Below are 60,948 nucleotides of genomic sequence, written 5' to 3' on the forward strand. Positions count from 1 at the left end.
ACAATCACTCATATTCATTCTCCCTTTAATTTAATAATGTGGCTGTCCAAATTTGATTTATTGTATATTATATTTATTGAATTAAAGATGAAAGCAAATATGATCAACAAAATGACCAAACATAAAAAGTGAAGATTTATAGTCAAACTATGAAATGCAAAGCCACATACAGAATGTCTATTTCTACAACATTTTAAGGACACTAAAAGTTTTCAAAAAAAGTAATCAATAACTTCCTGATCATAATGAAACAACAGTACCCAATGCTGGAACATGTATTTGCAACACGTTCTAATGAATGGGTTCCTAGGATATCGTACGAAAATTAATGCACACCATGACATCCTATGAAATTAGGCAAGATGCCGGCTACAGAACTCTGTGAGCTATCGCTTGTATCAGCGGCCGTTGCTAGTTGAGTTTAGCCCATAGACATATATAATAGGGGACGTACCATCTGTGACGTCACCCTTTGGTTCATGGACTGCCGTTTTGAAGCCTCGAGTTTGGAGACACAAGCTCTTTTGTTTTTTTTGACGATATTTGACCAGAGGGTAAGCGGGGAAGGATGACGCGGCCAAGACAGTGTTTTTTATTGTCGCAAGGGAGCTGCGCTAAGCTAAATGCTAAAGAGGGAAAGTTGCTGATTTCCAACCCTTCTGAAGTGAGTCATCCAATGGAGATTTACCAGCAGGTAAACACGGACCTCTGGATAGTCAACTGCCGCCATTCGTCTGCATGTAAGGCAGTACAGAAAACTGGCAAACTTTCCCTTAAGTTACTCCCTTAAGTAGATAGAATGCAGGTTTAATGCACTTCTGCATTGGCTTCATTTTTTTAGGCCTAGACAGTTTTTCTATTATTATTATACCATCTATTGTTTAGCTGACAAAAGGTTACTGGGAGCCAGCTACAGGGCACGCAAGATGATGGTCCTTTAAGGGGCCGTGGAAGTTAAGTTTAGCCAACAACAAGTGAGCGTAATGTGGCATCCATAGTTAAGGTTGGGCACCAAAACCACTTGTTAGGTTTAGGAAAAAGATTGTGGTTTGGATTAAAACACTCCTGAGGAATGAACATGTGTTTCCTGGGTGAAAGTCTTTTGTTTTCCCCTGGAAGTGAACTCCTCTCCCTGACATGAAAGCACTGTGTTTTATGAGCCACCCATCCACCGGTTCCACAGAGCGCTTATACAGCAGCAGTCAATGTGGTGCATACAGCAAAACGTACGTGGAATACATTACAGTGCGTTACTTTTCGTAGCTGTATATTCATGTTCATGAGCCTGATTCATACACAGTAAATGATTAAGAATTGCAATTGTATTTATTATTTTTTCTACAGGTTACAGAGAAATTCATTTTTAATGACTTAATCATTATATATGATGACCATTTTTTTTTGGCAAATATAAGGTAGATTATCGATTATGTACATGGTTTTAAAAATTAGATAAAAAAGACAAAAAACAAGAAGACCTGTCGTCATCATGCTGTGCATCCATCACATCCTTTATGTTCTCTTCATCTGAAAAAACAAACACACAAACAATTAAAAAATATGTATTCACTGCTCAAATACAGATAAATAGTGGTAATGTTTGATTGATCACTTCAATCTGGAGTTTAACCCAGCCTGAGAATTGACACTCATGATCACTGTGTTTTCAATACTTCAATAATAATAGATAGTTGGCCAGCAGATTTGGCTATAGTATATAAACTATTGGACTAGATTATTGGTTCTAAATAAAAACATTTTAACAACTTCAACAGTAGCATAAAAAGGTTTATCCTCATACCAGTACCGTTACTGGTACATAACTATGTACTTAAACTTACTTAAAGATGGCATTTCTGTTTAATTTAATAAATCGCTAATATACTAGTATGGTTATTGCAGCATTTAAAAACACAGAAACCAGCACATTTTCTGTGTTTGGTGGGGCTCTTCATTCAGCTGATGCTCATTGTGATCAGTCACACCTGAGCTCATTGATGGCCTATTCTCTCCAATAAACTCTAAAGGTGATGCAGTTTTTACAGTGTAATTGTGTCCATTAAAATCAACACAATAAACTTTTAATATTACAGGTTTGTTATAGTCAGAGCAATTCACCAGCCAAAAAGAATCATTTGGTGTCAATTAACTTTTCAGAAATTGCCTATAATCAATTACATATTTTATTTTTATTTTTTATTCATCATCATCTCTTATGTCTTATTTTATTTTGCAAAATGGATGCAATCATTTTTATTACAGGGGAATCCCATATTATACTGATAAAATCCGGGCAATTTAGTCTTTTCTTCTCTTGCACATTATTGTTTGTGATGATGGAAATTAGCTACTGCAACCACAGAAAAACTGTTCAAAGATGAGTAGGTCAAAAATATTCTTTCCTTTATGCTAGAGTTTTTTTTACATGACTGGGCTTTAACTTGTAAAGTACTTGGTCTGTAATGTACACATCCTGTATTACATTCAGTCTTTAGTATTTAGTACAACTGAAATGCAGAGGAAGCCTGCATGTTTACCTTGACCAGGTGTGTGTGTGTGTGTGTGTGTGTGTGTGTGAGAGAGAGAGAGAGAGAGGGGTTTTTAATAAGATAGCACATAAGACGTTTTTCCCTCTTGAATTGTGCTCAGGAACTGAAATCAAGCATTATTCACTTTGATCACATATAAAGTGTGGATCCTAATCCAGTGGAGCAGTGTAGTATTATACAGTACTACTGTAAGATATCATTGAAAACTACTCATACATAGATTGTTTAAATTATTGAAGTCATTCATAAACGTGTAACAAAAGTGTCTCCATGCAACATTTATTTGAAACAGTCAGCACACTTCTCAAGCTGTTAGACAATGTGACGTAGACAGATTGAAACACAATATGACAAACAATAGTAAATTGACCGTTTTACAATCACAAAGACAGGTTCTCATGGCAGAGAGTACACACAGAGACAGAACAACACATTAGCACAAACTGCCACATTTAAAGCTGAATCTACTCTTTCTCACATTCAATGGGGTTACTCATGGCCTTAGACACATCTCTGGATTGAATAGGCTTTTCGCCTCTACCAGGCCATACGTGGCAGGAGAACATGGTGAAGTTGTTCCACTTGTCTTTGGTGGTCGTGTAAATACTTGCAACTGAGTATCCTTGTTGGGTATTCATTGGGGGGAAGTTAATGCCATCAGTATAGCTGGAGGGGTTTGTTCCATGTTCTGACCAGGCGATGTAGTAATCCTGCTGCTCTGGATTGGAAACCAGGCACACCAGAGTGACCTCATCGATGATGTCCTCATCTGGGAGGATGTGGACTGTTACTTTTGGCTCGCTCCCATCTGAAAGAGAAACTTCATATTTAGGCTTTTACATTTGCTATACATCGATTATGACGTGTTTGTGTGTGTGTAAAATGGCTGCCTCCCCAGACTTACAGGTCACTGTTCTACCAATCTGTCTCCATCAAAGACACTCAGTAACTTACCTCCTTTGCGGAAAGTCAGATCTTGACTAGCTAGTGTCATATCGGCTTTCGTTGCAGAACAGCCCACGTTGTTGACTTTGTACCACTCAGTGAGGGTAAGAGTCATTGTGCTGACTCTGCTGCTTCTCGTCTGTGTTGTTTGGATGTTGTTGGTCACAGGGGATCCATCAATTTTCCAAGTGATTTGAATTTGATTTACATTAACATTCTGGTCCTGTCCAGTAATGATACACTTCAACTTTGCCTGGTTGTTGTTAAAGATTTCTTTGGGACTTGGTTGGTTCAATTCAATTTTGACAGATCCATTTCGAGGCAATGGGTCCTCTGTGGGTGTGGAAGAGATTCAAGATTTACTTTATTGTCATTGTCATGTGTACTTCCATACATACATACAATACCCAGCTAGTGTCAGTATAAAACAAGTAAATAAATAGGATAAAAACACATAAAATACGATCTAAAGCATATAGACATATAAGAAGAGCTTGAATATTAAAGTGCAGTGGAGAGTAGCAGATTATGCAGAATAGCAGCACATTATGTAAAGTGCAAGTGCAATGCAGTCATGCGTTTAGTCCAAACAAAGTGCAGTTCAGGCAGTGGGAGGGGGCACAGTCCATTTAAAATCCTAACAGCCTGTGGAAAGTAGCTGTTCAGCAATCTGCTGATTCTGGAGTGGAGGCTGTATCTTTTCCCAACATTTCATGGCTATGGGTGTAAGAGCCATGGGACGGACGTCATTTAAGCAGTTCGGATTTGGCTTTTTAGGCACAGGAATGATGGTGGCGCTTTTAAGGCAGGTGGGCACCACACATTCTTAAAGATATCTGCAAAGATATCTTTGAGCTGCTCAGCACACCCCTTCACCACACGCCCAGGGATGTTGTCAGGCCCAGCAGCCTTGCGTGGGTTGACGCTGTCAACATACTTTTTTTATCTGGGTGGCTGTCACCTGGAGTACCTGCTCGTTGGCAGATGATGAGGGTACCTGTGCCTTGTTGCTGCTGTTCACATCAAAGAGTCAGTCTGTAATTATTCATTTTAGAATGTTGAATGTAAAATATCAGACACATGAGAAACAGACATTATTAGTGAACATTTTCATTTAAAAAAAAACAAGATTTATAAGATGATGCAGGTGGACCCATAGACATAAGACAGTCATGATGATAAGTATAAAAAAAATCACGTGTTGCCTCCAGAGTGAGTCACAGAACAACTATAAGTTCTCCTTGAATCCCAATCAGATTTTGATACAGTGAGCGAACTGACTCTTGTTTTTCTCAGCTGGAGGATATTGTACAGCTGCAGTCAGGCTTTTCCCACTGGCATTGGTCCACTGGAAAGTAAGACTCTTTGGGTAGAAGTCTTGTGCAAGACAGCCAACAGTGATTCTATCTGCAGCCCCAGGTTTGTACTGAACCAAAGGGAACAGAGTTGTAGTTTCTGTGAAACAGTTGTGTTAAAACATGTAAATACCAATAAAATAAATATATTGCACAATATTGCATGATAAAACTGAGGACAAGAACATCTACCTAAACAAAAATACCATGGCTGGTATACTCTTTGGGTGGAAGGTGTGTGCAACACAACCAACAGGTAATTGTTTTGCACAGAACCAAAGGGAACTGTTTTAAAATCTTTCGAATAGGAGATTTTTTAAGTTTAAAATCCTATGAATACAAATGTGCATACATTATCACAGATAATCAATTGTTAATCTAAAAGCCAATGATTGGTTGAATTGTTAAACCACATAACTGAAATAGAGACCCAAAGCTAAATCAAAAAATATTAAACAAATAATGATACAAATAACTTTAACTGGTGATATAACCATGAAATTGTAAACTAACTCATGTAAACTAATTTTTAAAACTCAGGTCTAATATTAAAAATGCTTTTTGTTATCGTTATAACTACCACCTGCGACTAAAAATCTGCATTATTGTGAATATTAAAATGCCGCTCATTGTTGGAGAATTTGAGCATTTCCCAAACTGGGACCTAAATTGTTCTTTACCATTGTGTCCGGTTTATCTTAATGTTTATCTTTATATCTTTATATTTAATAGTAACTTATGAAGGAATAAATAATTGTGTTCAGACAGACGAGTTGAGTGTGTTAATAGAATGGCTTATACCAACATATAAAATAAAAACCCCTAAACTGTTTTTTGGAATAAAAAAAACAGTGTATTAATACCTTTAATAGTAAAATTATTAACATAAAATGTGATTTTTAATGAGCATTATTTGCTCCTTTTGTTTTAACGCTAAATCTGAAAACCTAGAAAATTTGTCTGGAAGAATTAAAAATCACTCAATGAAAAATAATTCCTCTAAAACTAAAAGAGACTACTAACATTTGAACCTACAATGCAAATGATGCATACGGTCTTTCAAAAGTCAGTCGATGCTTTGGTGTTTCAAATGAAACTCTACTACATACTATGTAATAGTATGTACTTAAATAAATATTTGTTCAGTTGTTTAATTGAAACACATATTGACCCAGTAATTAAATGCATAAATAAAATATTTTCGCCTATTCAGATTTACGGTAACTCTTTCTCTAAGAAATTCAGGTACGGTATGGTGATTAATATCCACGGTAATACAACATGTATTGAATAATAATGTGAATAAAAAGATGCAAACATTCATCAACACCAATTACAATCCAGCTGAATCAATTACAAGATTAACTCAAACCACCACCTGCATTAAGAGGAAGTTTTTCAAATGCTTTCTAAGAAACAGCTGCATTAAAAACATCTGTCTAAACATAGGACTATAACTTAAACTTCTCTAGCACCAATAATGACATTAAAAAGTTTAAAAAAAAACTTCTGACCAAAAATATATTGTTTAAAATGTGACTTACCTGTTACTGTGACTTCAGTCCCGCTGCCCCAGTAGTCAAAGTAATCACAGTGCTGCATCTCCACTCATTGCTGGAACAAAAACCTGACATACCAAAAATAATGTGTGAAAACCTCATAACGTGACTAAAGAACATACATTCTGATCAGCATTATCCCCTGATGTCATCCTGTGAGCTATGTGTTTTGTGCTGATTTTTATCAGTTGTTAAAGGGATACGCCCACCGTTTGTTGAAATAGAGCTTATCACGGTCTCCCCAAGCTGTAGATAGGTAGGCCAACGCATTTTTTGTGCATGCATTGTTTTAGTCCGGTGCAACACTGGCAGCGCCGCCGCTAGTTAGCTTAGCGTAGTGAATGGAATCCTATGTTGCCGGCTAGCATGTTGTGAGTAAAAGTGAGCTAACAAAAGACAAAAAAACAACCTAATTACTTGCACTGAGACAAAAAATGCATTGGCCCACCTATCTACAGCCAGGGTAGACCGTGATAAGCCCTATTTCAACAAACGGTGGCGTATTCCTTTAAAGTTAAGCTTTACTGCAAGATGACAATTATGTCTGTGCACCAACTCTGACTTTTGTGTGTACAAAAGCGGTCCACTCCAGTCCTTTTCCAGGGGCCTGTCTGACCCAGGCCATATAGTAGCTGCTGAATGTGAATCCAGATGTTGTAGAAGTCAATCTGTGGGATTCTCCAGGTCTTCCAATTGCTGGTTCAGATTCGGTCAGAGTCTGACCATCAACACCTGTCAAGAGGATAAAAAAAAACATCAAGTGAAATAAACTGAAGACACAAATAAAAGCTATGTTAAATCAAGATCAGTGAAAATCTTCTCCTGCCCAGCAGAGAGTTAAAAGCAGCAGTCCTGTCCTATAGTCCATCATGTTAAACTGTGTGCCCACTGTTCTCTGTCCTCCTCTCTGCACTCAGATAAGTAGAGGTGAAGATATCTGAGTTTTGCATTAACTCCTCCTTTTTGATTGAACAGTGTCCAGTGTTCAATCTCTCCTCAAAACATAATTTCATGTTATGGCTTTCTCCTTAACGTAATTTGTGTTATTCTTACAGTGAGAATAATCTTACTGGATGTTATCATGGTATTCATTTCTTTATTTTAATAATATTTTTTCGGTCTTATCACCGGTGAAATATTACAGTGTGCTGTAAGACAGAACACTACGATATGGAACAACACGTTGCTCAGCAACATTATATATATATGTACATTGAAGCAATACTGGCATTAAACCCACTGATCGTTGTCCGATTCTCTGATATGAACGCCCGCATTGCATTGTGGGATATCGGCTTTGAATGCATCCAACCTGGCTCATATCGTAGCCTACTGTTCTGTCTTATCTGTAATATTTCACTGCTAATAAGACCAAAATAATATTATTAAAGGGGTGATAGAATGATTATATAGGGTATTTCACACTGTTCCTTATGGTCTCCTAATAGGCTATGCATCCCTGTGTTTTGGCCCTATTTGGAACGACAGCTTTTCTTCCAAATATAGTATTCTCATGAATATTTAAATGAGATGCGCGCTGATTGGTTGAGCGAACCACATACACACACACACAAACACACACACGGAGCTACACACACAGAGCTACACACACAGAGCTACACACACACACACACACACACATGGAGCTACGCACACACAGAGCTACACACAATCACAAACAGAGCTACACACACACACACACACAGAGCTACACACACACAGAGCTACATACACACACACACACACACACACACAGCTACACAGACACGGAGCTACACACACACAGACACGGAGCTACACACACGCACACACACACACACACACTCTGTGACATGCCCAGATATGCCCAGGCGCGAGCCGTGGCTGCAGGGCGCCTATAACAGCAGAGACAAAATGCAAAGTTTTGACACTTTCATTACAACTAGTGTTGTTGTAACTAGGGGTGGGCAATACTGGGAATTTTTGTATCAATCCGATACCAAGTAAATACAGGGCTAGTATCGCCGATACCAATACCGATACCAATACCGATACCGATACTTTTTACTTGTAACGTCACGATCATTGAATAATTTTGTGATTTTGCCTTTAGTTAGTTGATTATGATTATGATAAAACACAGGACAAAGATTTTAGGCAAATCTAAATGTTTTAATGTGTTTATGCAAATTGGTGGTGTTACCACAGTGGCGAATTACTTTTTTGCACACATCACATGTGGCAGTGTCTGTATCAGCTGCAGTGAATAAACTCCACACTGCGCTTCTCTTTCTTTCCGCCATCATCACAGGCTTCTCTCACTGTTCTGACTCTCCACTCTCCGCCTCCGGCAGAGCAGGGAGGGGGAGGGAGCAGAGAGAGAGAGAGACAGAGAGAGAGAGAGAGAGAGAAAGACAAAGAGAGGTGCGCTGTTTGCACACTGCGCACAGACTTGGAGAGACGCTGTGCTCGTATGAACTCGGACAGAAACTGCAACAAAAGTATCGATCTCATCACGACAGTATCGATCCGATACCAATACTCATCTTGGTATCGATACTATCGATATTTAGATCGATACGCCCAGCCCTAGTTGTAACGTTACCCTTGGGACATAAAAAAAACCTCCACCAAAGAATCACTCACCCTGTAGCTAGTCAGCATTGGGAAAATTTAGCGGAGAGTGAATCCCTGCAGACACGTCCTCTGCGGCGCTGCGTTAGATCCAAACTCCCGCTCCATTGTCCGATATACTCGTTCTAAACACTTTTCTCTGGGCCAGTATTCCATTGTATAGCCTGGAACACTGCATTTACGACCGTGGTTCATTTCCAATATCCTTGAAAAACTTCCAAACTTTCTTCTTTCTAAAGTACACAGCGCAGCTCGTGTGTGAGATCCTGACAGAGCTCCAGCTCATATAACGGGTCTGTGAAGGGAGAGAGGCCAACTGGGAAGGCATCAAACCCGGCCGGCAGCCGCCGCCTGTCCCGGCAGATTGTGGAGCTCTTGAAGTCCGACACTGTGTTACCAAATTTGCAATTAGCCATCAATTTTCGTAATAAAAGTCTCAGAAGTGAATTTAGTGATGGAATTGCAGACGAACATTGTATAAAATTTCTGAGATCTGCGTGAGCTAGATTCAGAAGACCAAGCTGACCTCAGGTCAGTGGTGTAGCCACAGCTACAAATGTTGGGGCCTGATAGAGACTAGGAGTTGAGGAGTTGACGTCAACTTTTAGCTTTGTTGAGATTCGCCCGTTTTCAGCAGCAGTTTCAAATTGTGAGATTTGCAGAGGAAAGGGGTATCAGTGTGTGATGGTTGGGGTCTGGCTGGCTGTGAGTTCCTGTTCATTTTCTATTTGTTATTTCCGTTTCTGTTTTCCAGGATGCCCTCTCAGCTGTGAGTTTCTGTGTTGTTCTCTATATGCTATTTTTCTGTTTTGCTTCCCTGTCAGTTTCTGTGTCTCTCCCCCCACTTCTCCTCCTGCCTGCGCCAGCCAGCTGATTGCACACCTGCTCGCCTTCTCACAATCCCTCCTCCCGCCAGACACACCTGCCTGTCATCATCTCCAATCAAGCACAGTACTTAAACTGGCTCGACTCACCATTTTCGCTTCATCGTTGTTTCTGCCTTCGTGGTGACACAAGCTCCAAGCCTCTCGAGATCACTAATAATCCCAGTGTTATCCGTTTCCTCTGCCCTAACCTCTCTCTCTGTGTTCTCTCCCTGCAGTCATCCCTTTCATCCCTCTGTCTCCAGTCAGCTGGCCTCATCCTCCAGTCCCCTCCTCACGGCTCCCTGCTCCACGCCACCTCCGCTCCTCGCCTTGCCTCTCTCCACTCCTCGGCCCTCGGCTCCCAGCGTCCTTCCTCGAGCTCCTCGCCTGTTGTCTCCCCGCTCTCCCTGAGCTCCCTAGCCTCCCCCAGTCCCAGCCTGTGCCCGTATCCTGCTCCTTGGTGTCCACCTCCTCACAGCCCTCTCCCTACCCCTTTTCCCCTTTATTACCCAATAAACCTTTTGTTTGTACTGAGTCGTGCGTTTGGGTCAGTTCTGTCACTCCCCGTAACACTATGGAATTTTGAGGTTCTATGTATGTCCTATTTACCCTCCAAACTGTCGATTTTCAACTATGAAAATAGTTCTATCACCATCAGCATTCTATCACCCCTTTAAAATAAAGAAATGAATACCATGATAACATCTAATAGATGTAGCCTTATAATTTTAAAAATATCAATAAACAACAAAGAAATCCAGCTTCCTTGGCAATAAGACAAAAATAATAACATTAAAAGAAATGAAATGACCATGATAAGATCTTGTGAATAACTGTTGATTAAAACAGCGGTTATTGGGCTAAAAATAACAATAATAGCCAAGCTGTATACAGCGGCAGAAATAATTGTGACGCTGACAGCCTATGAAAGAAGGATTGACTGTCCTGTCAAAAGTTGTCAATGATTGGAATTGTGTTATGAACATGTATGTTGACACTGGAACTAAATAATTTCCAAACACAAATTGAAATTTATTTGTATTAATTCTTCACAAAATTTCTAATACAAGTCAGACAAGTAAAACAACAGATACATACATTACATTTATACTATGCTTCAACATGAAATGTTGTTTAAATAACTCAACACATTATAATTACACACATTAAAAGATTAACTGGAACTGTGGTAAGAGATTGCTGGCGTAACAAGCTCGCTGTCCACGCTCTCACTCACATACACCGGGCATTTAGCTAGCAGGAAGAGAGGAGTTGCAGGCCCTGGAGCTCTGTCAGAGCAGCGGCGTTTGGTTGTCCATTAGCCCAAAAAACGGTGACTTTGCGCGGGTATGGAGTGCTGTGGGCTGTCAGCCCTGACGGAGCTCCAAGTACTTTATAGCAGGCCAGGGTCTTTGAAGGAAGGCAGGCCGGGGTCTGTGAAGGAAGGCAGGCCAGGCGGCGAGGCAACAACTCAGGCAGCACCGGCCGCTGAACTCCAACACACAGTCGGACAAAATTTGCAATTAGCCATCCATTTTCATAAAGCGGCCCATATTTGAGCTTTACATAATTGATTTCTCGAATAAAAAAGTTCCAGAAGTGAATTTTGTAATGGAATAGCAGAGATCTGCGCGACCTAGATTCAGAAGACTACCTGATCTCAGGTCAGTTGTGTAGCTTATGTAAATGTTGGGGCGTGACCGTTCTCTTAATACACCCATGGGTGTGACAAAGGTACAGGTTTTGAGATGCTTACATAAGCAACTAGCTTTGTTGAGATTCGCCCGTTTTCAGCGGCAGTTTCAAAATATGAGATTTTCATAGTAAAGGGGTGTCAATGGGATTTTGACCTTCTATGTATGTCCTATTTACCCACCGAACTGTCGTTATTCAACTATGACAGGGTAAAATCGGTTTTGCATTCTATCACCCCTTTAAAATTAGCATAATGAGGGTCCCTAAATGTTAACCGAAGCAGTGAGAATGTTGTAAGTGTACAGATAGTATACTGAAAAGATAGATTATAAAGACAGTCGCGTTCATGTTACATGCGGGCGGACAGACACTCCTGTTCGGTGGCCAGACACTCCTGTTCGGTGGCCATAGCTTCACAATGTCCGCAGGTACCACCACCAGTTTCCCGAAGTACGAGGCTGTGTTGCTGCATTCACTACCGTTAGCTCTCTCTCTCTCGTAGCCCTTTCACGGAGCTCCTGTAGATCTTCGTCAGTATATTCCGGCTCGAAAAGATAAGGACGTCCATGAAACTGACAGGGTTAGTTGTCGATGTTATGAAATTCGGTTGAATAATCCGCCATCTCTTTAGTGTACATATCCTGTGGAAGCACTAGATAGTCTGTTGTTGCGTTGAGTACGTCTCTTATGTGCTCAGTGCTTTCTTCCGGCAACATCAGACCACGGGAGATTCCACATTGCACGGCGTTCGGCTAGTCATGACTGGTTTCCAAGATGGCACCTGCATGTAAACATGAACGTGACTGTCTTTATAATCTATCTTTTCAATAAACTATCCGTACACTTACAACGTTCTCAATGCTTTAGTTAACATTTAGGAACCTCATTATGCTAACGTTAAGGTGTGGTGATATTTTAAGCCTTTTTAGTGGTATTAAATAGCGATTTAATTTGAGGGTCCCTGTGCCCCATATACTAGCGTTGTAAGCTAATCAGCGGTCCTCGCTAGCATGTTCCAAGCTACAAACACATTCGATTAGCATGAAAACATGTCCCAGAGAACGACAGAGTGGGTACACATCTGTTATTAACCCCTATGTTCGTTTCGCACCGGAATGGTCCTTTAACCGGTCTCTCTTAATTATGCTGTTATAGTTTTAGATGGGGGACTTCCTTTGACACACTGAGTTTCTCTCTCCTCTCTCTTTCCATTTGTGTGCATTCATGTCCCAGAAATGCTTGTTGCTAACCTAGCTCTGGGGAGCTTAGTCCCCAGAGTCCTGTTGTTGTTGTTTTTTTCGCCCAGCATGTTTCCTTGGATTAGGGTGGCACCTAAATCATGGTGGCAGCTGTCGCCGTGGTCCTGCTGCACGCCCTGCCATGCCCTGTTACCAACAGCCTGGGTCTGTCTGAGGTTTCTTTCTAAAAGGGAGTTTTTCCTCGCCACTGTCGCACTAAATGTTTGCTCTTGGGGAATTACTAGAATTGTTGGGTCTTTGTAAATTATAGAGTGTGGTCTAGACCTACTCTATCTGTAAAGTGTCTTGAAATAACTCTTGTTGTGATTTGATACTATAAATAAAATTGAAGTGAATTGAATGACTTTTACCTATGAACAGAAGTAAACAGCAGAATCTGCTGCTGTCAGGCTCTGGACCTCGAGGTACTGAGTGCTGCTGGGAACATCTTCAGTCATGATGAAACGGCTTTGAAAGGAGCTGCCATAGATAGCAGAGTTTGAACCTGTAGTGAATATAGTAGCTTGTTATGCTATAACCAGATATGATACATGACATCTTCACTGTCTCTGCAGGTCTTTTCACCTCAGAGGGAGACTGGTCCAGTTTGATCTCACTCCAAACTTCTGTAAATTGATTTCAAAAAAGTGATCATCACCTAACAGACTTGTAAATCACAAGTTGGAAATTCACTAAGGAAGTATTGCAGAATTGATTTTCTCACCATGAATAGTAACTACAAATAATAAACTCCAGATAACGGTAATTTCCATTCTGTGAGAAACACTGTAGTTCAGTGCTTTCTGATCTGAGTGTTTCAGAAATATATTAAACTGCCTCGGTGTTCTGGTTGCTGATGGTGTGTTTATAAGAGAGGAAGAGTTTCCATAGACCTCCCTCTACAGGTTTAAAATGGTAACATGTGACACAGATACATTTCCATAAGTAGAGTATCTCTACAACAGCAGAGGAAACTGTGATATATGAAACTGATTTCTGGACTGATAGAAATTAATGGGACATAAACTACAATGTTCTACCTTGACAATTTTTGACCCACAGTTTAGCAGTTTAGAGCTTCTTTCATAATGGCCAAATTCCAGAAGGGAAATTACATCCTATTTGTGAAAAGATAGCTCCTGTTAAAATGTAGTTATCAGATGTTATTTTCTATCACATTGCATTGAACAGGAAAAATGTCCCCATCTTTTCTAGGCATCACAATACACAAAAATATATATACTATGAAAATGTGTTATATGCATCTTGTATTGAGAGGAAATCAACTTTCTGTAAGTCTCCTCTATATTGATGTTCTACTGCAGTGGAAATCAAATGAGATCGATACTGATACATTAAAATTCTCAACTTTCCCTCCGTCTACCAGTAACAATAAATGCCTCTACCATTCAGAGAACTCCATAAACATACAGTCACACAAAGAGAATGGGGAAATCTCTGACAAACACACTGATAATGAAAAGATTATTATTTTTTTTTTTGGTTTGACTAATTAACATCACACTGGAGTTAGCCTTAGACCAGTGATTTTGTTACTTATGCAGTTATGATTTCCATTTTTAAATAATATGATGGAAGAGAAACTGACTTTGATGACTCATTTATACTGTAGTTAGATTAAAACCTTTAAGAAGTTGTGAGCTGAATTAATTCCATCACTTGAAGATTATATAATGATGTATCATTGATTGTAATTTCAAGGTATTTAAATTAATGAAAACTGTGGATGTTAAATTACATGTAGAACCATTTATAAAATCTAAAGAGATGTTTCTCTCCTTGCTGTAACAGTGAGCTGGTGTTGAAACCATTAGTGGTCTGAGGGCTCCTCCTCTGGTGGCTTCATGTTACAAGTGTTCAGGCTCTGAGGGGTTTTTGTTCAGGTCTACTGATGGTTTGTGTTACTGTGGCTCTCTGGCACAGTAATACACAGCAGTGTCTTCAGGCTGCACATTTTGTCCATTTAGAGTCACTGTCTTGCTAGAAGAGTCCAAGCTGATACTGAACTTGTTCCTTAGTGAATCTTTGTAGTATGTGGTGCATCCAACACAACCATATCCAATCCACTCCAGTCCTTTCCCTGCAGGCTGTCTGATCCAAGCTGTAGCGTAGCTACCAAGAGAATAAGAGACCTGACAGGTGATGGTCAGACGTTGACCTGGCTGCACAGTCACAGCGGCTGGCTGGGTCAACTGTTCACACTTCACACCTGTGGAGGAAAACATGTTGAGTATTGAATCAGTGTAATAACAGTGAACAGTGTGCTGTGATCATACTGTCAGTGTCTCTGCCTCAGTGAGACTCACAGGATCCAGCAGCCAGCAGCAGCAGCAGAGCTACAGAGAACATGGTTGCTATTGAAGGTGATCTGATGGGAGCTTCTCTTCTTCTGCTGCAACTGACAGCATGATATCAAGTCTTTATAGCAGACTGTGAGGAAGTTCACTTTGCATAGAGAAGGACACTGACAGGCTATAAAAGAAGGGTGGACTGTCCTCTCAAAAGTTGTAAATGCTTGGAATTGTGTTATGAACATGTATTTTGACACTGCAGCTAAATATTTTCCCTGAGTGGATCAATAAAGTATTCTGATTCTGATTCTGAAAAAAAATGTAATTATTATCACAGCAAAGTTAACACAAATTGAAATATTTTTATTTATTCTTCACAAAACTTCTAATACAAGTCAGACATGTAAAACAAACAGATTTACATTTACACTCAGGTCAACGAATAGTTATTGAGACGGTGAGTGTGTTGATGACGTTGAACTGAAGCTTACTCTGTGAATGAGAAAAGAAAAAACAAGTTTTGACATGTTGAGTTTTTGTACAGCGTTGCTCCTTCTTGTGTCCCTGTGGCTCTGGAGCACAATAATAAACAGCAGAATCTTCAGTCTTCAGACTGTTCATCTGCAGATATACCTGCTGTCTGCTGTTTTCTCTGGAGACGGTAAACCGGCCTTTGACTGCCACCTGGAGGTATTTGTGAAAATAAATTGTGTGAGGTTTTTGTCAAGCCTCTCTGCTTCCTTTAACCAGTGTGTTTCTCTGGCACAGTAATACACAGCAGAGTCCTCTGGCTTTAAGTTGGACAGTCTCAGATACACCATGCTGTTGCTGTTATCTCTGGTGAGCGCTACTCGTCCTTGCACACTGCTGGTGTAGCAGTATGAGTTGAACTCCTAACTACCTGGCGCTCTTTTGACCAATCACTGGCTAAGGGCCCGGTATAAAAGCATTGACATATATATTAATGGACCAATAGACCCCGTTGCTCTGGACTGAGACCAGTGAAGGCTATTAGAAGCACTTTTCCGGTGATCTCTTCCTTTACTGCGCAGCCTCCAACTGACAGAGACAACGTAAATGTGACGTGAGCAACCTGTCTGAAAGTTGTAAGTGTTCTGGTAGCTGTGCCAAGAGAAATCTCAATCATTTCCAATCTTACAGAGACGGAGAGTGTAGGTATATGTAAGGAGATAACATAAGCACAGGCTAATTATTGCTAACTAACATGCTAGTTAACATTCGTAATTAAACCTAAACAGCTAATGTAAGTCAAAACTGCCTGCGAGCTTCTCCTGTACTATACGGTAATTCCTCTACTGTGCGACAGTAGCTAAGTCACTTGGTTATGACACAATCGTTAGCGTATTTTTACAAAAACGTCTGCTACGGAGCCATAACGTGAGGTACAAGGTAATGGAGCCTTTTATACATTGTCGTGCTTCTTTAGAATTAAACAATGGACAAATAGAGTCTTTAAACGCTTCAGATGTAAAGTTATTTTTTACGTCAAGTGACGTAAAAAAAAAATGGCGGTCAGTGGAATGCTAACAAGAGGTGATACCTTTGTAGCAACAAAATGGCGCCATCGGAGGTTCGCGTTCAGAAGCGAAGCTTACCCCCTTGTATAAAAGCAGCTAGTTGTCCTCCTTCCGCCCTCTCTTGCTCGTTGGTGACGGAAGTCCTCTCCGGGTCGCTCACTCCGTGAGGTGTTTTGCTGTGCTACAGGTAGGGTAGTGGCTTGGCTGCCTCCACACTCATTGTCACGGTTATTTTGTTGCCGTTGTTATATACTGAACGCTTTGTAGATCTTCAGTTGGCGGGCCATCCTTCACCTTACCGGTTGAACGCCGTAAATGAAAAGCGAGTAACACTGACAGCTGCTGCGGTTTGCATGCTCGGAGCTGCCTCCCTCTGGGTCTACTAAAACGCTGCTTGAACGGTATGTGGGCTAAATGGGGTTGGATTTATTTGTTAAACTTATTTAGTGTTAATTATTATTTTCTGTATACCGCATAGCTGCCGAAGCCGGGAGATCCCTGTTAGCTGTAACACTTCAACTACTGGCTGCTGTTTTGCCTAAGAAAGCTTTTGCCGAGGCTGCTCTTTTGTCGAGATTGCTGTTTTGCCTAAGAAGGCTTTTGCCGAGACTGCCACTGCTGCTATTTAAAAATCCTGAGTATTGTAAACATTGTTGCATGCCTGTGTTGCCTTCATGGCTACTGGGCCAAAGTATGAGCCACCTGTTTTTATATGAATGGATATAGTTGAGGGGTTTGGCTCCTTATATTAATTTGGTTGATTTAGTTCTTTCTTTCTTTTCTTTTTATTTTGTTTTCAATTTAATTAAAAGTTGTACTTGTATTTTGTTTAGTTTTCTTTAGTTAGTTTTTTTATTTAAATATTGATTTTTCTTGGTTATGTTGTGTTAATTATAAGTGTTCTGTTTCTTGTTTTGGTACGGCTTTCTGGAACCACTAGTGGTTCTGGCCATTACATTGTATTTATATTGTGTTTGATTCCTTTCAATTTGTTTCCTTATAATCTGTTATTGATTTTTGATATTTCTTTTGTGAGTGAAACCCTTTAATTTTGTGTGTGTGTTTCCCATTTCTCTTCCCATTTTTTAGTTGACTGAGAGCCGAAGGTGGTGGTGTTGGTGTCCGGGTGGTGGTATCTCCTTCCCGGTGTGCTGTGTTTCCCCGTTTTGATTTGCTGTGTTCACTGTTGTTTTTTTGTGTCACGGGTGACTTTCCCTGGGATCCCCCTTACCCCCTCGTACCCCCTTCTCCGCCACTGGTAAGCCTCAGCCTAATTATTTTTCCCCCTTTTTTTGGTGTGAATGTGTTTTAAATTGATTGCTTTTTAAACTTTATTGATTTTTACTGAAATAAAATTGTATTTTTGTAAGTTGAACCTTGTCTTTGGCACTTTTGCATACTGACCTGTGTGACCTTAAATATGATAATCTAGCAATTGGAAGTAAAATCATTCATTAGTAAGTGATATCATTCTCTGGGTGAAATTCCCAGGGTGGCGTTGTCGGTGTTTGGTTTCGTCAGCTCTCGTGCCGCCACACTGGCATAATCTGTTCCACTAGCATCAGGGGCGGATCTACCGGGGTGGCATAGGGTGGCAACTGCCACCCAGTTGGCAGCAACGAATTACGGTAAAAGTTATGGCCAATTTGACAATTTACGAGCGTGCATCTCCAATGTCCGACTGCAGTGAATGCAGCATAAGATGACGCCAGAGCGGAGAGAGCCTGTTTTGTTTGGAAAACTGAGTGGCGCAAAGCGAGGGAGCCAGGAGTCGCGATGAATGGAGACACAGGAGGAAAGAGGTCAAAACAGATTAACATCTATCAAGAGATGAAATTATAACGAAAGCACAGTGCTAGCATAGTTGCGATGCTGATTTTGAGATGATAAAAATCAGGTTGAACGTCATTTCGCCAACTATACAATGTTACTTAGGGTCTGACGTTTGTTCTGTGTAAAGTAGGCTACAAAAGCTAATATTGATTCAACGTCTGTCAAGGAAAACATTGTTACTTTGAATCTTACAGAAATGAAGAGGAAAGGTAGCATATTCAGTTTTTGTCTCCAAAGAGAAAGGCGAGAGAAATAGAAAATGAACAAGTGAGCAAGGTAGATGGAGACGATGAGGTGTGGGAAGAGAGAAAGAGGTGGAAGGAGAGAGAGAAGAGGTGGAAGGAGAGAAGAAAAACAAAAGAAAACGCGACAGACAGAATACAAGGCCAAGGCGACCAGGGACAGGAGGAGGTGGGAGAAGACCACAGCGGTGAAGATATGGAGGGAGAGCATCACCAAGATGAGGAGGGAGAAAGCGAGAGAACGTGCAGGGCTCAGACAGTGAAAGGGAAAGCAGAGTGCCTGGGCCATCACCAACCATCTCCAGTCAAGCTGGTCCACACGGTATGGAAATTGTTGATGCATAGTATACTAAGTTAGATATGAATAAGAACAACAAATGACAAAGCTTAAATATGAATAATTAGGGAAAGTTGAAAGTGTGATGAGATGGGGAGATGAGTTTTTATATTTTGTGTAGAATGTATTTTAGATCTATTGCTCAGATTAAATATAAAAAATTAAAAATATATATAAATAAAACAAAAAATAAACAAATGAACCTAAAAATACTCTCCCAGGCTAAAATGTTAGTGTGTGTTAACACAGTCTGATAGTTAGAACTAATCAATGACAGTTCCTAATCTTGTACAAATGCTGCCTGCATCGCTGCCTCTCTGACACAGTCGAAAACAGTTTGCCTCCCCTCTCACACATCTGCCTCTCATCACCTGTGTCTTAACTTAATGCCTTTCCTGTGATAATGCCCCTTACTTCTATCATACTTCTATATCTCCTATTAAGTGAGATCACATTGTACGGTCACTTATTCCTAATATGAATTGTTTCAAATGAAACCTCAAATGCAGGACATTGATTGCATGAGATGAAGTTTGTCTGTATGAGTTTGTAAATGGCAGCCTGTGTCCTTTTGTAGTGTGTACATACTATTTCTCATCAAACTGTAATAACTGATTAAATTCAGTAAATATACGTCTGACATATGTTGCCACCCCTCAAAAATTCCTGCCCCCCTCTCGCCACCCCATAAATATTTTTCTAGATCCGCCCCTGACTAGCATCACTGTAAATACACCCGATCCATTCCAGTGCTTCTCCTGCAGGTTGTCTGATCCAGTTCATGTTGCAGCAGCTAAATGTGAAGCCAGATCCCCTGCAGGAGAGACTGAGAGTCTCCCCAGGCTTTTTCACTACTGAACTGGAAGGAATGGACTCCATACTCTGACTTGTACAACCTGATGAGATGAAAGGAGAGAAGAGCCACAGAAGAAAGTCAGACAGTCATCTGGGAAGTTTTCTGGTGTCACTGACTTACCATCAGTCCATGTTGTCTGAGAAAAGATAACACAGCAAGAAGCAGGAGAACTCACAGGGCAGAGAGAGAGCAACCAGCAGAAGAGTGAGTGTGTTCATCATCCTGAGGCTGGAGATGTGACATCTGATGCTCCACACAAAGTACAAGAGCAGTCAGCATTTTTTGTTTTGTATTGTTCTATTGGTTACACTTTATAGTTATGGTACATGAATTGTTGTGAATTCATGCATGACTTCATGCATGAAAAAGTAGTACTTCAGTAATGTAAAAGGATTAATAGTATCTCATGCATGACTTAATGCAGGAACAATATGTTAATTAATGCATCAATTAAGGTATTTGAATCATCAAGATTTCTGATTTATTAATGATGTTCATGTCTTCTTCAAAGAGCTGACCAGTCACAGCAGTGTACATATATTCAGAAAACCTGTAGTGGTAGTGTTGTAATCATGGTTAAATAAAAATGCATCACCCATTACTTCATCGTGTTTGTGGCCCTTCAAATAAAGTGCTGACCTGGTCCATCTTTAACATTGACAAATAAGATATGATTAATGGTGGCATTAAATTAAATGTATTAAGAATTTAAGGGGTTTGTTGGCAAAATAATACTGAGGTCAATACATTGACACAAAATACAGTATACTGCAGATGCATGTTTATGGTTGCTGTATTCACAACAACATAAGGCACTTAAACAGTAATGCCTGAGAACAATGCTCACCCAAGTAGGATATTTATGAATTTTACTTTCTTTTATTTTTTTTGTAAATTTTATTTATGCAGATTTTTAAATATACAGGCACACATAATACAAACAAAAAAAGACAGTTAACCAGACAATTAAAACAAAACATACAGCCAGCACTTACTCATTATATAGAAAAGAAAGAGTATAAGTATACATGACAATTCACTGAACAAATGTCCCAGAAAGTCCACTCAAACAGATTGAGTCAAGGAGGCCTGAGCCGGAGGGGAGTGGCAAAGTCTTGGTATGGATAACTAACAAAAGTTAAAAATAAAAAATAAGCAGTGCATTTAGGTCCCAGTTTGTGGTCTATCCCTCCTGATGTATTCTATGAAAGGGCCCCAGATCTTCTTGAACTTATCTTGAGAGTTAGACATGGAAAACCAAACCTCTTCAAGGTATAAACAGGAAACCATATAATTTAGCCATCTCTTGAAGCAAAGAGGGGAAGCTGACTTCCACTCCTTTATGATAACCCGTTTTGCAATGGTCATACCAAACATGAGGGCTTGTTGTAAAGCGGATGAAAGAGCCAAAGAGCCGTTAGAACAGCCCAGTATAACTAAGAGACAGTCAGGAACCAGTTGTCTATTGTAAACAGCACTGTACAAAGTGAAAATGTCAACCCAAAACCTTGTGAGCTTAGAGCAGGACCAGAAAAGATGCCCAAGAGTTCCATCAGCTGATTTGCATCTATCACAAGTGGGGGAGACATCAGGAAAAACTTTGTTGAGTCTAGTCTTGGAATAGTGCAACCTATGAACTACTCTAAACTGAATGAGCTGAAGTCGCGCATTATTATTTTGCCGGTGTCCTTGATCCACGCATCTTTAATATGGAGAGAAGGGGTTGCCACAACGAAGAGGTTAACAAACCGAGAGATCAAATGTTTGGAGGTGGGAGGTTTGGTCATAATATCAAAAAAGTCATGTTGCACGGGGGAATATAGGCGAAAAAAAGAATGCTTGACAAAATTCCTAATTTGTAGATACGAACCATACCATACCGACCATGACATTGGTCGGTAAAAAATAAAACAGAAAGTCAAAAACCACAAAGTCATCTGCTGCTGTCATTGTGTGCCTCTTTCTTAATAATCTTACATCATAATTGAGATCACTTTGCATAAAATGTACACATGAAGCATCAATGTTGGTCTAACTGGAGCATAAAAGACTCTGTTGACTGTTATTATATCTGCAGAGTGAAAATATGCCTGTATTTTATTTTCTTCATATCCAGATACAGATAACTTTATGGCATTAAACTGACAATATTGTCTCCACAGATATTCTAGATATTTCTCTGCACTTAAAACAGAACAACAATTCCTTAATGACTATATTATTATTCTTTCTTCAAACAATAATTATCATTTTATATGAAATAGATATCTCCATACACGATACAAGTAAATTCACTTTGTATGTAAACAATAACATTAAAGCGCCCATATTATGCTCATTTTCAGGTTCATAACTGTATTTTAAGGTTGTACCAGAATAGGTTTACATGGTTTAATTTTCAAAAAACACCATATTTTTGTTGTACCGCACAGCTCTCTCTCACTGCTGCAGATCCTCTTTTCACCTGGTTTCTGTTTTAGCTACAGAGTGAGACCTCTTTTCATCTTCTTCTTCTGTACTATCTTTGATTGCACTCGCACATGCTCAGTAGTTCAGATGTAGATCATGTCAGCTAGCTAAATCTAGAGACAGTAAAAGAGAGCCTGTTTCTCCAACTTTGGTCAGTTACAAGGCAGGATTAGCTGGGAGACTTCTAAATGAGGGCGCACATGTAAGTAGTTCTTTTGTAGATTATGGTGAACTTGTGTGTGTTGTAGCATTGCTTTGCTATTGAGAACGACGTAGCATGCTAGCGTTAGCATTAGCGTTAGCATTAGCGTTAGCATGCTAATGCAATATGCAATATGCAATATGCAATAAAGCAATATGAATCATTTCAGAGTTTGAGTATCAGTCAGTTAAGATCAATGAGAACAGCAGATCTGAGTTTCTCCTTTTAGTAACAGAGGAGAGAGAAACTAGACACTGACTGTCCTCTAATGATTTTATAAAAGAAACAGTAACATTATTTTTCATTCTCATAGATTCCACATCATATAATTTACAGACAGTATTGTGTCTTAATTTGTAGAACTGTACAGTATTTGTAGTAGTTTAATTTCAGCAACCAGATTGTTGGGCTGTCTTTGAACCTTTAATTAAAAAGAGATATTTTTGGTGTTTTTAATGTGTTTTCCAAAATGTGTATAATGCATGGAGGATGGTTATTTTTGTTATAAAACATATGTGAAAATTAGATTACAGAATATAAAACAACTTAACCTCAAAACAACAAAAAATTTAATATAATCATTAAAATATATAAATGTTATAAAAAATATTTCAAACTTGTGCACTACCAGCCTGAAAGAATGAGTACTGCAGGATTTTTGTACAGCTGCTCAACCAACTCCAGTCACTGTGGGTCTCGAGCACAATAATAAACAGCAGAATCTTCAGTCTTCAGACTGTTCATCTGCAGATACAGCTGCTCTCTGCTGTTGTCTCTGGAGACAGTAAACCGGCCTTGGACTGACTGAGAGTAGTATTTGCTACTACCACCATCAGTAGCAATCCACTCCAGTCCTTTTCCAGGAGCCTGTCTGATCCAGGCCATCCATCTGCTACTGAATGACAATCCAGACGTTGTACAGGTCAATCTGTGGGATTCTCCAGGTCTTTTAATCGCTGGTTCAGATTCTGTCAGAGTCTGACCATCAACACCTGTCAAACCAAAAACAATAGGCATGTTGTGTCAGGTATGTACAAAGATCAGAGAAAACCTTCATGTGAAATATGTCAGTAATACAAATGGGAATGTCAAATCAAGATCAGTGAAAATCTTCACCTGCCCAGCAGAGAGTTAAAAGCAGCAGTCCTGTCCTATAGTCCATCATGTTAAACTGTGTGTCCACTGTTCTCTGTCCTCCTCTCTGCACTCAGATAAGTAGAGGTGGAAGATATCTGAGTTTTGCATCGACTCCTCCTCACAGGGAGGAAACATCTGGACTGGAGATATTTAATGAAACTGGGACAGAGTCAACCCTCCAAGTCAGCTGTTTTGACCTTTGTTTTACATGTTATAATTTGTGTAAAATGTTTATTAATATTAACACCACAACGACAGTTATTTTATTAATACACAAATGAGATCTGACACATTACAGTAACATAAAAGGTTAATTCAAACTTGTTGAATCAAAATTAATCTTGTTTTCAAGGCTCTGTTTCAATTACTTTATTGTCATTTCACCATTTAATACCATTATAACATCATGGCTTTTACCTATGAATATTACTTTTGCAACTTAGTTTTACAGTAGATAATGCGTTGACCATTGAAGGAACTCTATTACTGTGAGGTATGTCACATCATGATGAAAAGAAATATATACTCGTACAGTAAAATATTATGGAAATCTAATGTGGATATATCAATGTGCTTAGGTGGTAAAAAACTCAGATGCTTTAGATCACATTGCTGTTTGTTGTCTGTGAAGGTTTTTGTGCAGCTGCTCCACTGTCTTCAGTCACTGTGTCTGTCGAGCACAGAAGTAAACAGCAGAATCTGCTGCTGTCAGGCTCTGGACCTCGAGGTACTGAGTGCTGCTGGGAACATCTTCAGTCATGATGAAACGGCTTTGAAAGGAGCTGCCATAGCTAGCAGAGTTTGAACCTGTATCCATCCTCCCAATCCACTCCAGAGTTTCTCCTGGTCTCTGTCGGATCCAGTGAATATAGTAGCTTGTCATGCTATAACCAGATATGATACATGACATCTTCACTGTCTCTCCAGGTCTTTTCACCTCAGAGGGAGACTGGTCCAGTTTGATCTCACTCCAAACTCCTGTAAGTTAATAAAAAAGTGATCATCAGCTAACAGACTTGTTAATCACAGGTTGGACATTCACTAAGGAAGTATTGCAGAAATGATTTTCTCACCATGAATAGTAACTACAAATAATAAACTCCAGATAACGGTATTTTCCATTCTGTGAGAACCACTGTAGTTCAGAATCTTGTATTGAGAGAAAATCAACTTTCTCTAAGTCTCTTCTATATTGATATCTCCTGCAGTGGAAATCAAATGAAATCGACACTGATACATTAAAATTCTCAACTTTTCCTCCGTCTACCAGTAACAATAAATGCCTCTACCATTCAGGGAACTCCATAAACATACACTCACACAAAGAGAAGGGGGAATCTCTGAAAAACACACTTTGTTAATGAAAAGAATGTTTTCTTTGGTGTAAATAATTAACATCACACTGGAGTTGGCAACAGACTAGTGATTTAGTTACTTATGCACTTATGATTTCCAGTTTTAAATAATATTATGGAAGAGAAACTGACTTTGAGGTCTCATTTATACTGTAGTTAGATCACATCCTTTAAGTTGTGAGATGAATTCATTACATAACTTGAAGATTATTCGTATAATGATGTACCATTGATTGTAATTTCAAGGTATTTAAATTAATGAAAACTGTGGCTGTTAAATTAAATTTAGAACCATTTATCAAATCTAAAGAGATGTTTCTCTCTTTACTGTAACAGTGAGCTGGTGTTGAAACCATTAGTGGTCTGAGGGCTCCTCCTCTGGTGGCTTCATGTTACAAGTGTTCAGGCTCTGAGGGGTTTTTGTTCAGGTCTACTGATGGTTTGTGTTACTGTGGCTCTCTGGCACAGTAATACACAGCAGAGTCGTTCTTCAGGCTGCACATTCTGTCCATTTAGAGTCACTGTGTTACTGGAAGAGTCGAAGCTGATACTGAACTTGTTCTTCAGTGAATCTTTGTAGTATGTGGTGCATCCAACACAGCCAACTCACAATCCACTCCAGTCCTTTCCCGCCGGCTGTTTCGATCCGTAAGCTGTAGCGTAGCTACCAACAGAATAAGAGACCTGACAGGTGATGGTCAGACGTTGACCTGGCTGCACAGTCACAGAGGCTGGCTGGGTCAACTGTTCACACTTCACACCTGTGGATGAAAACATGTTGAGTATTGAATCAGTGTAATAACAGTGAACAGTGTTCTGTGATCATACTGTCAGTGTCTCTGCCTCAGTGAGACTCACAGGATCCAGCAGCCAGCAGCAGCAGCAGAGCTACAGAGAACATGGTTGCTATTGAAGGTGATCTGATGGGAGCTTCTCTTCTTCTGCTGCAACTGACAGCATGATATCAAGTCTTTATAGCAGACTGTGAAGAAGTTCACTTTGCATAGAGAAGGACACTGACAGGCTATAAAAGAAGGATGGACTGTCCTGTCACAAGTAAAGCTTTAAATTGTGTTTGGACACGTGGAAGCAAATATTCATGATTTTAAAACAATAATTTAAAGGTAAATTTATGTTATTTTTTACAAAACTTCAAACACAAGTCATAGGTGTTAGATGAAAACATTTACATGTGCATTAAGATTAACAGAATAGTTCATGTTCCCAGGTTCAACTGAATATGAGAGAACACCAGAGCTGCAATAAAACTTGTCTGAATGAAGCAGTTTTATTGAGACTTTGTTTTTCTGAATGTGTTCATGATTTATTTGAGTTATTTAACATTTTTTGTGAATTTGAAAAGCTGAAAGCAAACTTTTGGCTTGTTGAGTTTTTGTACAGCGTTCCTCCTTCCTGTGTCACTGTGGCCATCGAGAACAATAATAAACAGCAGAATCTTCAGTCTTCAGACTGTTCATCTGCAGATACAGCTGCTTTCATAATGGGAAGAGTTGTTGCTAAGATCTATGAACAGACAAATTAAAACAATCTATCAAGTCAGAAGATATTTAAAACAGACAAAGAAAAAGTATCAAGTATCACTGTATCTGTCATTTCACTGAGTAGGCCTACTTGCATTCACATAAGAAACGAAAAGTTGTTTCTTATCAGTCATATCTAAAATAGAGCTAAAATCTATTAATAGGAAGCATCATAAGGTGAATGTCCGTGTCATCAACTTGACAGGTGACTAGCTGTCAAGGTGTTGGGGGGGTTGGATGTAGTGAGTGACTGTGTGAGGGGAGGGGACACAGTCCATTGATTATTTCTACTGCTTGTGGGAAGAAGCTGTTAATCATCCTGCTGGTCCTAAAGCTGATGTTGTAGGACCTGCAAAAGTGGCACCAATGTTTTGATTTGTTAAATATCTTCACTTCCATTTTATGGCTGTATAAATTGTTAATTTCAGGATTTTGTGTGGATTTGGTTCTGTAAAGGAAAATTATTTTCATGAAAAATAATGTGGAAGCTTTTAATTTTAAATGTTACCAAAATGTTGATTTTGTATGATCTTCATGCAGGTACTTGTGAAGACATGTGGACACAGTTTCATCACACAGAGAACTTATCAGCAGTATGGCAACAAAGTGATACTGAGACAAGTGAATGTCAGTGGTGGTGGAAAATAGAGGAAGTAGTTTTTGTATGACTCTCCTATTATCGTCTCTCACTGTGTCTCTCGTGCACAGTAATACACTGCTGTGTCCTCGGTCTTCAGACTGTTCATCTGCAGATAGAGTTTACTGCTGGAGTCATCTCTGGAGATGGTGAATCTCCCCTGGACTGACTGGGAGTAAGAGATAGGAGAACTAGATGTGCCTATATAAGCGATCCATTCCAGTCCTTTTCCAGGAGCCTGTCTGACCCAGGCCATATAGTAGCTGCTGAGTGTGAATCCAGATGCTGTACAGGTCAATCTGTGAGATTCTCCAGGTCTTTTAATCGCTGGTTCAGATTCTGTCAGAGTCTGACCATCAACACCTGTCAAGAGGATAAAAAACATCAAGTGAAATAAGCTGATGACACCAAATAAAAGCTATGTTAAATTAAGATAAGTGAAAATCTTCACCTGCCCAGCAGAGAGTTAAAAGCAGCAGTCCTGTCCTATAGTCCATCATGTTAAACTGTGTGTCCACTGTTCTCTGTCCTCCTCTCTGCACTCAGATAAATAGAGGTGGAAGATATCTGAGTTTTGCATTAACTCCTCCTTTTTTGGCTTTCTCCTAACTGTATTTTACGGTGGCCGACAGGGGCAAACGTCCTGCAACTTCAGAAAACACATGCAAATAGACAAAACACAAGCAAATTAAGAAAAGAACTTCATTCATTTGACAACACATGTGCAGCATTCAGCAAACGCACTGCATATACACACAACACAACTAATACATAAATGCTATGCAAATAAAAAACGATGCAAAAAGAAAAGCAAAACCCGAAGAATGAAGAATGAAGCAATGAAAAAAGAAAAACAACTTAATTAATTTGACAACACATGCGCAGCATTCAGCAAACACACTCTATACACACAACACAACCAAATACATAAACGCTATGCAAATACACACAACACAACCAAATACACCAAAGCGCTGCGAATAAAAAACGATGCAATAAGAAAAGCACACAAACCCGAAAACAAATGCAACAAAAAAACGCGGATTGATCACTTATTTTGTTGTATAATCACAATATTACACTTGAGGAGGCCTACACTTCAGTGATGCGCCTTCGGACCTGGAAATTAAACCCTCTCATTATAGGCGCCGATACCGTGGGAGCTCGAGCACCCACGGAAAATACTGAGCACCCACATGTGCCAGACTGCCAGTTCATTTTTCCATTCATTTAAAATTAAACATTCCAGGTGGTGCTAAGTGGAGCGTCTGTCATAGTGTGATTGGTTATGTCGGTACCACTGATTTATAATTTCCCACGAAGCTGATCGCGGTTATACGTGTCAGTTAAACTTCTCATCTCCAATCCGATCTGTATCTGTGAGAAGTGGCGCTGTCCGGAGTTGAAAGATATACTACTTTACGGCTTTATTATGGCGTGTGTGTTCGTGTCGGCCGCTGTCCATTTCCTAAGGTTCTGAAATGCAAATATTTTTGACTACGTGCGTGCGTGTGAGCACCCACGGAGGAAAACATAAATCGGCGCCTATGCTATGTAATATGTCTTACACAAAGGTCAACGTTAAACGCTGATGCAGTTTTAAATGTTTTATTACACAAGTTTACAGACGTCTCTGCTGATTGAGTATCACCTGTGACCTGAGCTGAGACACACCCACCAAACGAGAGAAAACATTGTTATGTCCGTTCAGGACGATGTAACCTGTGTTCGTTTGGTAACGCCTTGGCGCATGCGGAAGTGACAGTTGTGTTGGTCAAAAATGTGTAGGTCCTGTGCTCTGAAAGTAAAGTGAGCTGCGGTTTAAAACCTCTCCTCCAGCGTCCTTATTATACACAACAAACATCTCAAAGAAAGACTTAATATTTACAGTCTGTGATCTCATGGTTGCACACCGTTCTGAGATTGAACATCTCTCTCTCTCTCTCTCTCTCTCTCTCTCTCTCTCGCTCTCTCTCTCTCTCGCTCTCTCTCCCCCTCTCCCCGTGGAGTCAAAAATCCAGCTGTTCCACCTAGTTGCTCCCTCTAGAGGTCTGGAGAACTTCCGTTGTGTAATCTGGATGCAGCGTTTTTTGTTGCATTTGTTTTCGGGGTTTGTGTGCTTTTCTTATTGCATCGTTTTTTATTCGCAGCACGTTTGCGTATTTGGTTGTGTTGTGTGTATTTGCATCGCGTTTATGTATTTGGTTGTGTTGTGTGTATTTGCATCGCGTTTATGTATTTGGTTGTGTTGTGTGTATTTGCATCGCGTTTATGTATTTGGTTGTGTTGTGTGTCTGTGCAGTGCGTTTGCTGAATGCTGCACATGTGTTGTCAAATCAATGAAGTTGTTTTCTTAATTTGGTTGTGTTTTGTCTATTTGCATGTGTTTTCTGAAGTTGCAGGGCGTTTGCCACTGTGGGCCACCATAGTATTTTGTATAAATCAGCTGACTAAAGTATATTTGAATAAATCAAAATGAAGATGAAATGTTCAGGTGTTAATTTGTACTGTAGTTAAATCACTGATTTTATTTCCATCACTTGAAAGCAAAAAATATGTAAAGTAGAAAATATGAAATATGAAATATGCATACAATCATGTATCACTGATTGTTAAGTCATAGTATTTCAATTGATTGATTGTACTGTTAATGTTAAATTTAATTAAACAACAGTTGTGTTGTGTCTGTTTCTCTCCTTGCTGTAATAGTGAGCTGGTGTTGAAACCATTAGTGGTCTGAGGGCTCCTCCTCTGGTGGCTTCATGTTACAAGTGTTCAGGCTCTGAGGGGTTTTTGTTCAGGTCTACTGATGGTTTGTGTTACTGTGGCTCTCTGGCACAGTAATACACAGCAGTGTCTTCAGGCTGCACATTCTGTCCATTTAGAGTCACTCTGTTACTGGAAGTCTCTAAGTCGATACTGAACTTGTTCTTCAGTGAATCTTTGTAGTATGTTGTGTATCCAACACGTCCACTTCCAATCCACTCCAGTCCTTTCCCTGCAGGCTGTCTGATCCAAGCTGTGCGATAGCTACCAAGAGAATAAGAGACCTGACAGGTGATGGTCAGACGTTGACCTGGCTGCACAGTCACAGAGGCTGGCTGGGTCAACTGTTCACACTTCACACCTGTGGAGGAAAACATGTTGAATATTGAATCAGTGTAACAACAGTGAACAGTGTGCTGTGATCATACTGTCAGTGTCTCTGCCTCAGTGAGACTCACAGGATCCAGCAGCCAGCAGCAGCAGCAGAGCTACAGAGAACATGGTTGCTATTGAAGGTGATCTGATGGGAGCTTCTCTTCTTCTGCTGCAACTGACAGCATGATATCAAGTCTTTATAGCAGACTGTGAGGAAGTTCACTTTGCATAGAGAAGGATACTGACAGGCTATAAAAGAAGGATGGACTGTCCTGTCACAAGTGATAGCTTGGAATTGTGTTATGAAATATATTTTTGACACATGAAAAAAAATGCAGTTATTATTACAAACTTTAAACAAATTTAAATTCCATTTATTTTTAATCACAAATTGTTTTACACAAGTCAAACATGTCAGACAAATAGTTTTATATTTACAACAGAATCAACAGATTAACAGAATAGTTATTGTCTGCTTCAACTATATATGGGGGATCTGCAATAAAACATCTGTCTGAATGGAGCAGTTTTATTGAGACGATTTCTCTGAATGTGTTGATGATATTGAACTGAAGCTTATTATGTGAATAAGAAAAGAAGAAAGCAAAGATTTGACTTGTTTGGACATGTTGAGTTTTTGTACAGCGTTGCTCCTTCCTGTGTCACTGTGGCTCTCGAGCACAATAATAAACAGCAGAATCTTCAGTCTTCAGACTGTTCATCTGCAGATACACCTGCTGTCTGCTGTTTTCTCTGGAGATGGTAAACTGGACTTGAACTGACTGAGAGTAGTAGATGTTGCTTCTGCTGATGTAAGCGATCCATTCCAGTCCAGCAGCCTGTCTGATCCAAGCATTAATATTACCACCAAACTCATAATATGTGCAGGTCAGTCTGTGGGATTATCCAGGTCTTTTAACCACTGGAGGTTTTCAGAAAAACATCTATTGATCTTACCTGCCCAGTTAAATGACAGGATGAGAAAAACAACCATTGTTAAAGCCAGTTGTCTCTGTCCAGTCTACAGTGTGTATGTCAGTGATTTAGTGTCTGTCCTTCACTCTGCAACACATATGTAGAGATGGAAGAGGTCAGAGATTTGCATTGACTCCTCCTATAAGAGAAACACAACACATCTCTGGGGGGAAAGAAATGATAATTTTACATTATGACTATGATATTTTATTGAAATGATGATGTTGATTTTCAAGTTATTCAACTGTCACATTTTGTTCATAACCAAATTCAATATATTCATATATTCTACTCAGCAGTATTTGATGGACCATCCATTTACTGGATATATCATGCATCACTTGCAGCTCGATATCAAAAATAGAAACATTATTAACCATTATTGTAAAAGCATGTTTCATTTACTGTAATATAAACATGAAGTCACAAACCACAACAGCAGCTGTTTCGTTTTAGACTGTGCATGTATGTTTGTGTGTTTGGTTTAGAGACACTGTGACATTCTCCTTAGTGTCATCTGCCATCTTATCTCCTACTGCCACCTGGAGGTATTCTTGAAAATAAATTGTATGAGATTTTTTGTCAAGCCTCTCTGCTTCCTTTAACCAGTGTGTTTCTCTGGTAGAGTAATACACAGAAGAGTCCTCTGGCTTTAAGTTGGACAGTCTCAGATACACCATGCTGTTGCTGTCATCTCTACTGATTTCTACACGGCCCTGCACACTGCTGTAATAAGTGTTACTACTTGAAGCAGAGAAGCCTCTCCCTATCCATTCCAGTGCTTCTCCTGCAGGTTGTCTGATCCAGTGCATGCTGCAGCAGCTAAAGGTGAAGCCAGATCCCCTGCAGGAGAGACTAAGAGTCTCCCCAGGCTTTTTCACTACTCAACTGGAACGAATGGCCCCCATACTCTGACCTGTACAACCTGATGAAATAAAAGGGAGAGAGGAACCACAGAAGAAATGAATCATCTGGGAAGTTTTCTGGTGTCACTGACTGACCATCAGTCCATGTTGTCTGAGAAAAGATAACACAGCAAGAAGCAGGAGAACTCACAGGGCAGAGAGAGAGCAACCAGCAGAAGAGTGAGTGTGTTCATCATCCTGAGGCTGGAGATGTGACATCTGATGCTCCACACAAAGTACAAGAGTAGTCAGCAGGACAGAAGTACACTGCACAGACTAAAGATTTGCATCAAGACATAATGGGGAGGGAGTGGCTCCTAAACCAGCACTCTGTTATAGTTTGTATCATTTATTATTTGTTCATTTTTTAATTATAGTTGTTTGTCATTCTATGTTAGATACAATATCACATTCAGAGACAAGAGCACTTTTTGTTTTGTATTGTTCTATTAGTTAGCCTTTAAGTTATGGTACATGAATTGCCGTGAATTCATGCATGACTTCATGCATGAAAAAGCATGAATTAATTAATGTAGTACTTCAATAATGTACAAGGACTAATAGTATCTCATGCATGACTTAATGCAGGAACAATATAATAACTAATGCATCAAATAAGGTATTTTAATCATCAAGATTTCTGATTTATTAATGATGTTCATGTCTTCTTCAATGAACTGACCAGTCACAACAGTGTACATATATTCAGAAAACCTGTAGTGTTGTAATCATGGTTAAATAAAAATGCATCATCCATTACTTCATCATGTTTGTGGCCCTTCAAATAAAGTGCTGACCTGGTCCAAAAATAAGATATCTCAAATAAGATATGATTAATGGTGGCATGAAATTAAATGTATTAAGAGTTTAAGGAGTGGGTTGGCATAATAATACTGAGGTCACTACATTGACTGAAAATACAGTATACTGCAGATGCATTTTTATGGTTGCTGTATTCACAACAACATAAGTCATTGCAAGAGTAATGCCTGAGAACAATGTTCACCCAAGTAGGATATTTATGAATTTTACTTTTTACTAACTTACTACTTGACAATATTTTTTATGTGTCGGGTCACAAAGATTTTCAGTCCCATTATTATAAAGTGTTACTGTTCTATCATTTAACCATCAATAAATGCCGTTTGAATGGTACATGTTAATTTGAACTCAAGAATTAGTGATTACTAGGGTTGGGTACCGAAACTCGGTGCCAATAGGGAACCGGTGCCGACGTAAACGGTAGTAACGAGACCGAATAAGAACGAAAGTTTCGGTGCCTCATTTCGGTGCTCGACTTTACACTACACCTGACAGCATGTAACGTTAGCCTACCTTTAGCTAGCAGCTGGATTAATCACGGTTAAAATGCTGACAGCTAACGTTAAACAGTGTAAAGTGTGACTGTATTTCACTGTGGAGGACTTCAACAGCGGGATGTAACAGTCTGCTCTGCAGCGCAGCAGCAGCTGCCGTTGTCGCAATTCATAGATATACAATATGTTTATATGGTCGGAATAAAACAACACAGACGGTGACGGTGCGTTCACTTGCAGCTGCCGTTGTCGGAATTAAACAACACAGACGGTGCGTTCACTTGCAGCTGCCATTGTCGGAATTAAACAACACAGATTCACTTAAAACAGGTAGCCTCGTGGTGCATTCACAGTAATTGTAAAATACCCTTTTCCCATCTGGGGTTCAACAGCAATTTACTGGTGAAATAAGTTATTGTTATAGTTATTACATTATTATTAAATCTTTAATTTTGACCATGGCCTTAGCAATAAACAAGTCACTGACTGTTGTTTACTACCCTTATTTTTTTTTCTTCTTCTTTTTTTTTTAACTTTATTGAAAAGTACCGGTTCAGGCACCGTTTAGGCACCGGCACCGTTTTAAAAGTATCGATTTAGCACCGGAACCGAAAAAAAACCAAACGATACCCAACCCTAGTGATTACATTACATTTGACGCTTTTATCCATAGAAATCTCATGTCAATTTGTGTTTGAGTCACATGCTGGTTGCTGGGTATTTGTGCAGCTGTTGGTGGTTTGTATCACTGTGTAGCTTACACGCACACAGTAATACACAGCTGTGTCCTCAGGCTGCAGATTCTGTCCTGTTAATGTCACCAAGCTAGTAGACGTGCGTGTGTGGTAAAGGAACTTGTTCTTCAGAGCATTATTTTGGTAAAAGTCTCCTCTACCCCACCGATGGCAAATCCAGTCCATTGGTTTTCCTTCACTCTGTCTGATCCAACCTGTTGCATAGCTGTCATCAGTCAAAGAATAACCAGAGACCTGACAGCTGATGGTCAGAGACTGTCCAGGCTGTACAACCATTGAGTCTGTCTGGATGAGATCAATACTGTTCACACCTGTGGAAACACAAATCAACATTATCTCCATCATTCATCTGACTATTCAGTGTTTCTAATGTGTGTATTAGAGTGAATCCACTGAAAACTCCTCACAGGATCCAGCTGCCAACAGCAGCAGCAGAGCTCCAGAGAACATGGTTTATGTTGAAACTGATGTGCTGTGAACTCCACTGACAGCCTGATGTGATGTTTTTATAGCTGAGAAACAAGGAAGGTCACTGAGTTTGCATAAAATCAAACATATGAATCATCAATGTTGGTCTAACTGGAGTCAATAGAAGAGTGTGTTCAGTGTTATTATATCTGCAGAGTGAAAATATGCCTGGATTTTTTTGTTTTCTTCATATTCAGATACAGATACAGATGATTTTAAACTGTCAATATTATTTCCACGTATTTTCCAGACTTTTTTCAAACATTAAAAATCATTTAATATGAAATAGTTATAGCAATACAACATCCAAGTAAATTCACTTTATATGTAAACAAAAATTTAAAATGCTGTCATCACTGATCTCCACTTTCAGCTGTTTTCTCTTAGAAATGATTTTAATGAAATTACAGTATTGTATGTGACATATTCTTATTTACCTATTGATTTTATTACAGAGCAATATGAATCATTTTAGAGTTTGAGTATCAGTCAGTTAAGATCAATGAGAACAGCAGATCTGAGTTTCTCCTTTTAGTAACAGAGGAGAGAGAAACTAGACACTGACTGTCCTCTAGTGATTTTATAAAAGAAACAGTAACATTATTTTTCATTCTCATAGATTCCACATCATATCATTTACAGACAGTATTGTGTCTTACTTTGTAGAACAGTAATGTATTTGTAGAAGTTTAATTTCAGCAACCAGATTATTGTGCTGTCTTTGGACCTTTCATCAATGAGTTATCTTTTTTCTGTTTTTAATCCATTTTCAGGAATGTATATAATGTAGGGAGGATTATTACTTCATTTTAAAAAAACATTTCAAGTAAATCACAGCATATTAAACAAATTAACAACCTCACAACAACAAAAGCTAATATAAAACTAAATAAATACATACATGTTATGAAAAATACTTCATGCTTGGGCACTACCAGCCTGAAAGAATGAGTACTGTAGGATTTTGTACAGCTGCTCAACCAACTCCAGTCACTGTGGCTCTCGAGCACAATAATAAACAGCAGAATCTTCAGTCTTCAGACTGTTCATCTGCAGATACAGCTGCTTTCTGCTGTTGTCTCTGGAGACGGTAAACCGGCCTCGGACTGACTGAGAGTAGCTGCTGCCGCTACTGTCACTGGTAATGTAAGCGATCCATTCCAGTCCTTTTCCAGCAGCCTGTCGGATCCAGTGCAACCAGTAGCCATTAACGTCCAACGCAGAGGCTGTACAGGTCAATCTGTGAGATTCTCCAGGTCTTTTAATCGCTGGTTCAGATTGTGTCAGAGTCTGACCATCAACACCTGTCAAGAGGATAAAAAACATTGCATGAAAAAAATAAAAAAATAAAAGATATTTAAGATTAAGATCAGTGAAAATCTTCACCTGCCCAGCAGAGAGTTAAAAGCAGCAGTCCTGTCCTATAGTCCATCATGTTAAACTGTGTGTCCACTGTTCTCTGTCCTCCTCTCTGCACTCAGATAAGTAGAGGTGAAGATATCTGAGTTTTGCATTGACTCCTCCTCACAGGGAGGAAACATCTGGACTGGAGATGTTTAATGAAACTGAGTCAGAGTCAACCCTCCAAGTCAGCTGTTTTAATGTTTGCCTGGCATGTTATAATTTGTGTAAAATGTTTATTAATATTAACACCACAACCGCAGTTATAATTTTAATAAAAAAATTAGATCTGACACATTACAGTAACATATGTAGGAAAAAAAGCGACCGATTCTACTCTGGCTCCAAAAGCCAGAGTCTTTTAAGAACCACCGGTCACTTCTCAAAGTTTCCCCTTTAATTTTGTGTTCGTTGAAAGGCAGACCAAGAAATGAATACTCAGGATTCGTTCAGTTAAACTATAACAATCTTTAGTAAAATTATATTGCAAACAGATATTTCATATGCATATGGATCAGCCGCTCCTTCGAGACATTCTCTCCCTAACCACCAACAAAGTCTTTCCGGGTCTGACCCCGGACCTTCCTTTTCCCTATTCTTTTATTCATCTTCAGGTTCCTCCTCCCGCCATTGCGTGTGGGCCGCCAATTGATTGGATATCACACAGACTTTCTGTCTCCAAGAAGATAGAGAAGTTGCGCGCTAGAGATTGTCTGTTCCTTTAAGAGATTTCAATAGGTGCTTTCTGTTCCAATTGTTTATTAAACAAATCAGGAGGACTTTTGCTCCACTAAATTTGAACCCGTCTCATCTTACTCATTTAATACCATTATAACATCATGGCTTTTCCCTATGAATATTACTTTTGCAATTTAGTTTTACAGTAGATAATGCTTTGACCGTTGAAAGAACTCTATCTATTACTGTGAGGTATGTCACATCATGATGAAAATAATTATGTACTCGTACAGTAAAATATTATGGAAATCTAATGTGGATATATCAAAGTGCTTAGGTGGTAAAAAACTCAGATGCTTAAGATTACATTGCTGTTTGTTGTCTGTGGAGGTTTTTGTGCAGCTGCTCCACTGTCTTCAGTCACTGTGTCTGTCGAGCACAGAAGTAAACAGCAGAATCTGCTGCTGTCAGGCTCTGGACCTCGAGGTACTGAGAGCTGCTGGGAACATCTTCAGTCATGATGAAACGGCTTTGAAAGGAGCTGCCATAGCTAGCAGAGTTTGAACCTGCATTCATCCTCCCAATCCACTCCAGAGCTTCTCCTGGTCTCTGTCGTATCCAGTGAATATAGTAGCTTGTCATGCTATAACCAGATATGATACATGACATCTTCACTGTCTCTCCAGGTCTTTTCACCTCAGACGGAGACTGGTCATGTTTGATCTCACTCCAAACTCCTGTAAATTGATTTTAAAAAAAGTGATCATCATCTAACAGACTTGTTAATCACAGGTTGGACATTCACTAAGGAAGTATTGCAGAAATGATTTTCTCACCATGAATAGTAAGTACAAATAATAAACTCCAGATAACGGTATTTTCCATTCTGTGAGAAACACTGTAGTTCAGTGCTTTCTGATCTGAGTGTTTCAGAAATATATTAAACTCCCCCGGTGTTCTGGCACAAGTTGCTGTTGGTGTGTTTATGAGAGAGGAAGAGTTTGCATAGACCTCCCTCTACAGGTTTAAAATGGGAACATGTCACACAGATACATTTCCATAAGTAGAATATCTCTACAATAGCAGAGGAAACTGTGAAATATGAAACTGATTTCTGAACTGATAGAAAATAATGGGAAATAAACTACTATGTTCTACCTTGACAATCTTTAACCCACAGTTTAGCAGTTTAGAGCTTCTCTCATATTGGCCAAATTCCAGAAGGGAAATGTCATCCTATTTGTGAAGAGATGTCTAGTTGCTGTTAAAATGTAGTTATCAGATGTTATTTTCTATCACATTGCATTGAACAGGAAAAATTTCCACATTTTTTCTAGGCATCAGAATACAGAACTATATATATATATATATATGAAAATGCGTTATATGCATCTTGTATTAAGAGAAAATCAACTTTCTCTAAGTCTCCTCTATATTGATATCTCCTGCAGTGGAAATCAAATGAGATCGACACTGATACATTAAAATTCTCAACTTTCCCTCCGTCTACCAGTAACAATAAATGCTTCTACCATTCAGGGAACTCCATAAACATACACTCACACAAAGAGAAGGGGGAATCTCTGACAAACACACTTTGTTAATGAAAATAAAGGCTACACAACTGACCTGAGATCAGCTACTCTTCTGAATCTAGCTAGGTCACGCAGATCTCTGCTATTCCATTACAAAATTCACTTCTGAAACTTTTTTATGCGAGAAATCAACTATGTAAAGCTCAAATATGGGCCACTTTACGAAAATGGATGGCTAATTGCAAATTTTGTCCGACTGTGTGTCGGAGTTCAGCCGCCGTGTGCGTGTTGCTGCCTGCGCCCCGGCCTGCCTTCCCTTCACCGCCCCCCACCGGCGAGGTACTTGGCGGTCACGACTGAGAAGCCGCACCAGCACTCCATACCCGCGCAAAGTCACCATCTCTTGGGCTAATAGACAACCAAATGCCCCTGCCCTGACAGAGCTCCAGGGCCTGCAACTCCCCTCTTCCTGCTGGCTAAATGCCCGGTGTATGTGAGTGAGAGCGCGGTCAGCGAGCTTGTTACACCAGCAATCTCTTACCACAGGTTTCAGTTAATCTTTTAATGTGTAATTATAATGTGTTGAGTTATTTAAACAAACTATTGGGGAAATAAACGCCGCTTGTCCGCGAGTCTCATTGATAGAGCCTGCGGCTGGATGAAGCTCTTTCAATGAGAGCTAGCTAGCCTCCTCTTAGAATTCCTCTGAAATTCAGAAATATTCATTAACTTGAAATCGGACACCGTTGTTAGCTTTATAAGACATTTAGCTAGATGTTGTATACGTGGCGTGACGAAATTCAAACTGTAAATATACTCAGAATTGCGCCGAAAATGAAGCTAACTATCCGTGATTTGTAGCTACAAACTGGTTACATCCAGCCGCAGGCTCTATCAATGGGACTCGCAGACAAGCGGCGTTTATTTCCCCAATCGTTTGTTTAAATAACTCAACACATTATAATTACACACATTAAAAGATTAACTGGAACTGTGGTAAGAGATTGCTGGCGTAACAAGCTCGCTGACCGTGCTCTCACTCACATACACCGGGCATTTAGCTAGCAGGAAGAGAGGAGTTGCAGGCCCTGGAGCTCTGTCAGGGCAGCGGCGTTTGGTTGTCCATTAGCGCAAAAAAACAGTGACTTTGCGCGGGTATGGAGTGCTGTGGGCTGCCGTGACGGAGCTCCAAGTACCTCATAGCAGGCCGGGGTCTGTGAAGGAAGGCAGGCTGGGCAGCAAGGCAGCAACACAGGCAGCACCGGCCGCTGAACTCCGACACACAGTCTTACCAAATTTCTCAGAAGTGAATTTAATAACGAAATAGCCCGATAAACAATGTATAACTTTGCAGTGTCTGAAATATGAGACCTGCTGTCGAGTCTCCCATGTGTTTCTATGTAGTTTGCTCAAACCAATCAGCACGTAGCTCATTCTGAATATTTATGAGCATACCATATATGGAAGAAAAGCTCTTGTTCCAAATAGAGCCATATTCACAGGGTAGTTAAGGGCCTAATAAAATAGCATTTGGGCAATTTTCAGCCCAACCAATGTTACATACCCTATTAGTCAGCCAGATCCGGCAGGGGGAGAGTTCTAAGCCCGAAAAAGCTACCTCTCCTTATGACCTGTCTCTCTTAGTTACCTGTTATAGTTACGCTGTTATAGTCCTAGACTGCCGGGGGACTTCCTTCCTTTGACACACTGAGCTGCTCTCTCCTCTCCCTTTCTATTACTGTTTCTATTACTGTTACTATTACTATTACTATTTGTGTGCAGCCCGTACCAGAAATGCTTGTTACTAATCCTAGCTTCTGGGGAGTTTACTCCCCGGAGTCCTTATGCTTTTTTCCCCCGCGCATTTCCTTGGAGAACGTTGGCACCAAGACCCTGGTTGCAGCTGTCGCCGTGGTCCTGCTGCACTCCCTGCTGAGCTCAGCGATGCCCTGCAATGTCATGCTGCGTCCTGCTGAACCCTGCAGCTTCCCGCTACATCCAGTCACTGTTCCATTATTAATGTGACTACTATCGCCACTGTTCATCACACCCCCAACCGGCTCGTCAGACACCGCCTACCAAGAGCCTGGGTCTGTCCGAGGTTTCTTCCCAAGAGGGAGTTTTTCCTCGCCACTGTCCCACTGCTTGCTCTTGAGGGAATTACTGGAATTGTTGGAATTGTTGGGGCTTTGTAAATTATAGAGTGTGGTCTAGACCTACTCTATCTGTAAAGTGTCTCGAGATAACTTATGTTATGATTTGATACTATAAATAAAATTGAATTGAATTGAATTGAATTGAATTAGTAGACCTTAAGAAACAGTGTAAAATACCCTATATAATCATTTTATCACCCCTTTCAGAAGATGTGCGCTGAATTTATTCCATCACTTGAAGATTATACATATAATGATGTGTCATTGATTGTAATTTCAAGGTATTTAAATGGCTGTTAAATTAAATTTAGAACCATTTATAAAAATCTAAAGAGATGTTTCTCTCTTTACTGTAACAGTGAGCTGGTGTTGAAACCATTAGTGGTCTGAGGGCTCCTCCTCTGGTGGCTTCATGTTACAAGTGTTCAGGCTCTGAGGGGTTTTTGTTCAGGTCTACTGATGGTTTGTGTTGCTGTGGCTCTCCTGGCACAGTAATACACAGCAGTGTCTTCAGACTGCACATTTTGTCCATTTAGAGTCACTGTGTTACTGGAAGAGTCCAAGTTTACACTGAACTTGTTCTTCAGTGAATCTTTGACGTTTGTATCTCTACTAATCCACTCCAGTCCTTTCCCTGCAGGCTGTCTGATCCAAGCTGTGTAGTAGCTATCAACAGAATAAGAGACCTGACAGGTGATGGTCAGACGTTGACCTGGCTGCACAGTCACAGAGGCTGGCTGGGTCAACTGTTCACACTTCACACCTGTTAAAGACAAACATGTTGTGTGATAAATTATCAAGTTATACTGAAAAAGAAGAACGGCTGACTTTGACAAATCCAGAGAGACTCACATCCAGCTGCCAACAGCAGCAGCAGAGCTCCAGAGAACATGGTTTATGTTGAAACTGATGAGATGTGAGCTTCTGATCCTCTCTAACCTCCACTGACTCATGTGAAGTCTTTATAACTGGGTCACCAGGAAGATTTCTGAGTTTGCATTGATTCAAACATATGGCATGTGATTGTGGGTTGGTCTGGAGCTAAAAATAAATTATGAATATTTGTATTATTATTTATAATAATAATAATAATAATAAATAATAATAATAATAATAATAATAATAATAATAATAATAATAATAATATAGTGTCTTACAATAAGCTGCTGTGGTTCAGCTTGGAGTCTGAAATAAACTTATTAGGGTTTAGTTGGCAAAATCTGCTGTTCTTTTTTATTAAAGAATTGAAGTAATATCTATTTTAATTTTTTAATTTTTGTTGCACCAATTGTCAAGGCCTTGATTACAAATCAATATGTATTACAAAACAAAACATACCTGTTTATATATAGTTTATTAAGGATGGTAATCTCATAATTTAGTCAAAGTCCTGGGATTAAAATAAATATTTCAACCAGTTTAAATAATGCATTTCTTTTTTGCTATGAATTGTTTTATTTATATCGAAATAAATAAAATATGTAATTTGAGGGGTGCTAGTGAAGAATTAAGATGTCTATTAATGTCCTTAAAATTTGTATTATATTAGTAGAAGTTTTAATCATGGTTAATGAAAACACGTAGCCTAATCCTTTACATGTAAAAAAAAAATACTATTTCATATAATGTTATCAGTTGTGGTGGAAAATAGAGGAAGTAGTTTTTGTATGACTCTCCTATTATCGTCTCTCACTGTGTATACTTTGGCACAGTAATACAGTGCTGTGTCCTCGGTCTTCAGACTGTTCATCTGCAGATAGACTTTACTGCTGGAGTCATCTCTGGAGATGGTGAATCTCCCCTGGACTGACTGGGAGTAAGAGATAGGAGAACTTTCTGTGTGTATAAAAGCAATCCACTCTGGTCCTTTTCCAGGAGCCTGTCTGATCCAGTTCCAAAGTGAGCTACTGAAGCTAAATCCAGATGTTGTGCAGGTAATTCTCCAGGTTTTCTAACAGCTGGTTCAGACTCTGTTATGGTCTGACCTTCAGCACCAGCCGAAAGAATCACAGCAACCACCAAGAGTGTTAGCTTTCTGGAAGCCATGTTCACAGTGTTCTTCTGTTTTGCAATCCATGAATCCCTCTTTAAATATGATGTCAACTGGATCCCTGCGAAAATTTGGTTATAGTTAGCTCCTCCTACATTACAATCTGCTTTTAAAGTCAAATTCAAGGCTCTGAACAAAACACAACATAAAACATAATTTAAACAATCTGACAAGTAACAAATAGTGATTAAACACATTTGAACCTCCATAAAACAACTGCTGTGTACATAAAAAATGTAATATCAGATTTGTTTTCTAAAATTTGACTGACTCATGTCAGTTACATACTCTAATGGCTTTACTTCTGTTGACTTTTTAATTATTGGTACAATTTAAAAATGTTTATTTTTTTCGTAAATTATAAAATTGTAAAAGGAATACATCTGATTAGAATTGTTCAAGTCATTGATTTATATGTTTGTTTTTATTGTATTTTATTACTGCAAACAACTGAAGTGAAAGCAAGATCATGTAAATGAATACACGAGCAGCTGGTTGAAGACCTGGATTTCTTTTTTAGACTTTGTAAAGGTTTCTGTTTTCAAATTGTGACTGTTTGAAGCCAGATATACAGATAAACTTGGAGCATCCAGAGGAAATTAATCACTTAGTAACTGAAACAATATATACAAATAATAATTGCTATAGCGCAGAGGAAAAATAAGTATCACAATGAAGATGACATTTAAAAAAAGTGTAAAACATGGACAGTTAAGTGAGGCTACAGCTTAAAGAAGAAGTTTGAACATCCATTTATTTTTTATCGATTTCACAAAACTTCTCATACAAGTCAGACATGTAAAACAAACAGATTTACATTTACACTCAGATCAACACACTGTTTAATGTCTGCTTCAACTACATCTGGGGGAGCTGCAATACAACATGTATGTATGAAACAGTGTTATTGAGACTGTTTCTCTGAGTGTGGTGATGATGTTGAACTGAAGCTTACTCTGTGAATGAGGTTTATCATAAAAACAATTATTGTTCTTACCTGCCCAGTTAAATGACAGGATGAGAAAAACAACCAAATAATCAGGTCTGATCATTGTTAAAGCCAGTTGTCTCTGTCCAGTCTACAGTGTGTATGTCAGTGATTTAGTGTCTGTCCTTCACTCTGCAACACATATGTAGAGATGGAAGAGGTCAGAGATTTGCATTGACTCCTCTTCCTCAAACAGAAACTCAACACATCTCTGGAAAAATATGATTCATGTATCTTTCATAATATTGGTAATTTATGATTTTTTTAAAGGATGAAAATTATTTTCAACTTATTCAATTCCACTTAGATGTATTTATTTATTCTGCTCAGCAGCATTTGGTGGGCCATCCATGGCTTTAAGTTGGACAGTCTCAGATACACCATGCTGTTGCTGTTATCTCTGGTGACCTCTACTCGTCCTTGCACACTGCTGGCATAATCTGTTCTACTAGCATCGCTGTAAATACGCCCTATCCATTCCAGTGCTTCTCCTGCAGGTTGTCTGATCCAGCTCATGCTACAGCAGCTAAATGTGAAACCAGATCCCCTGCAGGAGAGACTGAGAGTCTCCCCAGGCTTTTTCACTACTGAACTGGAAGGAATGGACTCCATACTCTGACCTGTACAACCTGATGAGATGAAAGGAGAGAAGAACCACAGAAGAAAGTCAGACAGTCATCTGGGAAGTTTTCTGGTCTCACTGACTGACCATCAGTCCATGTTGTCTGAGAAAAGATAACACAGCAAGAAGCAGGAGAACTCACAGGGCAGAGAGAGAGCAACCAGCAGAAGAGTGAGTGTGTTCATCATCCTGAGGCTGGAGATGTGACATCTGATGCTCCACACAAAGTACAAGAGCAGTCAGCAGGACAGAAGTACACTGCACAGACTGGAGATTTGCATCAGGACATAATGGGGAGGGAGTGGCTCCTAAACCAGCACTCTGTTATAGTTTGTATCATTTATTATTTGTTCATTTTTTAATTATAGTTGCTTGTCATTCTATGTTAGATATAATATCACATTCAGAGACAAGAACACTTTTTGCTTTGTATTGTTCTATTGGTTACACTTTATAATTATGGTTGACTTCATGCATGAAATAACAAGAATTAATTCATGTAGTACTTCAGTAATGTACAAGGATTAATAGTATCTCATGCATGACTTAATGCAGGAACAAAATGTTAATTAATGCATCAATTAAGGTATTTGAATCATCAAGATTTCTGATGTATTAATGATGTTCATGTCTTCTTCAAAGAGATGACCAGTCACAGCAGTGTACATATATTCATAAAACCTGTAGTGTTGTAATCATGGTTAAATAAAAATGCATCATCCATTACTTCATCATGTTTGTGGCCCTTCAAATAAAGTGCTGACCTGGTCCATCTTTAACATTGACTAAAAAGATATGATTAATGGTGGCATGAAATTAAATGTATTAAGAATTTAAAGACTGGGTTGGCAAAATAATACTGAGGTCACTACATTGACACAAAATACAGTATACTGCAGATGCATTTTTATGGTTGCTGTATTCACAACAACATAAGGCACTTAAACAGTAATGCTTGAGAACAATGCTCACCCAAGTACGATATTTATGAATTTTACTTTTTACTAACTTACTACTTGACAATATTTTTTATGTGACGGTCACAAAGATTTCCATTCCCTTATTATAAAGTGTTACTGTTCTATCACTTAACCATAAATAAAGGCTGTTTGTATGGTACATGTTAAGTTGAACTCAAGAATTAGTGATTACATTACATTTAACACTTTTATCCATAGCAATCTCATGTAAATTTATGTTTGAGTCACATGCTGGTTGCTGGGTATTTGTGCAGGTCTGTTGGTGGTTTGCATCACTGTGTCGCTTACACGCACACAGTAATACACAGCTGTGTCCTCAGGCTGCAGATTCTGTCCGGTTAATGTCACCGAGCTAGTAGACGTGAGTGTGTGGTAAAGGAACTTGTTCTTCAGAGCATTATTTTGGTAAAAGCCTCCTCCACCCGACCGATGGCAAATCCAGTCCATTGGTTTTCCTTCACTCTGTCTGATCCAACCTGTTGCATAGCTGTCATCAGTCAAAGAATAACCAGAGACCTGACAGCTGATGGTCAGAGACTGTCCAGGCTGCACAACCATTGAGTCTGTCTGGATGAGATCAATACTGTTCACACCTGTGGAAACACAAATCAACATTATCTCCATCATTCATCTGACTATTCAGGGTTTCTAATGTGTGTATTAGAGTGAATCCACTGAAAGCTCCTCACAGGATCCAGCAGCCAGCAGCAGTATCAGAGCTACAGAGAACATGTTGATGTTGAAGCTGAACTGATGTGAGCTTTTCTGTCTCGCACTGACACACACACACACACTTCTTTATGAGGCTACACACAAGGAGGCTGATTTACATACTGGTGATAGTAAATCAGCTGAATAAAGTATATTTGAATAAATCAAAATGAAGATGAAATGTTCAGGTGTTCTCAAATAAAGAGAAGGTGAAACCTGAATCTCTGACAAACATGTGTTTGATTGTTAATGAAAAGTAAATAATTATATGATAGAAGAGAAACGATTAATTTATACTGTAGTTAAATCAAAGAATATAATCCATCACATGAAAGGTTGTATATGTAATACTGATTGTTATGTCAGAGTATTTAAATTGATTGATTGTACTGTTAATGTTAAATTTAATTAAGAACCTAAAACACTTTATCTCCTTGCTGTAACAGTGAGCTGGTGTTGAAACCATTAGTGGTCTGAGGGCTCCTCCTCTGGTGGCTTCATGTTACAAGTGTTCAGGCTCTGAGGGGTTTTTGTTCAGGTCTACTGATGGTTTGTGTTACTGTGGCTCTCTGGCACAGTAATACACAGCAGTGTCTTCAGGCTGCACATTCTGTCCATTTAGAGTCACTGTGTTGCTGGAAGTCTCTAAGTCGATACTGAACTTGTTCTTCAGGGAATCTTTGTAGTATGTGGTGGATCCAGCTGCCATCCCAATCCAATCCAGTCCTTTCCCTGCAGGCTGTCTGATCTAAGCTGTGTAGTAGCCACTAAGAGAATAAGAGACCTGACAGGTGATGGTCAGACGTTGACCTGGCTGCACCGTCACAGAGGCTGGCTGGGTCAATTGTTCACACTTCACACCTGTTAAAAAAGAAAATGTTTTGTAACAAATGATCAAGTTATACTGCAAAAGAAGAACTGTTGACTTTAACAAATCCAGAGAGACTCACATCCAGCTGCCAACAGCAGCAGCAGAGCTCCAGAGAACATGGTTTATGTTGAAACTGACGTGCTGTGAACTCCACTGACAGCCTGATGTGATGTTTTTATAGCTGAGAAACAAGGAAGGTCACTGAGTTTGCATAAAATCAAACATATGAAGCATCAATGTTGGTCTAACTGGAGTCAATAGAAGAGTTTGTTCAGTGTTATTATATCTGCAGAGTGAAAATATGCGTGTCATTTTTTATTCATTCATATCTAGGTACAGATTACCTTATTGCATTAAACTGTCAATATTGTCTCCACTTATTTTCTAGACTTTCATTTGTGTTAATACACAACAATAATTCCTTAACGACTATATTATTATTCTATTGTCAAACATTAATAATCTTTTTTATATAAAATAGTTATCTTCATACACGATACAAGTAAATTCACTCTGAACAATAACGTTAAATACTGTCATCACTCACCTCCACTTTCAGCTGTTTTCTCTTAGAATTAATTTTAATGAAATTACAGTATGTGATGGAAAGAGTGACATATTCTTATTTACCTATTGGTTTTATTACAGAGCAATATGAATCATTTCAGAGTTTGAGTATCAGTCAGTTAAGATCAATGAGAACAGCAGATCTGAGTTTCTCCTTTTAGTAACAGAGGAGAGAGAAACTAGACACTGACTGTCCTCTAGTGATTTTATAAAAGAAACAGTAACATTATTTTTCATTCTCATAGATTCCACATCATATCATTTACAGAGAGAATTGTGTCTTACTTTGTAGAAATTTAAAAGTATTTCTAGAAGTTTAATTTCAGCAACCAGATTGTTGGGCTGTCTTTGGACCTTGTATCAATGAGTGAGCTTTATTGTGTTTTTAATGTGTTTTCAAGTGTGTGTATAATGCAGGGAGGATTATTAATTTATAATAAAAACATATATGAAAATAAAATTGCAAATAAAATAACTTAATAACCTCAAAACAAAAATATAATATAAAATGTTAAAATATATACATTTTATGAAAAATATTTCAAACTCATGCACTACCAGCCTGAAAGAATGAATACTGTAGGATTTTGTACAGCTGCTCAACCAACTCCAGTCACTGTGGGTGTCGAGCACAATAATAAACAGCAGAATCTTCAGTCTTCAGACTGTTCATCTGCAGATACAGCTGCTCTCTGTTGTTGTCTCTGGAGATGGTAAACCGGCCTTGGACTGACTGAGAGTAGTAGATGCTAGCACTGTCATATCTGATATAAGCAACCCACTCCAGTCCTTTTCCAGGAGCCTGTCTGACCCAGTTCATGCTGTAGTCACTGAATGTGAATCCAGATGTTGTACAGGTCAATCTGTGGGATTCTCCAGGTCTTTTAACCGCTGGTTCAGATTCTGTCAGAGTCTGACCATCAACACCTATCAAACCAAAAACGATAAGCATGTCATGCATTACCTTGGTACAAAGATCAGAGAAAATCTTCATGTGAAATATGTCAGTAATACAAATGGAAATGTCAAATCAAGATCAGTGAAAATCTTCACCTGCCCAGCAGAGAGTTAAAAGCAGCAGTCCTGTCCTATAGTCCATCATGTTAAACTGTGTGTCCACTGTTCTCTGTCCTCCTCTCTGCACTCAGATAAGTAGAGGTGAAGATATCTGAGTTTTGCATTGACTCCTCCTCACAGGGAGGAAACATCTGGACTGGAATCTAAAATCTTCCTTGATGAAACTACAATACGTTTTCATTGACTAGGAAGTGTCCACATGAGTTATAAATGTTATTTTAAAATGAGTAACTAGGTTATCAACTTTACTACAACAATAATAAAAAGCATAATTCATATCATCTGATTGACTGAAGCAGTGGTGCCTATCACACTTGGATGTGGCATTGTGATGGTTTATGGTCATTTCAGGGCAGAAAAGTTTGTAAAATATTATCATACGGAGTTCCATGCCGAAGTGTCCTTGGGCAAGACACTGAATCACGAGTTGCCCCCGATGCTGCGCCATCGGAGTGTAAATGTGTGTGAATGTTTATCTGATGAGCAGGTGGCACCTTGTACGCAGGCCCGGATTGGCTAATCGGGAGCACCGGGAAAATTCCCGGTGGGCCGGTCTGTTTTTTTGGCCGCGAGGGCCGTTGTTGTCATGGCATTGGATTGAAATATGGATGCTGTCCCTAGGCTGCCTGCACTCACAGCAGCCCCACTTTTTTATTTATTATTTTACCGCAGTCCCACTCTTTTTATTTATTATTTTACCGCAGTCCCACTCTTTTTATTTATTATTTTACCGCAGTCCCACTCTTTTTTTATTTCATATTTTCTCGCAGGATAATGATAACGTGATTATCTTTTGACTCCCTGGCCTATGGGATTAGTTTTGTGACTTTAATTCCAAGCAAAACTTCTCAAGTATCAAACAAAAAACACTAACTCAAGCAAAAAAATTGTCACCTCAAAGGTAAAACTTAAAACTTGCAAACAAAACATTTGTCTAGTTGTAAACTATTGGTCATTTATTTGTTTGATATTATGTCCTTTTGTTTACAGTTCCCTCTGCTTCTTTCTCAATGATCATTCTTTTGCTCTCTCCATCACGTTTGCATTCATGCTCCCAGCTTTCTCCTTTGCGCTCCCTCAGTTTTTGCTTGCGATTCTGACACAAATATCTCGCGTGGGCGGGTCTTACAGGGGGCGTCCCCATTGGCTAATGAGTGTTAAGGGAAAGTTTGAGTGACAGCTCAGCCTCAGTGCGGGTAAACTAACGTTATAGACTCAGAGTCTGGTCTGGAGGACACACAAGCCACTCCACAGGGGATTCCTACAAGATTAATAAAGTGTAAGTATTATTAATATATATATTATCTGTGATCTACGTTGCAAGCATGGTTACTAGACATTTGTTGTTTCGTTGTGTTAAGTTACTAGCTAGCTAGTAAAGCTTTTTTAAGTTAGCATTTAACGTTAGCTATACTGCTAACGTTATCTAAAACTTGTAGCCACCGGCTACCTTACTGAGATAATAATTTACCATGGGAATCATGTATTCTTCGTGAGGCCTTACTCAATGGAGCTGTATTAATTATCGTCTTCTCTCTGTAGAGACCTGCAGGACCCGAGCAGAGCTACGATGCTCTCCCAGTAACCTTAGGTTAGTAACGGAGCTATATTATGGTCTATTAGGAAAAATTATTATCCAGCTAACTACTAATTGTTGTGGTTGCTATTGGCCTGATAATACACAATGCTAGGGTATTGGTTAAGTTGTACAATGTAGAAGCTGTGAATATAATGTATTATATCTAGAGGTCGACACATACTGTACAGTACAAATGCAGTGTTAGCACTGCTTAACTGGTTCATCTTTATAGTTTTGTGCTCATCTGTAATTTCCTAGTTATGACAAAGACTGGCTGTCCTAACTCTAATTACATGTCTTCTGTTGCATTGTTGCAAATGTTCATAGTGTTTTTAAAGCCTACACATTTGCTAATGGCTACTTAAAAGCAAGTTATTTTAATTGTAAATCACACAACCTTGGAAGCCTCAGTTATCAGTAAGAACTTTGTTACCATTTGATTTGTGTAAGAAACTTTGTTATAATTTTCTATGACAGCTCACATCAGGCAGCAGGCAGACCAACCAGGAGGACGTGGAGCAGCAGAGGGAGAGGAGCCTTTAGTCTCTCTGTGGAGGAAACACTGTGTGCGAAGGCTTCAAACAGCCAGGGTATAGACCAATAGCGTATGTATTGATCATATTTTGCTCAGATACTTAATTAACACTTACAATAACCGTTTTCATTGGTGTACTTGTAGTTTCTTAGTCCATTGTATGTCAATATATCCTACTACAGTATACTGTCCTGTAATTTAATTTGTGTTTACATTGTCTGACTGTAATTATATTTTAAAATGCACATAATATATTAAAACATTTTTTTACATTCACCCTTGTCTGTTTGGTTCATTATATAAAACAGGAAATAAGGTTGAGACCATTATAATGCTTTATTTTTAGTCCAATATAAAACTTCACATACATAATGGATATTTGAACATATTTTGCTGGGGCCCCGGTGGTAGAAGAAGCTGGAACTCAGTGTCAGTCATTATTTGCAGTACATCACAGGTCAGGGTCAGTTTTTCATCACCAACAATACACAAACGTACTGAGTAATTGGGTTAGGTATATATTTCACATATTCAGTTTCACCTAAGGCAAGCTGTATTTCTCCGCTGACTTGTGTCTGCAACAACACTTCTGAGGGTGGTGCAGGAATATCACACACAACTCCTGGACGCCTGGGATCATCTGGTCTCCTGAGCTCACTGATGGCCCACCACTCCAGTCTGGACGACAGCCTTTTCTGCAGGACAGTTCTCTGAAGGGCTGGGATGTGGCTGTAGTCCTTCACTTCCTTGACTTCTTATTGTGAAGCTTGAAGTACCTTATTGGATGATAAAAAGTGTTTGAAATTAGATCAATAATAAATAATTGTAATAAAGCCTGCACCTAGAAACATTTTTCTAGCTTTCCTGAACACTACTGGAACACTTATTTCTGGAATATTATTGATCACACTTTCTAGATTCCTACCTCCACGTTGACTACATGTGTAAAGTAAGATATGGCCAGCCACCAGGACACATAGGCACATCACATCAAACCATAAGGATCACTAAGCAAAGTATTTGTCAAGGGCCTGGAGTGTTAGTTAAAGTACATAGTTTGGACAGTAGTAACACTATGCATTAATTCTAAATATTGTTGACATTTACAGTGCTAAAAAATACAAAAAATACGTCCGTTATCTGCCATCTTAAGGTAGTGCAAAGAAAGAAGAAACCGTGTGTACAGATGGAACATTATCTAATGTATGTGTCGAACTCTATATATAATACATTACATTCACAGCTTCTACATTGTACAACTTAACCAATACCCTAGCATTGTGTATTATCAGGCCAATAGCAACCACAACAATTAGTAGTTAGCTGGATAATAATTTTTCCTAATAGACCATAATATAGCTCCGTTACTAACCTATGAGGTTACCTGGGAGAGCATCGTAGCTCTGCTCGGGTCCTGGTCTCTACAGAGAGAAGACTATAATTAATACAGCTCCATTGAGTAAGGCCTCACGAAGAATACATGATTCCCATGGTATATTAGCTCAGTAAGGTAGCCGGTGGCTACAAGTTTTAGATAACGTTAGCAGTATAGCTAATGTTAAATGCTAACTTAAAAGAGTTTTACTAGCTAGCTAGCTAGTAACACAACGAAACAAAAAATGTCTAGTAACCATGCTTGCAACGTAGATCACAGATAATATATATATGATCAATACTTACACTTTATTAATCTTGTAGTAATCCGCTGTGGAGTGGCTTGTGTGTCCTCCAGACCAGACTCTGAGTCTCTAACGTTAGTTTACCCGCACTGAGGCTGAGCTGTCACTCAAACTTTCCCTTAACGTTCCCTTAACACTCATTAGCCAATGGGGACGCACCCCTGTAAGACCCGCCCACGCGAGATATTTGTGTCAGAATCGCAAGCAAAAACTGAGGGAGCGCAAAGGAGAAAGCTGGGAGCATGACTGCAAACGTGATGGAGAGAGCAAAAGAATGATCATTGAGAAAGAAGCAGAGGGAACTGTAAACAAAAGGACATAATATCAAACAAATAAAAGACCAATAGTTTACAACTAGACAAATGTTTTGTTTGCAAGTTTTAAGTTTTACCTTTGAGGTGACCATTTTTTTGCTTGAGTTAGTGTTTTTTGTTTGATACTTCAGAAGTTTTGCTTGGAATTAAAGTCACAAAACTAATCCCATACTGGCCCCGCCCCCGACATGACCGACATGGCACCTTGCAAGTTGCTCAAAATAAAAAAAAAAGTCAGATAAAAATGGATAACAGGAAGCGCAAAGGCGGCACTGAAAAGGCCAGAATAAAAAAGAAGAAAGCTTTGGAAAATGACGCGGCCAAATGTTCTAAGCTGACCACATTTTTCCTCATAAAAACAAATGAAGATGACGAGGCCGGTAAGTAAGCTAACGTAAGGTAGTTAGAAGCAGTGCAAGATGCTAGCGACCTTGCAAAACAACGTTGTTGTCTGCAAATCACCGTTCATGTATCAAACTTTTTCTTGTAGCTCTTCAGCAGCAGCCGCCTCTAGTCCGGTTTGCGGCTAACAGTGAAAAGCAAGGCCCGGTAACGTTATCAAGCTACAGTCATGAGCCCAACACACCAGAATGGGCAGGTAGAATTGTCATTCAGAAGAACTAATAGTAATGAAGAGCCCGGCTCAATGAAAAATGCCCTGAGATAATTAATGATACCTGATGATTCAGCAATACATTAATGAAACTGACTTGACTTGATTTGAAAGCTTTGTAAAAAGGGGATATTTGTGGTGAGAAATAAATTTAAAAAATTTCATTTAGTTTCAGAAACATTTTATATATATATATATATATATATATATGTAGGACTACTGTGTTTTGTTTTCTCTTTTATTTCAATTATTTTCTAGTTGATTACAAAATGTTTTGTATGTGATTGTCAGTTATATGACGGAGGGAGGGAGATAGAGGGAGAGAGGATGAAGGAGAGAGAGAGAGCGAAGGATGGAGAGAGGGTGGACAAAGAGAGGGACCTGGAAGAATCAGGTGAGAAAGTGGACATATATTATATGGGCAAAAACACTTAAAATATTCCATTCACATTATATTTACATATACATTTCATGGAGGACTAGGCTCTTAAGAAAAAGAGATGTTGGATTTTCCCCGTCTGGTTCAGAGGCATTGTTAGATTAGATTATTCATCATTTTGCTGTATAACCATATCAGTTTCTATCAATGATGTAATTGAAAAAGTGTAAAAATTATAGAAATATTTCATAAAATATCAAAGTCCTCTGCAGGGGGGGGGGGAGACTCAGATGCTTTAGATCACATTGCTGTTTGTTGTCTGTGGAGGTTTTGTGCAGCTGCTCCACTGTCTTCAGTTACTGTGTCTCTTCGAGCACAGAAGTAAACAGCAGAATCTGCTGCTGTCAGGCTCTGGACTTCGAGGTACTGAGTGCTGCTGGGAACATCTTCAGTCATGATGAAACGGCTTTGAAAGGAGCTGCCATAGATAGCAGAGTTTGAACCTGTATCCATCCTCCCAATCCACTCCAGAGCTTCTCCTGGTCTCTGTCGTATCCAGTGAATATAGGTGCTTGTTATAACCAGATATGATACATGACATCTTCACTGTCTCTCCAGGTCTTTTCACCTCAGAGGGAGACTGGTCCAGTTTGATCTCACTCCAAACTCCTGTAAGGAAAGAAATTGTGATAATCATCCAACAAAGTTGTAAATCACAGGTTGGACATTTACTAAAGAAGTAAAGCAGAATTCTTTTTTTTCTCACCATGAATAGTAACTACAATTAACAAACTCCAGATAACGGTATTTTCCATTCAGTCGTCATTCAGTGCTCTGATCTGAGTGTTTCATAAATATATCAAACCGTCCCAGTTTTCTGGTACAAGTTTCTGATGGTGTGTTTATAAGAGAGGAAGAGTTTGCATAGACCTCCCTCTACAGGTTTAAAATGGGAACATGTCACACAGATACATTTCCATAAGTAGAGTATCTCTACAACAGCAGAGGAAACTGTGAAATATCAAAGTCCTGTCAACTATTTCTGCTTATGAAATATAGTACTTTGATGCTACAGGGACAGACAAGATGTATTTTTATGACAGTATATTGAACTGAGAAATATTTCTTATACATTTACTGTTTAAGTGGAAATCAAAATGTTTATTTTCTTGGATTATAGTCTTGAAATTTTGACGAGCAGGTGACATGATATTTTTCATTGCAAAATTACAAAAATTACAAAAATGTTTTTTGCATACTTAACTGCATATTTGAATGGGTATGTTTATCTTGCTTTTTCAAATGTTATTGTCTGATCCAGCTCTATGTAACAGAAATATTGTTTTCTTGTCATCTCAATGCATCTCAATACAATTACAGAGATACAAAACCTCATATCCTTGTAGTGACAAATTTCTCAAATACATTTAATCATAGACAATCTCTCTATCAGAGAGTAACTGGCCACATATACTCTGCTGGATAATTTATTTGTTTACATTTTATTTTACCAGTCTTACTGGTTGCTGGGTATTTGTGCAGGTCTGTTGGTGGTTTGTATCACTGTGGGGTAACGTACACAGTAATACACAGCTGTGTCCTCAGGCTGCACATTCTGTCCTTTTAGAGTCACTGTTAGAGCAGAAGTGTCTCTGCTGTAGCTGAACTTGTTCTTCAGAGCATCATTTTGGTAAAGGCCACTTGTTCCCCACTGATGGGAAATCCAGTCCATTGGTTTTCCTTCACTCTGTCTGATCCAACCTGTTGCATAGCTGTTATCAGTCAAAGAATAACCAGAGACCTGACAGCTGATGGTCAGAGACTGTCCAGGCTGCACAACCATTGAGTCTGTCTGGATGAGATCAATACTGTTCACACCTGTGGAAACACAAATCAACATTATCTCCATCATTCATCTGACTATTCAGGGTTTCTAATGTGTGTATTAGAGTGAATCCACTAAAAGCTCCTCACAGGATCCAGCAGCCAGCAGCAGTATCAGAGCTACAGAGAACATGTTGATGTTGAAGCTGAACTGATGTCAGCTCTTCTGTCTCTCTCTGACACACACACACTTCACTTCTTTATGAGGCAACACACAAGGAGGCTGATTTACATACTGATGATAGTAAATCAGCTGACTAAAGTATATTTGAATAAATCAAAATGAAGAAGAAATGTTCAGGTGTTCTCACATAAAGAGAAGGTGAAACCTGAATCTCTGACAAACATGTTTGACTGTTAATGAAAAGTAAATAATGATATGATGGAAGATAAACTATTCATTTATACTGTAGTTAAATCACTGAATGTATTCCATCACTTGAAAGGTAATATATACATTCAATAATGTATCACTGATTGTTATGTCAGAGTATTTAAATTGATTGATTGTACTGTTAATGTTAAATTTAATTAAGAACCTAAAACACTTTATCTCCTTGCTGTAACAGTGAGCTGGTGTTGAAACCATTAGTGGTCTGAGGGCTCCTCCTCTGGTGGCTTCATGTTACAAGTGTTCAGGCTCTGAGGGGTTTTTGTTCAGGTCTACTGATGGTTTGTGTTACTGTGGCTCTCTGGCACAGTGGCCTACACACGGGTCTTCAGGCTGCACATTCTGTCCATTTAGAGTCACTGTCTTGCTGGAAGTCTCTAAGTCGATACTGAACTTGTTCTTCAGGGAATCTTTGTAGTATGAAGCTCCAGTGCTTTTCATTCCAATCCACTCCAGTCCTTTCCCTGCAGGCTGTCTGATCCAAGCTGTGTAGTAGCTGCTGAGAGAATAAGAGACCTGACAGGTGATGGTCAGACGTTGACCTGGCTGCACAGTCACAGAGGCTGGCTGGGTCAACTGTTCACACTTCACACCTGTTAAAAAAGAAAATGTTTTGTAACAAATTATCAAGTTATATTTCAAAGAACAACTGTTGACTTTAACAAATCCAGAGAGACTCACATCCAGCTGCCAACAGCAGCAGCAGAGCTCCAGAGAACATGGTTTATGTTGAAACTGACGTGCTGTGAACTCCACTGACAGCCTGATGTGATGTTTTTATAGCTGAGAAACAAGGAAGGTCACTGAGTTTGCATAAAATCAAACATATGAAGCATCAATGTTGGTCTAACTGGAGTCAATAGAAGAGTTTGTTCAGTGTTATTATATCTGCAGAGTGAAAATATGCGTGTCATTTTTTATTCATTCATATCTAGGTACAGATTACCTTATTGCATTAAACTGTCAATATTGTCTCCACTTATTTTCTAGACTTTCATTTGTGTTAATACACAACAATAATTCCTTAACGACTATATTATTATTCTATTGTCAAACATTAATAATCTTTTTTATATAAAATAGTTATCTTCATACACGATACAAGTAAATTCACTCTGAACAATAATGTTAAATATTGTCATCACTCATCTCCACTTTCAGCTGTTTTCTCTTAGAAATAATTTTAATGAAATTAGAGTGATGGAAAGAGTGATATATTCTTATTTACCTATTGGTTTTATTACAGAGCAATATGAATCATTTCAGAGTTTGAGTATCAGTCAGTTAAGATCAATGAGAACAGCAGATCTGAGTTTCTCCTTTTAGTAACAGAGGAGAGAGAAACTAGACAAGTTTTCAAGTTTGTGTATAATGCAGTTAGGATTATTAATTTATAATAAAAACATATATGAAAATAAAATTACACAATATAAAACAACTTATAAATACTGAAAACAATACAAATGTAATATAAAATGTTGAAATGTGTACATTTTATGAACAATATTTCAAACTTGTGCACTACCAGCCTGAAAGAATGAGTACTGTAGGATTTTGTACAGCTGCTCAAACAACTCCAGTCACTGTGGCTCTCGAGCACAATAATAAACAGCAGAATCTTCAGTCTTCAGACTGTTCATCTGCAGATACAGCTGCTCTCTGTTGTTGTCTCTGGAGATGGTAAACCGGCCTTGGACTGACTGAGAGTAGTAGATGCTAGCACTGTCATATCTGATAGTAGCAACCCATTCCAGTCCTTTTCCAGGAGACTGTCTGATCCAGGCCATCCAGTTGCCACTGAATGACAATCCAGATGCTGTACAGGTCAATCTGTGGGATTCTCCAGGTCTTTTAATCGCTGGTTCTGATTCTGTCAGAGTCTGACCATCGACACCTTTCAAATAAAGAAAAAAGTCAGTTGCTTTTAATTTTGGTAATGCTTTAAAGACAACTTCAAATTAAGATCAGTGAAAATCTTCACCTGCCCAGCAGAGAGTTAAAAGCAGCAGTCCTGTCCTATAGTCCATCATGTTAAACTGTGTGTCCACTGTTCTCTGTCCTCCTCTCTGCACTCAGATAAGTAGAGGTGAAGATATCTGAGTTTTGCATCGACTCCTCCTCACAGGGAGGATACATCTGGACTGGAATTTAATATCTTCTTTGAGGAAACTAGAATACATTTTTATTGACTAGGAAGTGTCCATATTAGCTTTTACATTGTCAATGCAATTTTAAAATGAGTAACTAGGTTATCAACTTTACCACAACAATAATTTAAGCATAACTCATGTCATCTGATAGATTGAAGCAGTGGTGCCCAGCACACATGGATGGATTTTGAAGGTTTAGGGTCATTTCATGGCAGAAAAGTTTGTAACAGATTATCATTCGGAGGAGAACATCAATATCTGGAGCATTAGGGGCTGAAAACAATGAAATGAAACATTTACTACTTTACTTCCCTGTCTTTGTTCCTATATATGGACGTCACTGGGATAAGTGTTGAAGTCAGTCCTTGTCTGCCCTCTACAGTTTTAAAACAGGAATGGTAGCTACTTTTAAACTGAGAAAGTTTACTCACTTGTGACACCCAAAAAAATGTTTTTTATTGAAGCCCTGTGCTTGTGAGTCAAGTGCAGATGTGAGTTGCACATGCGTCACTTTGCGACAATGACGCTGCGACATCTACACGCTTTAAACTTTAAACTTTAAATGAGGTTCAGTATGTTTTCCTGCAGTTTTTGGAGTCTTGTGGAGTAAACATGCATAAGGGGTCACGGGAGTGGAGTCCATAACAGGTTGTTTTCTCTATCAATATTGTACCTGCTGCCTCCTAATTTTTCTGAAATCTTTCTTTCTCCGCTTTATGTACCCATAGACAACATGTACAAGATGAATTTTTGATTTGTACTTTATTTTCAATAGAGCTTTTAGCTACTGAGGGTCATTGAGGAGGCCACTGGCATTGGGGCAATAAGGGGGGAGAAAAGTTTATTATTTTATGAATTTTACAAATTTTAGTATGACACAGACGCGCCCACCTTGCTTGCAGCCTGATCCGGATCCCTTGGTGTTATGCCGTGAACTCATCTCACATCGGGTAGCCAGTAAACCGTTTAAACTCACATGACGCATGCGCATCTCACATCTGCACTCGACTCACATCGGGTAGTGACATCCCTGCTTACCTTTCTTCCACCCAATGCATGCTGGGATACTCTCAAGCACCAACAAGACAGTGAATGAGAAGCAGAAGATGCATTATTGTAACTAATGTTTAGAGGACTATAATTTACTTTATTTTTCGTCATTACAGCTCAGAATGTTTTTTTGACCTTTTAGATATTTGAAAACAAAACAAATGGCATTTTATCCTTATGCATTTCCATTTATATCGGTTTTCGACAACAATCATTCCACCCATAATTTCTATGTGATTTTCATGATTTTGCTCCTTATGAAGGAGTCAATTCTGAAACATCTAAAGGTGTGAACATTTACTATCAACTTGTAAAGATTAACCTTCAAAGATTAACTGGTACCTGTGGTAAGAGATTGCTGGCGTAACAAGCTCGCTGACCGCGCTCTCACTCACACGGGGCATTTAGCAGGAAGAGGGGAGCTGCAGGCCCTGGAGCTCTGTCCAGGCACCGGCGTTTGTTAGTCCATTAACCCACAAAACGGTGACTTTGCGCGGGTATGGAGTGCCGTGGGCTGCCAGCCCTGATGGAGCTCAATCTATCTCACAGCAGGCCGGGGTCTCTGAAGGAAGGCAGGCTAGGCGGCGAGGCAGCTACACAGGCAGCACCGGCCGCTGAACTCCGACACACAGTCGGACAAAAATTGCAATTAGACATACATTTTCGTAAAACGGCCCATATTTGACCTCTACATAGTTGATTTCATGCATAAAAAAGTTTCAGATGTGAATTTTGTAATGGAATAGCAGAGATCTGCGTGACCTAGATTCAGAAGACTACCTGATCTCAGGTCAGTTGTGTAGCCTATGTTAATGTTGGGGCGTGACCGTTCTCTTAATACACCCATGGGCGTGAAAAAGGTACAGGTCTTGAGATGCTTGCTAAGCTTCCAGCTTTGTTGAGATTTCAGCGGCAGTTTCAAAATATGAGATTTTCATAGTAAAGGGGTGTCAATGGGATTTTGAGCTTCTCTGTATGTCCTATTTACCCACCGAACTGTCGTTATTCAGCTATGACAAGGTAAAATCGGTTTTGCATTCTATCACCCCTTTAAAATATACTCTGCCTTGACAGATCGTTTTAATACTGTAGGCTATGTCTGTATACAGATCTTAGCAAAAACTCTTCCCATTATGAAAGAAGCTGGATCGGAAAAGTCTGAATACTAAAGTTGCTGTTTATTATTGTGCTCGAGAGCCAGAGAGACTGAAGTTGTTTGAGCAACTGTACAAAATCCTACATAACTCATTCTTACTGGACTTATAGAGCACAAATTTCTGACATTCTTAAAGTTATAGTGCGCAGTTTCTGTCTCCCCCATGACAAATTTGAAGTAATGACAACAAAACTTACAGCGCATCCACATGATACAACCCTTCTTCTGTGAATTAGCTTTGTATCAACTCATTTGGCAATGGTTTGAATGAAATGGACGTTCATTAATATCAAAAAGTTACGCACTAAAGCTTTACCTTAACATGCTTATTTTAGACAACATTACTACAGAAAAAATAATTTATGTTTACTAATGATTTTTAGTAATGACGACTAATGTAGACTTGATTTGTCTACTGCATCAACTTACCGCTCTGTGTTAATACAATTTGACCTGTTAAGTTTCACCTTGTGTAAAAACTTAGACAGTTTAAGGCAACAGGTTTCCACACAAATTTCTAGTAAAGTCAACTAATTCGGGATAGCAGTGTACACCCCTCTGAAGTCTGTAACAGACTTTGAGAACTCAGCTGATTGCTGATTTAAATTGTTTTCTCTTTACTCACAAATCCTCTATATGACCAGGCCCCTTCTTAGCTCACCAACCTTCTTCATCTCCACACTCATTCCCACAGTTGACTGATTCTGATAATAAGTGTGTGTTGTTGTTTTAAGTAAAGTTGT

At 39.1% G+C, this 60,948-nt stretch overlaps 1 pseudogene and 12 gene segments (V, D, J or C); all 13 read right to left on the reverse strand.

Annotated features, from left to right (window-relative positions):
* Positions 1–2,811: 2,811 nt before the first annotated feature.
* Positions 2,812–6,645, reverse strand: LOC120574584. The segment is given in 3 exon segments: positions 2,812–3,357; positions 3,504–4,949; positions 6,394–6,645. Coding segments are annotated over 2 exon segments (450 nt in total).
* An 8,097-nt stretch (positions 6,646–14,742) lies between these two features.
* On the reverse strand, positions 14,743–15,286 carry LOC120574605. The segment is given in 2 exon segments: positions 14,743–15,050; positions 15,148–15,286. Coding segments are annotated over 2 exon segments (351 nt in total).
* Positions 15,287–15,749: 463 nt separating this feature from the next.
* On the reverse strand, positions 15,750–20,482 carry LOC120574388. The segment is given in 3 exon segments: positions 15,750–16,009; positions 19,790–19,978; positions 20,114–20,482. Coding segments are annotated over 3 exon segments (495 nt in total).
* Positions 20,483–27,328: 6,846 nt separating this feature from the next.
* On the reverse strand, positions 27,329–27,780 carry LOC120574389. The segment is given in 2 exon segments: positions 27,329–27,642; positions 27,731–27,780. Coding segments are annotated over 2 exon segments (363 nt in total).
* Positions 27,781–30,062: 2,282 nt separating this feature from the next.
* Positions 30,063–30,613, reverse strand: LOC120574602. The segment is given in 2 exon segments: positions 30,063–30,406; positions 30,504–30,613. Coding segments are annotated over 2 exon segments (351 nt in total).
* Positions 30,614–35,761: 5,148 nt separating this feature from the next.
* On the reverse strand, positions 35,762–36,274 carry LOC120574596. The segment is given in 2 exon segments: positions 35,762–36,143; positions 36,226–36,274. Coding segments are annotated over 2 exon segments (363 nt in total).
* A 1,036-nt stretch (positions 36,275–37,310) lies between these two features.
* LOC120574589 lies at positions 37,311–37,858 on the reverse strand. The segment is given in 2 exon segments: positions 37,311–37,655; positions 37,755–37,858. Coding segments are annotated over 2 exon segments (366 nt in total).
* Positions 37,859–38,337: 479 nt separating this feature from the next.
* Positions 38,338–41,542, reverse strand: LOC120574390. The segment is given in 3 exon segments: positions 38,338–38,363; positions 41,067–41,372; positions 41,462–41,542. Coding segments are annotated over 3 exon segments (372 nt in total).
* Positions 41,543–45,462: 3,920 nt separating this feature from the next.
* LOC120574391 lies at positions 45,463–46,011 on the reverse strand. The segment is given in 2 exon segments: positions 45,463–45,842; positions 45,939–46,011. Coding segments are annotated over 2 exon segments (423 nt in total).
* A 469-nt stretch (positions 46,012–46,480) lies between these two features.
* LOC120574629 lies at positions 46,481–47,106 on the reverse strand (annotated as a pseudogene).
* Positions 47,107–48,026: 920 nt separating this feature from the next.
* Positions 48,027–48,500, reverse strand: LOC120574614 (the record flags this gene model as incomplete). The annotated part of the segment is given in 2 exon segments: positions 48,027–48,325; positions 48,452–48,500. Coding segments are annotated over 2 exon segments (348 nt in total), but the record flags the coding sequence as incomplete, so codon positions are not given.
* A 6,590-nt stretch (positions 48,501–55,090) lies between these two features.
* On the reverse strand, positions 55,091–55,598 carry LOC120574392. The segment is given in 2 exon segments: positions 55,091–55,452; positions 55,549–55,598. Coding segments are annotated over 2 exon segments (405 nt in total).
* Positions 55,599–56,049: 451 nt separating this feature from the next.
* On the reverse strand, positions 56,050–56,726 carry LOC120574622. The segment is given in 2 exon segments: positions 56,050–56,442; positions 56,531–56,726. Coding segments are annotated over 2 exon segments (345 nt in total).
* Between the last annotated feature and the right edge of the window lie 4,222 nt (positions 56,727–60,948).

The sequence above is a fragment of the Perca fluviatilis genome, chromosome 15, assembly GCF_010015445.1.
Source record: "Perca fluviatilis chromosome 15, GENO_Pfluv_1.0, whole genome shotgun sequence".
NCBI classification, from domain to species: Eukaryota; Metazoa; Chordata; class Actinopteri; order Perciformes; family Percidae; genus Perca; species Perca fluviatilis.